At 47.0% G+C, this 72,089-nt stretch overlaps 1 long non-coding RNA gene across 1 annotated transcript; it reads right to left on the bottom strand.

The window, feature by feature from the left end:
- Window positions 1–43,971: 43,971 nt before the first annotated feature.
- On the bottom strand, window positions 43,972–48,386 carry LOC125758180 (uncharacterized). Its single transcript, XR_007415936.1, has 2 exons — window positions 48,281–48,386; window positions 43,972–44,136 (listed from the first exon to the last, which is right to left on the bottom strand). It is a non-coding gene; the product is annotated as an uncharacterized LOC125758180 (long non-coding RNA).
- Window positions 48,387–72,089: the final 23,703 nt, after the last annotated feature.

Here is a 72,089-nt window from a genome sequence, read left to right as displayed (position 1 = left end):
GCTCTCCGATCTCACACTTGCTCGGTTTGATTGTGAGGTTTGCATTGCGGATTCTTTCGAAGACAAGTCGTAAAGCTTCCATATGTTCATGCCATGTGCTAGTAGCGATGACCACATCGTCAAAATAATGATGCACATTCGGCAAATCGCCTAGAACTCTCCTCATAAGGCGTGCAAATATCGCTGGGGCAGTCTTAATACCGAAAGGCATGTATTTGAAGTGGTAGAGCCCTGACATGCTTGAAAATGCCGTCTTTTCACGACTGTCTGGAGCCATGGGCACTTGCCAATAGCCCTTCGTGAAATCGAATTTCGAGAAAAATTTCTGTTTTCCCACAAGAGCTAGAACAACATCAATTCTCGGAATTGGTTCACTGTCGAAAACCAAGGTCTTGTTCAGCTCCCTAAAGTCAATGCACAACCGTATGGTGTTGTCGGGCTTCTTGACGACAACGATCGGCGCATGATATGGCGACTTGGATTTCTCGATTATGCCCATTCGAAGCATCTCCTGTACCTCTTTTTCGACGTTCTCACGCAGAGCTAGAGGAATCGGGTACTGAGGCACGTGAACCGGCTTTTCGATGACGAGATCAAGAGAGCATTTGACAAGTTGTGTTTTGCCGGGAAGGTCCGAAAATATGTCTCCAAACTCTTCGCACAATGCTCGAACTTGTTCAACTTGGTCTGTCTCCAATTTGGGCGATATCTTGACGTCTGATGCCGTTTGCGTCTGGCATAGACTGAGAGATGGGTTGCTATCTTCAGAGTCGATGCTCTCACTGTTCGCCTGTTCCCCAAGTGTTGCACTTGTAGTATTCACTGCAGCCACCTGATGAGGAGACGTTATTTCTCTTTCCTCATACTTCTTCAGCATATTCACGTGGAAGACCTTGATGCTCTGCCCTAAGTCAATTGCATAATCAACATCATTCTTGGCTTCGGCAACTTTAAACGGGCCCTTCCACTGCATGAGAAGCTTATTGGTGTCTGTAGGAAGGAGAATTCAAACCTTGTCACCGGGCCGTAGCCTTCTGTGTCGGGTCTTACGGTCGTAATAAAGCTTTTGCTTTTCACGTGCTTTACCAAGCTCCTCATGAGCGAGGTTACAGGTGTGTTCGAGTCGGTTGCGGAGGTCCACAAGGTAAGTGTACGTTGTTCGCACTTCATCCTCAATGTTCTCGTTCGTCCACAGCTCTCTCAAAACGCTCAAAGGTCCACGCACATGTCTGCCGTAGATTAACTCAAATGGTGAAAAGCCCAAGCTGGCTTGCGGTACTTCGCGATAAGCGAAGAGAAGAGGAGCAATCTAGCGATCCCATGACCGCGGCTTCTCCTGACACACCCTTTTGAGCATGGCCTTCAGCGTACCGTTTAATTTTTTGACCAATCCATTGGCCATGGCATGGTATGGAGTAGTACGAAAAAACTTTACAGCTAGTAGTCGGCCCACTTCTTTCATGAGTTCCGACGTGAAACTTCTACCTTGATCGGTAACCACTTCTCGAGGCAGGCCCACTCGGGAAAATATTTCAAGGAGGGCTTCTGCCATACTGACAGCGTCGATGCTGGGTAGGGCTACTGCGTCAGGATAGCGAGTAGCGAAGTCAATTAGGGTAAGCACATAGCGATTTCCCTTATCTGATCGAGGAGATAACGGTCCGATCAGGTCAATGGCGACTCTTTGGAATGGTGTCCGTATGAGAGGCATGTTGCCCAAGGGAGCGACTCCGACTTTCCCCTTCGGCGTTGTCCTCTGGCAGACGTCGCACGACTTAACAAACCGTCTGATTTCTTCATGCATACCTGGCCAGTAAAAATCCCCAAGGATACGGTCTGTAGTCCGTCGCACGCCTTGGTGACCAGCCATAATGCCCTCGTGTGCAACCTTCAAAATGTGTTGTCGAAGTGTCTTTGGCACGACCACTTGTTTAAAGGTCCTCCCCGTAGAAAGACGGTAATGCCGATACAGTAGACCAGCCTCTTCAGAAAAGCGGTACATAGTGTCTTTATTGTAGCGAAACTCCTTCCCAATCTTGCTGAAGCAAATCTTCAGACTTGGGTCGTCTTTTTGGTTCTCAGCCAGCTGCACTCGGGTCACTTCTAGCGAACCAACTAGCGGAACCTTCATCGTACTCTCCGTCTTCCCCTGCGTCCGGACGACGGCAGAAAGCAAGGTTGACTTTTCCCAGCACGCCGGGGTTTTGCTCGAACCAGTAGATTCAGGGAGTAGGGCGTCAGAGTACTCCCAGGTAGTATCTGGCTCCTGTGGTCCTTTTACTCCTGGAATATTGCCGAGCACGAGGTCGTACAAAGGGTTAGTCATGCATAAAGCGTTTCCGTCACCAACGAAGTAGGGCGTGTGTATCTGGATGTTTGCTTCCGGTAGTTCCTTGGCATTTCCATCCAAAAGCATAACTCTTGCCGTATTCCCGGTCAGGCATCGATCCGGCACGAACTCGCGTCGGACGATGGTCGTGTTGCTGCCTGTGTCTCTTAGGACACGTGCGCGTTGTCCAAGCACCCGTCCTTCGACCACTGGCATGTTGTCGACTAAGAACATAGGTGGCTTCTCGCACTTCTTGGGGCATTCAACAGCGCATGTCTCATCCTTGGACTTGGCCTTAGGGAAGTAATCCTGCTTTTTCGGTAAATCTATCATGGCACAAGACACCGACTTGTTTTTGCTCTGATCCTTGCAATCGGTGGCTTTGTGGCCAAGCTGCCCACATGCTTTGCATTTCACAGACTCTTTCGGAACCGCACGACAATCCGGAGCGCTATGTCCTTTGCGGTGACACAGAAAGCAACTCGGCTGTTTGTACTGTGACATAGCACCGGGTTTATTTGCCTCCTTTGTATCATCTACAATTTTACCAATGTTATTGACTCCCTGTGCTTCGAGAAAGCGGTCGGTGCACTCTGCAAGGGATGTAAGGCTTTTACATTCTCTCTCTTTCAGGAAGATGGCCAGCTTCGGATTACAGCAGCGCAAGAATTGCTCGGCTATAACAAGGTCACGAAGACCCTCAAATGTTTTGGGCACATCAGCCATTTCAACCCAGTTATCAAAATAGCTCGAGATCCTTGCTGCTAGTTGTTTCCCTGTTTCGCCATCTTCAGGCCGGGCTTTCCGAAATTTGTCCTTATATCCTTGTGCCGTGAATCTGAAGCGCTGAAGTAGAGCTTTCTTCACTTCATCGTAGTCGAGGGCCTCGTCAGCAGTCATTCGGCCAATGACAGTGAGTGCCTCACCAGTTAAGCACATGCTTACGGCTACTCCCCATTTATCTCTTGGCCATTCTTGCCCCATAGCTACGCGTTCAAACCTCTGCAAATACGCATGCAGGTCATCACGTCGCTCGTCAAATAGCGGTAGCAACTTCTGCGGATTCAGGCATGACGGGTTTGCCGACGGTGCGAGTGCTGTCGCCGCAGATGGCTCACTCTGCGCACCTTCCTGAAGCCTGAGCTTAAGTTGCAGGATTTGCAGTTGCCTCTCGTCCGCTAACCGTTGCCTCTCTGCTGCTTCTTTGGCCTCTTCTCTCTCAGCTGGGCGCTCATCTCTCTGCCTAATTTGCTCTCGCTCAATCCATTCGCGAAGTTCCACGCCAGACAAGCCTAACTGAGCTGCTACAGCCGCTATCTTATCGAGATCCATGTCTCTCGTCTTGTGCTGCGTGCACACACCTGACTGGCGATTTCCGCGTTCAAGATGTTACTGGCGGATCCTGGCAGGCTCGCCAAGTTTGTGATGGTGTAATGTGGGCCCAGGATCCGAAATAATTCAACCGGCAGTCAGGTGATTCTGTACACACAACACAGACTTTAACACAACCGATAACTGACGATTTACACACAACACACTACAGCATTCCTTATCTACATTTTAAACGTCCCACGCGCCTCGGCACACAAACTGTCCTACTCGCCGTTATGCCTGTTGCCGCTCCGGCGAGGTCGGTCGTCACCGGTGTTCCTTGTGCAGTCAACAGTCACGCTGCCTTGACCGTCGCGAGGTGGTAGTGGTGGTGATGGTGGCACTGCAGGCCGGTAGATCACCAGGCCCCTGCAGCGCAGTTTAGCTGCCCGTCGCCAACACCACTCGGGCCCCAGGACCTCAGGCCAGGAACAGGCTAGGATGCTGGTCTCCGTGTCAGCACCGGGCACAGAGCGGGAAACAGGCTCAACAGGTCCACATGGCTGCCGGACGCCTGGTTGAGTGACGCAGCCCGAAGCAGGAAGCCAGGCTCACCAGGTCCGCAAGGCTGCCGGACGCCTGGTTAAGCGATGTCGCGACCCGAACCGCCGACCAGCGGCTGCCGTTCCAACCGTGTCGCGCTCCAACTGCTCGAGCCGCACGCCCCGCTCACGCTTCCTTTTCGTCGTCTTTTCTTCTAAGGCGTACCGCAGAGCAGAACTGTTGCTCCCTCTTCGCCCCGTCACGGGCCACACAATCCACATCATCACATACGCTATCCCGGGTTATAACCTTGAATTAGAAAGTCGGCAATCCACAACAGGCGCTTCTTTGCACGGAGGGGTAACTATACACGTTAAAGACAGCATCAAGTGTAAAGTACGACAGGACCTATGTTTTACAACGGAGTGGTGCGAATCACTTTTCATAGAAATTCCTCCTATTGCCACAACAAATCGTTGCGTACCGCCCAAAACAAAAGCCACGCTTATAGGAGTAATATACAGATCCCCTCAGAACCGGAGGGAAGATTTCCTTCAAGCACTACAATTGTTTCTCACAAAATATGTAACGAATGAGACCAACATTTTTATCAAAGGTGACCTCAACATTGAAAGCTCTGACAAAAACAGGATAACTTGTGTTTACTTCGACCTTTTGGCGTCTCATGGTTTAACCCAACTAATAAATACGCCAACTCGATACAATGGTGACAAGCACACAACCTTAGACCACATAATAACTAATTATCCATGCTCTGCCTTTACAAGTGGTACAATATCTGCTGATATAACAGACCATATGCCTATCTTTACTGCATCTAATTCGTCATTCTCTGCTAAGAATGAAAAATATGTCCGTAAAGTATATGACTACAAAGCCATAACATGCAAATTAGGTTTAGAAACATGGGACAGTGTTTATAGTGTCACTGCTACTGACGAAAAACCTTATGCTTTTATAAATACTCTTCGTGGTCATATGAGCAGCTCTTGCACTACGGTATCCGGCAGTAGTAAAAGACTAAAAAGAAAGCCATGGATTACACAAGGCCTATTAAAGCCGATAAATCATAAGAATATTCTACATAAAAAAAATCTTTTTCCTTACAGAATAGACTTGGAGATGAGATACAAAATGTAGAAAAAACGTCTAGAAAAGTTATTGCATATTTCGAAGGCTGATTATTATCATTTTCAAATAAATAGTGCCGCTAATAATACTGCTAAAACATGGAAAGTTCTGAAATCTGCAATGAATATTGAGACACACCAAAGTAAATCGACAGCTATTACTGATGGTAGCACTGTCATAACGGAACCATATGCGCTGGCAGAAAAATTTAACAGTTACTTTGCTGAGGTTCTTGCAGACAACAGCCTGCGAGCTTTCAACAGCCTGATGATTTACCTATAATAAAGCATCACAATGGCTCCTTTTATCTCGCACCTACAGATCCTACTGAGGTCCGTAGTGCTGTGCTATCGTTGAACGACACAAATTCTGTGGGGCATGATGACTTACCTGTAGCCCTGTTGAAACAATCAGTGAATTTTATTTCGGAACCCTTAGCCGATATAACAAACACAGCGTTTTCATCTGGTGTCTTTCCAACAGCTTTGAAAGTCGGCAAAGTAATACCGGTATTTAAAAAGAACAACCAACTACTCGTCGAAAATTACCGGTTCATTACTTTGCTTTCATCTCTATCTAAGATAATAGAGAAACTACTTCTTAAGCGAATCACATTTTATTTTGAAAACAACAAACTGTTATCAAGCGCACAATATGGCTACCTGAAAGCGAAGAGTACTGAACTAGCCTTGCTGACCTTAACGGAAAAAAATAAGGCAAAATATTGAAAATAAGCTCTTCACCATGGGCATATTTATTGACTTAACAAAAGCATTCGACGTTATTAATCACAAGGAACTGCTGTCAAAACTAGAAGCCTATGGCATTCGTGGCACTCCTAACAAGTTAATAGAAAGCTATCTTACGAGTAGGCAACAGTATGTGTGCATCAATGGACGAAGTTCTGATTAAAAATCACAGCATATCCACGGAGTGAATGATGAGTGGGCGAAGCTGCGGAGGTTCATCGGTAAACCGTGAATCTTCCGTGAATTCTGCCCAGTACATCATCACCGACGTGAGATCGGGCGCGTTTATACTAAAGGTTCGATGAGTTATGACGACTTGCAGCGCACTTTAATTTTACATGTACGCTGTGAATTTTCATTGTTTAGAAAACCATTGCTTAGAAAACATCTGGCGTTTTTCGTTAAGCAGCTGGCGTCTTTTCGTTTTGCTTTAGAAACATCTGGTGTTCTTTCGTTTTGCTTTTACAAAACATCTGGCGTCTTTTGTTGGTTTATTTCATCAATCAACGGCGTTTTGAACAAAATTTTTGTTGTTTAATCACGCACAGGAAAAATCTCACCAGGCACTACCTTGGAGGTAAAGAATGGCTGCTAATGGGAATGAGAGAAAGAAGAAGTCGGCTTTTAGCTAACGCTGCGAATTTTTTATTGTTCAACAACGCACAGGAAAAATCTCCCACCGGCACCACCTTGCAGGTCAAAGCGTAAGACTGGTTACATACTACGCTACGAGGGACGAACGGGTGCCGCTATAAGGAGCTTCGCCCCTAAAAACCCATTAGTACAGGTGTCCCACATGGGTCAATATTAGGGCCTTTCTTGTTCGTTGTATTCATGAATGATCTCCCATCGTACATACTGGAAGAATGTGTCTTATACGCGGATGACACAAATGTGTTCATAGCGGCTAAGACTGAAAAAGATTTATATCAAAAAGCTAATCACACTCTCAACAGGCTCTCTTACTGGTTACACACAAATGAACCAATTCCAAATCTTGCTAAAAGCAATTTATTAATTTTCTCTGCCAAAAACATGCCACTTAGTGACGACGGAAAGTTGCTTTTTAATGGAGTTTCAATAGAAAAAGTTAGCCAAACAAAATTTTTAGGATTAGTGATAGATGAACATCTGACGTGGCACAATCATGTGCATGATGTGACTAGGAAGATTTACAAAAATATACCAATATTTTATAAACTACGGTATCTGTTTCCACTACGCACTATTCTGATCGTTTACCGTAGTTTTGTTGAATCATATGTCTCATATTGTATTTCAGTCTACGGTCTTGCGTATCCCACAACATTACAGCCAATTCAGATAGCACAAAATACAGTTTTGCGAATAATCTGTTTTACCCAACGTACTGAGTCCATATCATTTGCTCAACCCCTATTACATATTTTAACGCTGCATTGTCACATTCGTTTCCGCATTGCAGTTCTTACGTACAAATTTCTAAGAAATATTATACACTGTCCGTCAGTTCAATTTCATCAACACGTTACGCACTATCCAACACGTTCCTCTTTTCTAACGTTGATAACAGTTTCACGTGCACGCACAAATTATGGAGCATTTTCGTTTATAAATACTGCAGCCAGTCTTTGGAATGCACTTCCTAAAGAAATAACTTCATCACCATCCATTCAGCATTTTTCTAACTAACTGCGCCAGTACTTCCTGTGCAATTTCTAAGCTCACAAAAGCTTAGTTTCCTTTCGTGTATTGTGTACCGTTCAGCCTTTTTTTCCCTTTGCAATCTTTTCTTTTACATTTTGCATTCTTTTGCTTCCTGTTAAGCATTGTATAATGTTTTGTTTCGTTTTGTATACACCTATGCGTAAGATCTTTTTACACGGATACAAATAGCACCATCTCTCAAAGGGACCCCTTCCACAACTCATGTCGATCTCTGGGGTCCCAGCTGTATAAATAATAAGCACTGTACTCAATTTTGTTATGAATAAAACCTGACTGATTGATCCGCCTGCCTGCCGAGATGTCTGAACGCGTTTCGCTTCCATCGAGGACGTCGTTAGGCAATACGTGGGCGACGATGTACCGTCCGTCGTGCGAGCTTTTGTGCAAAGTCTGCGTGCTCGTCCACAACAAGTAACCACATGGGAGTGCGTACAATCCAGGCCAGTGTTCTGTTCTTCCCTACAAATTAACTTTTCTTAAATACACACCGGTGTGAAGCCAGTATAACAAGCATGAGGGAGGTATGAAGCCGCTCAAAGAGCTCTGTTCAAAAGATCCTTCTAAGGATGGCCGGCTTTTTTTTTATTTGGAACATTACCCGCAGCGCCATTTAGGCATTAATGCGCGGGGCACAGTCCTTCATAGAATGAATCGGCAGTCTTGCGGTCAACCAATTCGGCTGGTAACATGTTTCATTCGGCAATCGCTTGTGGAAAAAATGAATGTTTAAACTGATCAGTTCTGGGGGTGTGTGACCGTACTTTAAATTTGTGGTCATGACGAGAGGACTGATAATGGGCTGGTTTTAAGTAATCTGAAGGATTGATCCCTGTTTTCTTGTTATAGATGGAGTAAAATATTTTAAATCTCAGATTACGTCGTCGGTTTTGTAAAGATTGCCAATTAAGATCTCTCTTGATATCTCGCAAGCGTTCAGTGTGGTCATATTTACCCAGAACAAACCTTGCTGCGAGGGACAGAATGCGCTCAAGTGGATGAATGTGTACTTTTTGAAACGGATCCCATACAGGACAGGCGTATTCCAGTATAGGTCTAACATAGGCATGGTATGCGCAGCCTGTTTAACTTCTGTGGTTACATGTTTAAGATTTCTTTGTAAAAAACCAAGGGCTTGTCCAGCTCTGCTGACCACGGTTCCAATGTGTTCAGACCAGCCCCCATCCTCAGAAAACGTAACTCCCAAATACTTGTATTTGTCTTCTTTTTAATAACTTGATTGTTGAAGATGTATTGATTCATCAACATATTGACCCTTTTAGTAAAGCTAACGTAAACGCACTTATTAGTGTTTATGACCATGTCATTATTTTACACCATACCTCCACATGATTAAGGTCTTCCTGAAGCTGTGTGGAATCCGTTTGGTCGGTCAAGTCGGTATACAGAACACAATCATCAGCAAAAATTCTAATACGACACTTAATTACATCCGAAATATCATTAATATACACAAGGAAGAGAAGTGGGCCCAGTACGGAACCTTGGGGTACCCCCATAGGTCGGCAAACTCACTCATGAGTCGACTCACTCAGACTCAGACTCACGTCTCGATATGAGTCTGACTGAGTCCGGGTGAGTAAAGTTTTCGTGAGTCTGAGTCCGAGTGAGTTCGGTTGAGAAATATTATAGTGAGTATGAGTCCGAGTGAGTCCGGTTGAGCAAAATTTTGGTGAGTCTGAGTCCGAGTGAGTTCTAAGGGCAAATATATTGCATGAGTGAGTAGTCTGAGGAAGCTCCACATTTTTTTGCCGACCTATGGTCCTATCTACTCAACTTCACCATTACTATCAGCCTTATGTTGGCTTACGTTTGTACTCACATATACTCACACATACTTCAAGCGCTACCATTTATGCGTCTACTCAATATTTATTGATCAGATGCGTAAGTTGCTGAGGGAGAGGGGAAGGAGGTGCCTTGACCTCCTACCCGCAATTTTTTTCACGGGAACTTATTGATAAAAATATCTCGTGTGAGTCATATCTCTTTCAATAAAAAGGTCTGTATTGTATGGCAAACTCTGATAACTCGTATTTGAAGGTTCGAGATCAAATGGTGCTAAGTAGAGCACCCATTATGCGAGGTATTGGTGTTAAGGAGCATTGACACGATGGTAGAAAAAGCTAATTATAGGCTAACAGACTCATGAGTCGACTCACTCAGACTCACTCATACTCAGATCGAGCCGTGAGTCTGAGTCTGAGTGAGTCTGAGTGAATTATATTTTGGTGAGTCTGAGCCCGAATGAGTCCGCTTGAGAAAAATTATAGTGAGTCTGGGTCCGAATGAGTCCGGATGATTAAAAGTTTGATGATCAAGATATGTTTCGTGAGTGAGTCTGAGTGAGCTCCACATTTTTTGCCGACCTATGGGTACCCCTGATGTCACTGAAACTAAACGTGAACATGATCCACCTAAACTACCTTCTGTTTCCGTGCTGTTAAATAGTCTGTAATCCATCCGCAAATGGTTTGGTCAATGTTCAAATTCTGCAATTTTATTGCGATAGCAATTATATGGACAGTCTCGGCTGGAAAATGTCCGTCCCCGTCGCCGTCATTCACCGTATATGTATAAGTATGTATATATATTGAAAGGCCACAAAGAAAAATAATTAAAAAATTCTTTCGGACGCGCGGAATCGAACGGGCGACCTCTCGCTTTGCAGCACGCCGCGTTAGACGTTAGGCCACGACAGCACCGTCTCTCAGCCATCTAACGGCGAGCTATTTTTATACACCATGTAATTCAGCATGCTTTCGTAGTGGCCACATAGATGGCGCGACGTGCGCGCGTGTTGCGCGCTTTAAAGATCGTCGCCCCGCCCCTGCGAACGCCGTTGCTGTTCGCTCTACAGGGCGTCGTCGCTTTCGTGCGCTTATCTCAAGGAAAGAAGGGGCGGCCGGTGGGGTGCTTCGCTTCGCTCGCTGCAGCGGCCGCGTTTGCGAAAGGAGCGCGCTGTGCAAACAGAAATAAGTAACAACTGTGACAATTAGTTCGCGCTCGTCTTGTGTGTACCTGGTCGTTTGTTCCGTGCGTCCTGCTTTATGTTTGAGCAGTGCGCTTCAAGTGTCGAGCTGTGACGCATTAGTTCGCGCTCGTCCTGTGTGCGTTCTTTTCGTGCGTCCTTTGGGCTCGAGCGATGCGCTGGCAATTTCGAGCTGCTTTCCGTTCTTCGCGTTACATTACAATTTATTGCTATCGCAATCATTGCTTCGCCGTTGCGGCGAAACTGTGACTTTTTTTGTATGAGAACCGAGTGTGATACCGTATCGAAAGCCTTTCTGAAATCCAAAAATAAACAGTCTATCTGTCCTCCATCATCTAAGGCTGATGCTATGTCATGATAAAATTCAATTAATTGGGTTGTACATGAAAAACCTTGTCTAAACTCGTGTTGTTTAGGATTAAAAAATTCAATTTAAGTGAGGTGATTCATTAAAGCAGAATATAGAACATGTTCAAGTATTTTAGAACAAATCGGCGTCAAAGAAATAGGTCTGTAATTGGACATATCTGATTTAGAACCACTTTTGAAAACGGGCACAACATTAGCTACCTCCTCGCCATGGGTACGTCTGTTGTGTTGTCTACTTCCAACGGCGCGAGTGCGCCTTGTCGCCGCGCTCGCGCGTGACCACGTACTGTGTGGAGACTTCAACGCGCACCACGTCAGCTGGGGTTGCCGTACCACGGATGCGCGCGGTAGGGACCTATGCGACGCGATCAGTTCGGTGGGACTCCTCGTACTAAACTCCGGGGAACCCACCTTCATCCGTCGCAGTGCGGCCTCGACAGTGATTGACCTGGCGCTGGTGTCAGAACGCTGCTCCTACGAGTGGAAACGCCACTCTGACACTGCCGGTTCTGATCACTACCCGATCACACTCCTCCCGTGCCACCCCAGCCGTGGTGCTGTTCGTGAATACAGTGTTGTACGGTGGCCACTTTTCCGTGACCTGTGCGCGAGCGTGCAGAGCAGTGATGATTTCTTTTCGCGAATCGCGGACTGTGCTGAGCGTGCCACAACGCGCTGTGTTGTTCCCGCCGGCACGCCCTGCCCTGACATCAAGCTGCTCAACCTCCGCGCAGTGCGCCAACGAGCACAGCGGCGGGCGCTGCGCTCCTCGGTCCCCGGCGCATGGACAGAGTACAACCGACTCGACGCTGTGTGCCGGCGGCACGCCCAGCGGCTACGCGACCGCAGCTGGACGGGCGTCTGTTCCTCTCTGAGTAATCCACGAGGACGTCGCCGCGGCTGGCACATCATGCGCGTCCTGATAAACCCGAAAGTGTCGCGCTACCCAGTGCTCGCCATAGCCGTTACGCAGGGCATCACTGAAAGGGAGCTTGCTGAACTGCTTGCCGCCTCTTTCGCGCCTCCTTCCCCTCCTAGAGCGGGGGGCGCTGGCGGTGTCACGACAAACGCCGCACACCCGCTCCCTCCCGTGGATCCCATCACCTCAGCTGACATTCGCTCTCTCTGCAAAGAGGACTTCTCCCTCTACGAACTGGAACGGGTTCTCCTCAGAAAGCGCAAGCGCAGCGCCCCTGGAGCGGACAAAATCACTCATCAGCTGTTGAGAAACCTGGATGCCTCCCAGCGCCCACTCTTGTTGGATGCATTCAACAGAGTTTTCTCCAGTGCTGTCCTCCAGGAAGAATGGCGTTCCGCGACTGTGATCCCTGTCCTCAAACAAGGCTAACCGGCGCGATCGGTGACGTCATACAGGCCCATCTCTCTCACTTCTGTGGCGGGCAAAACTATGGAGGAGATGGCTCTTTACCGGCTACAGTGGATCGCGGAGGTGCGCAACGCTTTCCCACCAGAGCAGTGTGGATTCCGGCCACATCGCGCGACCATCGACTGCATTGCTGCAGTCGTGAGCACCCTCGAGCAGGCCCTTCACGATGGAGAAATGGCCATCCTACTCCTCCTTGACATAAATGCGGCGTTCGACTCGCTCCCCCACTCGTCTATCCTCAGTGCTGTGCGCGCGCTAGGTGTTGAGGGCAAACTCTTGAACTACGTTCAGGCCTTCCTCACTGACCGAACGTTTACTGTGCGCGTGGGCGGGGCGACAAGTGCGCCGCGATCTGTCAGCTGTGGCGTCCCACAGGGCAGCGTCCTCAGCCCGTTTTTGTTTAATCTGGTACTCGCGCCGCTCGTCAAGTGCCTACCAGAAACGGCTGTGTTCCCTGTTCGCGCAGTGGTGTACGCTGATGACGTCGCATTGTATGTGCGTGGACCGACCCGAAAGTGCTCGGTGGTGCGCGCTTGCATGCAAGAGGCCCTCCAATGTGTGGCCGCCTTCGTGAGAAACATCGGCCTCACGATCTCGGCGCCGAAAACCGAGGCCCTCGTCGTCCACCCTCGTGCTGAAGCCCGACGACGTCTTCCGTGCCTTCAGCTGGATGGTGCACCAATAGTTTGGAGTAGCAACGTCCGCTACCTCGGCCTGACGATAGACAATCGCCTCCGATGGTTCCCGGCGGTGCGACGTGTACGCCAGACGACGCGTCGCGTGGAATCGGCCGTGCGCCAACTACTCGCAGGTGGCAACGGCTGCCCCGCTGCCTTCGCCTGCACCATCTACGAGGCGATGGCTCTGTCTGCCATCCACTACGCACTGCCGATCTGCAAACTCCAGGCGCCACAGTGGCGACTGATCGACCAGGACCACCGCCGAGTCATCCGCATGTGTCACGGAATGCCTCGTGGCTCTCGTGTGGCCGAGACCCTCGCGGAGGCTCGTGCGTGGCCTGCGTCGCTCACGGCGGACCTGCGCGCATTGTGCCACTTGCAGCGTCTCCACCGAGCGCCTGATGCAGGTCCCCTCCTCTCGCGGTTACGTGCTGTGCCAAACTCACGTGTCGGCCAACTTATCGACGTGTACGACGGTGTTGTGGCTGACGACCCCGCACGCCTTTCGCGCTGGCCACCCCCTCACCGTCGAGTGCCCCTTCGAGTGAACTTGCACCTGCCGGGCATTCGATCCAAACGCCACACCCCCATCAGTGCCATTGCTCAAGAGGCCGCGGCGCGGATGTATGAGGACCTGGCCGGGAGGACGCAGGTGTTCACCGATGGGTCCGTCCTGCAGGATCGCTCAGCCGCGGCCGCCTGCATAGCCCCTCAGCTCAGCTCGGAACGACAGTGCCGCTTGCGATACTGTGCATCCTCAACAACAGCTGAGCTAGTCGGGCTCCAGCTGGCTGCAGACCTCCTGCGCAATTCGCCGGCCGTCACGAGCGCAGCAATCTTCTGCGACTCGAAACCTGCCCTCCGCCAGCTCGCGAGGGAGGAACGAGGCCCCCTTCTTGCTCAGCGTGCCGCTCTCAGCCTGCTGGCCCTCCAGGAACGAGGCTGTGATGTGGTCCTTCAGTGGCTCCCTTCACACGTCGTCATCGCGGGCAACGAGGCTGCAGACGAACTCGCAAAACGAGCACACTCCGCCGAGACTTCGCTGACGGATTACGCCAGCTCGTTCGACTCGGCACGCAACAACCTTCGCCGGGAGCTAGTGCGCGAGCATCCTGACGCACGGGTCGCCTCCGGACACCCCCCTCCTCCCATCCCAGCCACTGGTTTCACTCGCCGCGAGCGCGCGCTTCTTCTTGCCCTGAGGACCGGTTCTGTGTGGCCCGCGGAACGCAGGCATCGTCTTCGCGGCGCCGCTGCACCGAACTGCACCGATTGCGGCGCGATCGAAACCCTGTGCCACCTATTGTTTGACTGTCCTTCTCTCAACACTGCGCGGAAGCGGCTCGTCATGAAGTACCGCCTCGTCGGACTGCCGTGTGCGACCCTACAGGACTTGCTCCATCCCACCGGCCACGTGCACCGTCGCCGATCAGCTCTTGCGGCCCTACTCGCTTTTCTCGAGGATGCCGGCCTAGTCGAACGAATTTTCTAGCCGCTCACCACGGTGACTCGGACGCCCGTTCTCCTGCCCCCCCCCCCCCCCAACCCCTCACTGTTTTTTTTTTCCACTCATACCTTTCTTTTTCTTCTTTTACCATACTCTTTTCACTCTCACTGTCCCTTTAATCCCTAATCCCCCGTGAGTGTATCGGTTGAGGTGTCCTCACTTGAGAGACAGTTATCGTGCACTCCACACCCAATTTCCATTTTCATTTCCTTCTTCCTTTTAAGAATCACCTCCCCCCCCCCCCAACAGAGAGAAAGAGTCCAGTGAATTAAGGGAGGTAGGCATGCAGGTATTTTTTAAACTGACTGTGCCCAGGAGAGCATTGTATAAAAGAATATTACTCCATTTATCATGTACTATAACTCGCGCAATTTCCACCAGAAGTGTCTAAACACGCGATGACTCCTTCTACATAAAAATAAAATGCCCAGATAAGAAGGTCGCTTCCACCAACTGCAACAGCTGCCATTAACTTTAATTCTTGAAGCGACCTGTGACCACAAAGGCAATTCTTTGACATCAGTATTAGAAGATTAAGCAAAGTTCTCGAACCTAGAATATTCAAAATATCATCAGTTACAGTGAAACTTTCCAACTGCGTGAAAATAATGCTTAACTATTTGCTTCTAGAGACCCATGTGCCCTTTTACTCAGACTTTCAGAGACCATGGGGTGTTGCTAAACACACTCAGGGATTTCGGCAAAAGGTCTTCAGCATAAGCGTCCTAATAGAAAACAGTTTGGCAACCTAAAGGAAACATTCTGCTGACTCGTACACCTTGAGCTCCATACTGTATTGTGCTGAACAAGTTTGTTATTGCCTGTCATACTCCATAACGTATGCAATAATTGTGGTGACCTGGAGCAAGACAGCGTAGATGATGATGTTACAGCTCAAGATGCCCAGTGACACTAAGAATCATGCACTAACGATATGGACGAGACTGTCGAAAATTTTCTGCGCAGGCTGCGAGAAATAGACGAGCAAGGTGCTGGCAGCTAAGCGGTAAACAATACTGAAAACAGACAGGTGTGAAAGGAGCAAAATAAATATTTCTACTTGTTGTAACTGGCTCTGTCTTTACATATGGTGCAAATTTTATTTACTTCACACTATAAATACTTATAAAAATGAGCAAAATAGTTTGCCACAAACAGAGCTTTGTTCATACACAAAACAAGTGCTTTGATTAACGCATACTGAATGCATCTTCCAGTCTCTCCAATGCTTGAGCGCTATTTGCCCATCTTGGGTAACCCCAAACAATGCAAACATGCAAACAATGCAAACATGCTTGAGCAGCAAGTTTTTTTAATGCTGTAAAGCCTTTTAAATGCGAAGCATTTCTTAGGGAACCAAAGGCACTTTGTGCATTTCTGTCTGCCTATCTAGCCGCTTACATCTTGGATGTCACCTCCTTAATTTGGTATGGACCAAAAAAGGCATAGGAGGGCATGAGGATATGACGAACATGACTGTCTGGTTACGGCATTAATAAGTTGAATGTCCTGTCGTGTACGTCACGAAACTTCCAGTCACGTGCGGCACATACCCGTATACCACGGTATATGGGTGTGCGCCACTGGTGATGACAGTTTAATGTACGTAAGAACGGCGAGAACAGACATTGGTGATTTAAACGCGAGAGTGATAATAAAATCCGGCACCAGCAGCATTGACCAGAGGAGTGCAAAAAATAAAAATCGGTATGTAATAGGAATCAAAGCCTGGAATTCTGCACGGCAATCTAGTATTCTACCACAAAACTGTGCCATGCCTTGAAACTCCCTTTGGAAAAAGATCCTGTGCAGGTGTCATGTCGGTGCAACGTCAATTGTGGGTGCAGGGCTGGCTATCTAATCTGACAACAACGTAGTAAAGATTACATATGTACACTTACAATACAGGCATCAAGTTGGGTTAATGCCACTTGTGGTTCCAGGGTGGGCTGCACTTTTATAAGTGTAATAAACATTACATACGCGCTCCTATGACTCGGCAAGCTATATTCGAGTGTTGCTCAACCCCGGCGGTATATGCTAACGAATTATATTCGCATCATCGCACCATTGTATGCATTTCGTTTCGTTAAAACTGGCGTCTGTGCTCTAGCGTTAGTGCTGATGTTGCATCAGACCATAAATTACCTTTTAAATGCCAGTGTACTCGACGTGGTAGGTAAGTCCCCGATGTGCACACAACTACTTCATTTAGAAAAACACATCGATTCACCTGGTAACTCAAAACCAAAAAATGCATTGTAGACAGCGACCTGCTGATTACTTCGCAAGAGACCAATTCGCACAATGCTTGGAATCTTCTCAATTTTCTTTCCTGTATGTTTTTTCTTCACGTCTCAACCTTCTCTGTTTCTCATAAGCAGCTTTTGATTCTCTTTTTTAACTTTTTAAAACGCTTCATTTCTTGGAAGAACAGTTTCATTTCTTGTGCTCCTATAGCAGTGTTGGCTTTAACATTTTGTCGACAGAAACAGCAGAGCCTTTCGATGTACGTGGCTGTATCTTTCAGTACACTAGTCTCTTCATCACCAGTGCGATCGGAACCACGTTGAGATAAGAGTGAATCTCATTGTGATGTGCGGGCTGTGTCTTGCTTTTTTTGAAATGACTAGCGGTGTGCGAACAGTGAAACTTAGAACCGAATCGAATACGAATCGAATAGTGATCATACCGAATCTAATACGAATATGAATCGAATACTATTCGAAAATTATTCAAATAGTGAGGTAACCATTTTGAAGACTACCTAGCATTTTGTAACCTTTTATTTCAAACAAATATTCACAAACTTTAATAAAGGGTCATTACCGTTACGTTCAACCGACAAAAAATACCACAACTATGTAAACTGAGGTGAGCTCGTGTACAGTAGAGACTCGAGCCTTTGAGGCATTTTTTTTACTGTAGGATGAATACAGCAGTTACTTCAGTATTTTAGGTGATACTTTGTCACCAGCTTTTAGTAACACTAAGACCTAAAATTTTAATAATTGTAGCGAAGCGTTCGAACTTGGTAATGGGTCGTCCTCTCGAGCACCTTCTAGTGGGTCACCCTCTTCAGCTCCTTTCGAAGAGAACGCAGCTCGCGCTGAGAGTCGGCCCATTACCAAGTTCGAACGCTTCGCTACAATCGACGCGAATCGTCGCGAAGGCCGCGAATCGACGACGCGATTGACAGCCTGCAAGGAGCCGAATTCTTTTCATCTCTTGATTTGCGCTCGGGGTACTGGCAAGTGCCCATGGCGGATGACGCTCGACCGAAGACAGCCTTTGTCACGCCCGACGGCTTGTACGAGTTCAACGTCATGCCGTTTGGTCTGTGTAATGCGCCCGCGACCTTCGAGCGCATGATGGACACCGTTCTGCGCAACTTGAAATGGCACACGTGCTTGTGTTACCTGGACGACGTCGTGGTTTTCGCTCCGGACTTCTCCACGCATCTCCAACGTCTGCGGCATGTTTTGACGCGTTTGCGCAACGCCGGCCTCCAACTGAATCTGAAGAAGTGCCGATAGGCAGCACTGCAGCTGACAATCCTCGGCTACGTCGTGTCCAAGGACGGAATCCTTCCCGATCCGACCAAGCTTCGGGCCGTGGCCGAATTTCCCAAACCTACGTCCGTCAAAGAACTGCGCAGTTTCGTAAGACTGTGTTCGCACTTTCGACGCTTCATACGAAACTTTGCCACCATCATATCGCCGCTGACGAAGCTCCTTGGAAGTAACGGACCCCTAAATTCGTGGTCGTCCGAGAGTGACGACGCGTTCGCAAAGCTCCGTCGTTTGTTGACATCTCCCATACTACGCCACTACGATCCTACGGCCCCAACGGAGGTACACACGGATGCCAGCGGTGTAGGCCTCGGCGCTGTCCTTGCGCAGCGCAAACCAGGGTTCCCCGAATATGTCGTGGTTTACGCATGCCGTACGCTTACCAGAGCCGAAACCAATTCCACGGTCACGGAAAAAGAGTGCCTGGCGATCATCTGGGCCCTTACAAATTTTCGACCTTATTTGTACGGTCGCCCATTTGATGTCCTCACCGACCATCATAAACTATGCTGGCTGTCGTCACTGAAGGATCTTTCAGGCCGTCTCGCCCGCTGGGCACTTCGCCTGCAAGACTACGACATCCGCTTGCTGTACCGCAACGGACGCCAGCACGCTGACGCCGACGCCCTCTCGCGCTCTCCCTTGCCTGACGACAATGCCCCTTGCTCAGTGTCTCACATAGCTGTTGCTTCAATCCACGTCCACACCATCGCTCCCGAACAGCGCAAGGATAAATGGATCACCTCGCTGATCGACTTGCTCGCTGATCCGTCCGCAACACCATCCACTCGCGCGTTGCGTCGTCAAGCCCACCATTTCGCCGTTCGCGACGACCTACTGCACCGACGCAATTACGACGCCGACGGCCGCTAGTGGCTACTAGTGATACCCCGCAGTCTGCGTTCTGAAATATGCGAGGCCTTCCACTCTGACCCGCAATGCGCGCACTCTGGGGTATCCAAAACGTACCTCCGCATTCCACAACGATACTTCTGGCGAGGAATGTACCGCTACGTGCAGAAGTTCGTTCGCTCCTGCCTCGATTGCCAACGCCGAAAACCTGCAATGCACGTGTCGCCAGCAGGTCTACAACCATTACCTTGCCCTAACCGTCCGTTTGGGCGCGTGGGCATCGATTTGTACGGACCACTTCCTCTGACTTCGGCTGGTAACCGCTGGGCCATCGTCGCTGTTGACCATCTAACGCGATACGCCGAAACCGCCGCCCTCCCAGCGGCTACAGCGCGCGATGTCGCCTCCTTCCTAATACACCGATTCATACTGCGTCACGGACCACCCCAAGAACTTCTGAGCGATCGAGGCCGTGTCTTGTTGTCGGAAGTCGTGGAAGTCATTCTCAAAGAGTGCCATGTTGTTCACCGCAAAACTACTGCTTACCACCCTCAGACGAATGGCTTAACCGAACGCTTTAACCGCACGCTCGGCGACATGCTCTCAATGTACGTCGCCGTCGATCACACCAATTGGGATGCCACTCCGCCCTTCCTCACCTACGCCTATAACACCGCCCCTCAGAACACTACTGGTTTTTCACCTTTCTTCTTTCTGTACGGAAGGCACCCGTCGCACACCATCGACACGATACTTCCATACAAGCCGGATCGCTCTGAATGTGCGCCTATTTCTGCCACAACCAGACTTGCTGAGGAGTGTCGTGAGCTCTCCAAGACCTTCACTACGCATAACCAAGAGCGGCAGAAGAGCGTTCGCGGTGACAACACCACTTCTGAGCCCACGTTCCTCCCTGGAGCGCTCGTTTGGCTCTCTGTCCCTACCACTGCAACTGGCCGCTCTTCCAAACTACTGCCCAAATACGAAGGCCCCTACCGTGTCGTCGAACGCGCATCCCCGGTCAACTACCTGGTCGAGCCCATAGATCCATCTTCGGACATGCGCCATGGAGGGCGCGACATTGTCAACGTGGAGCGCCTGAAGCCCTACCACGAGCCCCTCATAGTGCCAAGTTGCTAGGTCGCCAGGCGGCTCCCTTTTCCTACCCGGGGTAATTGTAGCGAAGTGTTCGAACTTGGTAATGGGTCGCTCTCTTTGGCTCCTTTCGAAGAGAACGCAGCTCGCGCTGAGAGTCGGCCCGCCTTGACTGTCGCTGTATCGTCGAGTACCGTCGCCGCTAATAAACCTCTTTATATTGTTACGAGTCAGGAGGCGTTTATTGACAACGCTCAGCGGCAGAGCACTGGATGGGGCGAGGCTACGGAAGCAGCAACAAAAGTCCTCGTCGTCGTCTTCTCCTACCGCTCCTCTTTCTCGCTCCAGAGGCGCCGTTACACTTCTCCTCGCGCAGACGAAGCCCGCCGGGCGAGTCAGGTGTCCTCTCGTTGTGTACATGGCTTTAGCCGGGCGACGTGTGTAACTTGAGTTCTTGGAGAACGTCGGCCGCTGGGTGTGAGGCGCGCTATCGTATAGTTTACCTCACTCAAGCGGTCGATGATGACAAACGGGCCAGCATAGTGAGCCAAGAACTTGGTGCATAGACCACGCTTCCGTACTGGGGTCCACAACCACACAAAATCGCCAGGGACAGAGCTCACAGGGAGGTGCTTAGTGTCGTATCTGGCCTTTGACGTGGTCTGGGAAGCCAGCGTGCGGAGTCGCGCTAGTCGACGAGCTTCCTCAGCACGACAGAGAGTCTCAGCTACTGATAAATTATCAGCGGTGGTCAAAGGAAGGATAGTGTCCAAAGTGTAACGAGGTGGGCGCGCGTATAGAAGGAAGAATGGGCTATAGCATGTCGTTTCGTGTCTTGCTGTGTTGAACGCGCATGTTATAAACGGCAAAATCTCGTCCCAGTTCTTATGATTGGATGCCACGTACATTGAAATCATGTTCGTAAGCGTCCGGTTCGCACGCTCGGTAAGTCCGTTTGTTTGAGGATGGTAGGGTGTTGAATGTCGAAAAGTAGAAGCACACAAGCGTAGCAATTCCTTGACAACATCTGCAGTAAACTGGCGTCAACGGTCGCTGATTATCACTTGGGGCGGCCCGTGCCGGAGAATGACGGAATGTAACAAGAATACAGAGACGGCAGCAGCAGTCGCAGAGGGGATGGCGGCCGTCTCGTAGTACCGAGTGAGGTAATCGATGCACACGACTATCCAGCGGTTACCGGTGTAAGATCGTGGGAAAGGACCTAGAAGATCAATTCCGACTTGCTCAAAAGGCGAGCACGCAGGCGGCACAGGCTGGAGTTGACCGGCGGGAGCTTTCGTGGGACGCTTGCGGTAGTCTGACGCATTCGCGGCCAATAAAAACGCTCTTTAGCTCTATACAGAGTCCGCGCTGATCCCAAGTGGCCGGAAGTGGGGTCATCATGCATGGCACGTAATATAGAAGAACGGAGGCTTCGGTCTACGGAGGATCACGTAGACTCACAAGCCAGCAGAGGGAGGTGGTCTGTGAGGATCGTGAAATGCCGTCCGTACAAGTATGATCGAAATCTTTGAACTGCGAAGATCACGGCAAGGCATTCCTGTTCAGTCGCAGTATAGTTCCGCTCCGGCTTGCTCAGCGAGCGGCAGGCATAAGCGATGACATGTTCTTTATCTCCAATGCGTTGGACGAGTACGGCACCGACGCCCACACCACTAGCGTCTGTGTGAACTTCCGTTGGGGCGGAGGAGTCAAAGTGCCGTAGAATCGGTTGTGACGTCAAGAGATGCTTCAGCTGTCGAAAAGAGGCGTCACATTCATCTGCCCAATGGAACGGTGCATCCTTTCGCAGGAGGCATGTCAGCGGATGAGCAACGTCAGCAAACCGGTTGATAAAACGACGAAAGTACGAGCACAGTCTTAGAAAACTACGGAGCTCCTTCACAGACCGTGGTGGCTGGAATTCTTTGACGGCCTTAGTCTTCTGCGGGTCAGGTCGTATACCATCTTTATCTACAAGGTGCCCTAAAACGAGTGCTTGCCGCTCATCAAAATGGCACTTCTTTGAATTGAGAACACGCCCAGCGTTCTTAATACAAGCCAGCACAACATCGAGACGCTTATTGTGTTCGCGAAACGTTCGACCAAAAATCACAACGTCGTCGAGGTAGCACATACAGATCTCCCACTTGAGGCTACGCAGGATGGTATCCATAAACCGCTCGAAGGTTGCGGGGGTGTTACACAGACCGAATGGCATAACATTGAACTCATAGAGCCCATCCGGAGTCACAAAAGCTGTGTTTTCTTTTTCCCCCGGATCCATCGGTATCTGCCAGTAACCTGACCGCAAGTCAACGGAGGAAAAGTACGAGGCTGAGTGAAGGCAGTCAATAGCATCATCAATGCGAGGGAGGGGATAGACGTCTTTTTTAGTGACTGCATTGAGACGTCGATAGTCCACACAAAACCTCCAGGTGCCGTCTTTCTTTTTTACAAGTATTACTGGGGCCGCCCAAGGACTGCACGACTCCTGAATTACCCCCTTTTCCAACATTTCGCGAACTTGCTCATCGATTATCTTACGTTCTGCCGGGGAAACTCGAGAAGGTTATTGTCTTATCGGAGGCGCCGTACCTGTGTTGATCTTGTGGCGTGTGCGAGACTCAGGGATCGGAAGCGTTTTGTCCTCTTGCGCAAAGTCGGACACAGATAGGTGCCGTGACAGGACGTCGACCAAGTTGCGGCACTCACGCGCACTCAATGACGTGTTAACCATGCCACGTAGACGTGAGTCGGAAGGCCGTAGAGTGACCGCCTCGCCCGGAGGATCTCCATCTGTCAACGAGGCCACCGTAGAAAGCTCGTCTGCTAGGAAGGTAGCGAGTTTCATTCCGTCCGGGAGTATGGCGGGCTCTTTGGAGTAGTTGACTGCCCACAAAGCAGATTTTCCATTTTCCACTGGCACCAGGCAATGCGGAATTACGATGTTCTTTTTAGCACAGGCTGAATTTATGGGATCCACAATGGCATCAAACGTGGCGTTTGTAGGGCTGGAGCAGGTCACTGGTACCCACACAACTGATAATGCTGACACGGTGGTATCCTCAAAGACAGCAAAAGTACTTTCGTGGCCGGGGTTACTGTCCTCCAAAAGTTTAGAAGGAAGGTTGTCGGTTACTGACAACTCCCCAGTTCGACAATTAACTGTAGCTCCGCACTGCTTCAAAAAAATCAATACCCAAGGTTACATCGTGGGTGCACCGAGAAATGATCACGAACTCGGCGGTGAAAAGTCTACCGCCCAAGGATACGTCCACAGTACACATTCCAACAGGGGACAATGATTCGCCGCCCACTCCAAAAAGCATTCCTTCTTGATTCCACCGAAACATGACCTTGCGGCGTAGCGGCCTCTTAAATACGAGACTCATTACCGAGACAGTCGCACCTGTGTCCACCAAAGCCATAGTAGGTACTCCATTGTCAGACACATGCACCTTGTTCCTTAACATAAAAACGGGAGGAGGTATATCTGTTGAACGCATTTTTCCAGCGACCTCACCCCCATCGGCCGCGCTGGTTAGTTTTCCGGCGGTGGCGACGGTACGTACCGCCGTGGCGATGAAGAACGGCGCGGTCGAGGTCCTGATGGTGGCGTCAGGCTCTGGTCGGAGGCTGGTGAGGTGTTCCTGAAGCTCCTTTGTGCGAAATTATCCCTCGATGTCGTGTGGGCCGGCCTCGACTACCGGTGTGCCCGTCGTCGCGCCGAGTACCAGCCGATGGTCGTTCATATCGAGATGACTGCCGGCGCTCACAAAACCGCGCGATGTGGCCAGGCACACCACAGTTATAGCACACCGGAGAAGGCTGTCGCTGCACACGCGTCTCGCCCAAGTAATCAGGCATATCTGGATATGGGGAATACGGAACACCTTCGGGCTCCGTGTCGTAACCAGTGGGCGGTCGACGATAGCGGCGGGGGAAACGAGGACGCGGTTGGTAGTCGGACCTCAGAGAAGGTGGCGCCATGGCACGTGGCACTTCCGTGTGATAACGGACATCGGTAGCGTTCACAGACTGCCATGCTGGGACATGGCCTGGCATGGAGGGATCTTGCGCTGAGCAGGCACTCACGAAACGTGGCGGGGACGAAGTTAATTCTTCACACCGAAGAAGCTCTTCGCGAACAATTTGGCGTATCGTTGAGGCAAGGTCCGACGCCGAGCTCACATCAACAGTTGCTACCGTCGCCACGTTAGACAAACGGCCAAACTTGGTAGTTATTCGGCGCATCTTCAACGTTTCGAAGGTCCGACAATGCCGTATGACATCGGACACAGAGCTCAAGTTATCTTTGCCGATGAGGAAGTTGTACACGTCCTCAGCGATACCTTTCTAGAGATGCCCAACCTTGTCTTCCTCTGACATACATGGGTTCACCGTCTTGCACAGCTTCAAGATCTCCTCAATGTATGCGGTGCAAGTCTCACCAGAAAGTTGAGCCCTCTGGGCGAGTGTGAATTCAGCACGCTTTTTCTTCGCGGTGGCGTCACTGAAGCAGCTTTTCAGTTCTTCAAAAATACTCCATGTTGTTAAGGCGTCCTCGTGATTCTCGTACCAGACGAGCGCGGTGTCGGTCAACGAGAACACCACATTTGTGAGTCGATCATTTGCGTCCCATTTGTTGCTCTTGTTCACCCGCTCGTAATGGGTCAGCCATTGGTCGATGTCTTCCCCAGCTTTTCCTCCGTAGGGCCGTGGCTGTCTGTAAGGCTGCGAAGGACAAGCAGGCGTTGATGTCGCAGCGTCAGCGTCAGTAGACATGTCAAGCTGCACTGGCGGAAGACCCGCAACGCGACGACTGCGACGAAGACTTGGTGGAACAGCTTCCGTGATTGGACGTACCCCGCACCTCGACCACGATGTTACGATTCAGGACGCGTTTATTGAGAACGCTCAGCGGCAGAGCACTGGATGGGGTGAGGCTACGGAAGCAGCAACAAAAGTCCTCGTCGTCGCCTTCTCCTACCGCTCCTCTTTCTCGCTCCAGAGGCGCCGTTCAAATATAATATTTGATGAATGAACATCATGACTCTCATCATAATGCCATGATTAGTCTGGAAGCAACTTTAAAGGCCGCAAGAGAAAATTGCTTTACTCACAAACTGGATAACTTCATAAAAACATCACCTACAAAATTCTCGAACTACAGAATGACATAATGCAGCGCTAAAAACACACACACCACAAAGTAAGGAACACAAACCGACGGTACTACTGGTTTGCTAGTGGTGGGAGGTGCGTCCGTTCCCGACGACTACGCAAGGATTCTTGGAAAAGGTCCCAAATACGGTGTGGCTCCTCGGATACCCGCGCATGAGCTGGCAGCACTGAACAGACGTTTGGCGGGAACTACGAACTCTGAGCAACGCGAAAGATGCCTTCTAGAAGGTATGGACTGCCTACAAAAATATGCAAACAAAGACTGCCTTAGCAAAAGTGCCCCCCTAGGGCGCTTGACTAGGTATTTTAAAGGCAATAATCTTTGCCTTCTACAGGCTGACAAAGAGGGCAATTTTGTTGTAATGCCTAAGGATTTGTTTACTGAAAAAGCTTCACAGGCTGTTCACAAGAATTTCGCGCCGGTTAAAGTTACCATGTCAAGAGCGAAGAAGAATATGTTCAATCTTTGTGATAAGAATAATTTGCGGCAACTCGCGAGAAACATAGATAAGAGTGTTTGTGGGGCTTTGTCAATTTTTTTTCAATGCTAAGACGCACAAACCTAGTGTTCCTTTGAGAGCTATTGTGAGTGAACGCGGTACTTGGCAATTGCATGTTAGTAGATTCCTCTTGAAGTGCTTGAAACAGCTGAAACTTCGTGATCCTTTTCGTGTTGGTAACTCCGATGAAATATGTCGGGTCTTTCAGGATAATCAGAGAATTGGCTACGCTTTTTCTGTAGATATTGAAGAACTGTTTTACTCTGTGCCACATGATGCTCTCTTCTCTACGGTTAAGAAATGTGCTGATTATAATGGGGAAGTTCAGTTTCAAAATGCCGTGGGTATAAGTGTAGATTGCTTTTTAGTTTTACTTCATGCTTACCTTAAGAATACCTTTATCACCTTTGACAACCGTTTGTATCTTCAAAAGAAGGGCATTTGTATTGGTTCGTGCGTAGCACCTTTACTCTGTGACATTTTCCTATCGGAAGTAGATCAGAACATTGGCAACTGCCTCATGGGCACGCCTGTTTTAAAGGTTTTTAGATATGTCGACGACTTTTTAATTGTGATGAACCACGCGTGCTCTTTTAAAGTTTCCGAAGTCGACAAGGTTTTAGATGTTTTTAAAGCCAATGGTAAAGCCCTCACTTTTACCCATGAGAACCCCATTGGAAATAGCATACAGTTTTTAGATTTGAGACTAACTTTTTCAGAGGATCACGTTTGCTGGTGCTATTTACCGACAGCTAAAAAAGAACTGTTGCCGTACGAGTCTGCCCACTCCAAGCTGGTGAAGAGGGCCATTGCCACACTGTGTCTGGGATCCTCGCTCAAAAAGTCTTGTGAGTACAAGATGCGGGACAGCTTTCTTCACCAATTGGAACGGCTATCAAAAGCCGGCTTCCCTCATTCGGTCATTGCATCTGTGGCAGGTTCTCTGCACCGCAAGCTAAAAGCAGGGGCGCGGGAAAACGCGGCTACAGCTGGTGAGCGGAGCGGCCAACGGCCGGTTGTTGTGCCTTACTTGCATAAGGTGAGCCACAATTTGAACAAGGTGGCTCACAGGTACGATGTACCTGTGGTTTTTTCCGCATCCAACAAGCTGGCCCAACTGTGCCCCCGCATTATGGGCGCCTCAAAGACGGGCTGCCAAGTCAAGCATGCCACCCCATACACTCGGTGTGCGACGGGGGTGGTGTACGAAATACCACTAACTTGTGGGAAGTCCTATGTGGGACAAACGGGCAGATGTGTTAATGGCCGTATGAGGGAACACGCAAACATTCTAAAGAAGGACTTCACTGCGCATCTTTCGGCGCATTGTAAGACCTGCTCTTGTGTGCCAAGATTTAATGATGTGAGGATTCTGGGCAGAAGCCATGATAAAACGGCGCGTGAACTTCTCGAGGCTTTCTACATCAAAGAGAAGAATGATGATTGCGTCAGTCAGACGTCAGTCTTCCTGTACAATGCGGAACACAATTTTTTCATATCTTTGATATGATACGCCCCCTATGGTTGTGACGTTGCGTTTGCGCATTGGGATGTGTATATATGTGCCACAATCTTGTAGTTTCATTAAAGTTGTGAGTAGCGCTTGTCCCGTCGGTTTGTGTTCCTTACTTTGTGGTGTGTGTGTTTTTAGCGCTGCATTATGTCATTCAGCAAGCACCAACTCGCCCAACAACACGTTCTTCTCGAACTACCTCAACCTTAAGTCATCCGATGAAGAAACAGCTTCCCCGAGCGAAAGCCTAGCTACTGCGAACGCTCTTAATAATTATTTTCAATCAGTCTTCACATACGATAATGGCAGTATGCCTCATATGAATGCATGTGCTAAGAAACACATAGAACCTCTTAAAATCACTGAGTCATCATCATCATCATCATCAGCCTGTCTACGCCCACTGCAGGGCAAAGGCCTCTCCCATGTTCCGCCAATCAACCCGGTCCTGTGCTTTCTGTTGCCACGTTATACCTACAAACTTCTTAATCTCATCTACCCACCTAATTTTCTGTCTTCCCCTCACGCGTTTGCCCTCTCTTGGAATCCAGTCAGTTACCTTTAATGACCACCGGTTATCCTGCCGACGTGCTACATGGGCGGCCCACATCCATTTCTTCTTCTTAATTTCAGCTATGATATCCTTAACCCCCGTTTGTTCCCTGACCCACTCTGCTCTCTTCCTGTCTCTTAAGGTTACACCTATCATTTTCCTTTCCATTGCTCGCTGCGTCGTCCTCAATTTTAAGTTGAACCCTCTTTGTAAGTCTCCAGGTTTCTGCTCCGTAGGTAAGTACCGGTAAGAAGCAGCTGTTATATACCTTCCTCTTGAGAGATAGTGGTAGACTACCATTCATGATTTGATAATGCTTGCCAAATGAGCCCCATCCCATCCTTATTCTTCTAGTTATTTCACTCTCATGGTTCGGCTCCGCGGTTACTACCTGTCCTAAGTAGACGTACTCCTTTACAACTTCCAGCGTCTCGCCACCTATCGCAAAGCGCTGTTCTCTGCCAAGATTGTTCCACATTACTTTAGTTTTATGCATATTAATTTTCAGACCTACTCTTCTACTTTCCGTATCCAGTTCAGTAATCATGAGCTGTAATTCGTCTCCCGCGTTACTCATCAATGCAATGTCATCAGCGAATCGCAGGTTACTGAGATACTCTCCATTGACTCTTATCCCTAATTCTTCCCAATCTAGGGCCCTGAAAACCTCCTGTAAACACGCGGTGAATAGCATTGGAGAGATCGTGTCTCCCTGTCGTACGCCCTTCTTTATTGGGATTCTGTCGCTTTCTTTATGAAGGAGTATAGTGGCTGTGGATGCGCTGTAGATTTCTTCCATTATGTTTATATAGGCTTCGTCGATGCCCTGATTCCGCAGTGCTTGCATGACTGCTGATGTCTCCACCGAATCAAATGCCTTCTCGTAATCTATGAAGGCTATGTATAGGGGTTGGTTGTATTCCGCGCATTTCTCTATCACCTGATTGATAGTATGAATATGGTCTATTGTTGAGAAGCCTGTACGAAATCCTGCCTGGTCCCTTGGTTGATTAAACTGGGCCGACAGGATTTTTAATGATGATCCAAGAAAGGCTGAAATTTTTGTTAATTATTTTTCTTCGGTATTCCAGTCTAATCTTACAAATATTAGTGGAGTTAGTGCTGTAAATTCTGTCCAGGTCGACGAAATGTGTCAGGTTGTATTTAGTGCGACGGGAGTCAAGAAACTATTGCAAGTCCTGAAACCCACAAAAGTGAGTGGTCCAGATGATATCCCCGCATCGCTTCTTATAAACTGCTCAGGTGTCTTATGTTCTTATTTAAGTCGTTTGTTTCAGATTTCTTTAAATGATAGCACTGTTCCTAATGACTGGAAACTAGCGCGTGTGGTGCCAATTCATAAAAGTGGACAGAGGGATAGAGTTGAGAATTATAGGCCAGTATCTCTAACTAGCATTGTGTGTAAAGTTATGGAACACGTGATTTATAGCAGCATCATGGCTCACCTTGTTAGCAATAACCTTCTTCATCCTAGTCAGCATGGGTTCCGGCAGGGTTTTTCTTGTACGACACAACTGGTGGAATACACTCATGAGCTTGCTTTAGCTGTCGACAAGAGCCAAATTGTTGACTGTATATTTCTGGATTTTAGAAAAGCCTTTGACATTGTTACGCATAGTCTCCTGGTTGCTAAACTGCGACACTACAAGTTAGATACCAAGGTTATTGAGTGGATATCTGAGTATCTTCGATCAAGACAGATGTGTGTGGCTCTGAACGGTTGTTCCTCTAAATATGTTTCTGTAACCTCTGGTGTACCACAGGGGTCAGTTTTAGGACCCCTTTTGTTTTTGTTATTCATTAGCGACATCACTTCGGGTATCACATCATCATTTAGAATGTTTGCAGACGATTGTGTGGTATATAGGGTCATCAGTAGCGATTCGGACAAACAAGCACTGCAAAACGATTTGAATTTGATTGCCACATGGTGTGAAAGATGGAAAATGTCATTGAATGTGAAAAAAAGTGTCCACGTCACCTTTACTAGGAAGCCCTCACATTGCAGCAATCGTTACACAGTTAATAATGCCACTCTTCAAGAAGTCATGGAATATAAATATTTAGGTGTATTTTTCACTGCTGATCTGAGGTGGAACAGACACTGCACTCATGTCAGGAACAAGGCTATAGGAGCACTGAACTTTCTGAAACGTAAATTCAGTTGCTTGCCACAGAAACTCAGAGAGCAGTTGTATTTTACACATGTCCGCAGTATACTCGACTATGCGTGCGTCTGCTGGGACCCCTATACAAAGGAACTCATTACTAAACTTGAAAAAGTGCAGAATAGAGCAGTCCGTTTTGTCATTGGCAATTATAAAAAAATGCTTAGTATGACGGAAAGCAAAAAAATATTGAATTGGCCTCTTCTGGAACATCGTCGTCGTAACTTCAGATTAAAATTTTTCCATAGTATTTACCATTCTAAAACAGGGATAAACAGGCAATTGTATTTTCAGCCACCCAGCTATGTTTCTCAACGAAGAGACCATCAGCTTAAGATACGTGAGATACCTTTTAAGGGTGACGCTTTTTGCTACTCTTTCTTTGTTCGTATGATACGAGACTGGAACACCCTGCCAACTGAAACTGTCTGTATTTACTCAAATGACGTTTTTTTCCATGCTTTATGAATGTATTGTTATGTGCTTATTTATATGTAATGTACCCTCCCTGCTGTAATGCCTCTTGGCGAAGCAGGTACTTAATAAATAAAAATAAATAAATAAATAAATAATGTCGTAATAATTCTGTTAGCAATTACTTTTGTGAATAGCTTGTAGACAATGGACAGTAAGCTGATGGGCCTGTAATTTTTCAGGTCCTTGACGTCCCCTTTCTTATGGATCAAGATGATGTTGGCATTCTTCCAAGATTCTGGTATCCTCCCTGTCGAAAGACACTTCGTATACAGGGTGGCCAGTTTCTCTAACATAATCTATCCACCGTCTTTCAACAGGTCTGATGTTACCTGATCCTCACCAGTGGCTTTGCCTCTTTGCATTCCCTTTAGGGCTTTCTTTACTTCTCCTGTTAATACTGGTGGGATGTCAGATTCCTCTGGGATATTACTGCTTCCTACGTTATCATCCTGACTGTCTCGGCTGCTGTACAGATCTCTGTAGAACTCTTCCGCTACCTCAACTATTCTATCCATATTGGTTGTGACCTTGCCATCCTTGTCCCTTAATGCATACATCTGATTTTTCCTATGCACAGTTTTGTCTTCGTAGCTTTGAGGCTTCTTCGGTTCTTTAGAGCATGCTCAATTCTCTCCATATTATACTTTCTTATGTCGGATACTTTACGCCTATTGATCAACTTCGAAAGCTCCGCCAGCTCTATTTTGTCTGTTGCATTTGAGGCTTTCATGGCTTGACGTTTCTTAATGAAGTTTTTCGTCTCTTGGGATAGCTTACCAGTGTCCTGTCTAACGACTGTACCCCCGACTTCCACTGCACACTCCTTAGTGATACTAGTCAGATTATCATTCATTGCGTCAACGCTAAGGTCGGTTTCCTCGGTGAAAGCCGCGTACCTATTCTGGAGTGAAACTCTGAATTCCTGTACTTTCCCTCGCAGAGCTAGTTCATTAATCGGCTTCTTGCGTATCAGTTTCTGCCGTTCCTTCCTCACGTCTAGTTGAATTCTAGATCTTACCATTCTATGGTCACTGCATCGGATCTTGTTAACTACTTCCACATCCTGTATAATGCCCGGGTGGTCGCACATTATGAAGTCTATTTCATTTTTAGTTTCGCCATTAGGACTCCTCCACGTCCACTTACGAGTAGTCCGTTTTCTGTAGAAGGTATTCAAGATCCGTAAATTATTGCGTTCTGCGAACTCTACTAGTAACTCCCCTCTGGCATTTCTGGAGCCGATGCCATATTCCCCAACTGCATGATCTCCAGCCTGCTTCTTGCCTACTTTTGCATTAAAGTCGCCCATCAGTACAGTATACTGTGTCTTTACCTTACTCATTGCTGATTCTACGTCTTCGTAGAAGCGTTCAACCAGTTGATCATCGTGGCTGGATGTTGGCGCGTAGGCCTGTATCACCTTCATCCTGTACCTCTTATTAAACTTAATCACGATACATAACACCCTCTCATTAATGCTATAGTATTCCTCTATATTGCCAGCTATATTTTTATGAATAAGGAACCCCACTCCTAGTTCTCTTCTGTCAGCTAAGCCACGATAGCATAGGATGTGTCCGTTCTTCAGCACTGTATAAGCCTCCTGTGGCCTCCTAACCTCACTGAGCCCTATTACATCCCATTTAACACCCTCTAATTCCTCGAATAGTACAGCTAGACTCGCCTCACTAGATAAAGTTCTAGCGTTATATGTAGCCAAGTTCAGATTCCAATGGCGGCCTGTCCGGACCCAGAGATTCTTAGCACCCTCTGCTGCGTCGCTGGTTGCAGCGATGGCGTAGTGGGTAGAACATCAGCTTCGCATGCAAGAGGTCCGTGGTTCGAATCCCGGTGCCGGACAATTCCCAACCGGATTAAAAAAAAAAATCCGCGTGATGATGGAATTGTGTAAAAGGCCTGGGGTGCAGCCTCACTGGCGACCACAGCCAGCAATGCACTCCCTCACCAGAGCAGGATTGGCCACCCTGGTGTAGTACTTGGCCACTACCTCCCACATGAATACACCAATTAACCCTCGGCCCTCAGTCCCCAGCGGCTGCGAAGCAACTGACCAAGGCGGCGATCACTGAGTCAGGTATCCTTAATCTTCTGCTTAATTTAGATGCCAAGAAAGGCTTTGGGCCTGATAATATCTCTAACGCATTTCTGAAGAAATGCGCAGGATGGGTCGCAAAGTATTTATGTTTAATCTTTGACAAATCACTATCAACTGGTAGGCTTCCAAAAGAATGGATGACCGCTCGAACCACTCCTGTACACAAATCAGGAAACAAGTACGATGCAGCTAATTTCAGGCCTATCTCAATAACATGCGCAGCATCTAAAATACTTGAACACATTATTCTCAAACACATAACATCGTTCCTTGAAGCTAAATCTATCCTATCACCTTTCCAACATGGCTTTCGCCGTGGATTGTCTACGGTGACAGAACTTCTGGAACTTGTTCACGGCCTGTCCCTGGGCATCGATTCCAGAAAACAAATTGACCTTATACTACTAGATTTTTCAAAGGCCTTCTACCGAGTGAGTCATCAGAAACTAATTTATAAGCTTAAGTTAACGCTAGGTGACGGCCCCATAATTAATCGGATAACTGATTACTTAAGAGATCGTTTACAGTTTGTTGAAATCGACGGCCAGTCGTCTGATGCTGCGCAAGTGACATCCGGTGTTCCCCAGTGTTGTGTTTTGGCTCCGGTTCTTTTTTTTAATCTTCATCAACTACCTACCAGCTAACATATCAGTCAACATCAGACTGTACGCAGATGACTGCATTATTTATAATGTAATTAACACACATGATGATCATCTATCCCTTGACTGCGCTTTAGAAACCGTAACGAAATGGTGCTCCGACTGGCAACTGATATTAAATGCAGAAAAAGCAACCCTACACATAATATCGAGAAAAAAGAATAAATCGTTATTCCCGTGCAAAATTAATAACACGAAATTAAGCGCCATCACTGAACATAAATACCTTGGATTACCAATAACTGAGGACCTTAGATGGAGTAGTCATATAAGCCACATAACAGCGACCGCGCTCAAACGACTCCTTTTCATCCGACGCCGCCTTCGATTAGCCCTCATAGATACCAAACTGTTGGCTTGTAATGCATTTGTAAGACCAATACTAGAGTACGCAAACATCGTATGGTTTCCTTTTACTGAACAAGACATCGCTAAACTTGAAGCCGTTCAAAGAAAGGCAACAAATTTCATTTTTAACAAGTGTGGGCCACATGAATCACCTACGGTGTTAATGGAAACTGCTGGTATCGATACTCTGCAGCGCCGAGCCAGAATAGCTAGGCTGAAATTTATGTACTGACTTACACATAACAAAGTAAATATTGATGCCACAAACTTCATGACAAGCTTATAAATACGCCCCACCAGACAACCATACACAGATGCTCACTGAATGCACCTTCCATACCGCCTGTTTCAAAAATTCATTTTTTCCATTGACCATAAGAGAATGGATAACCTTCCCCTACATATAGAAAGCACATCACTAGCATAGTTATTAACTGCACTTGAAAGCGAACCTTGAACCCTGTTAGATAGGTCTGTTTTCCCCCTCCTATTGATGTATGAACCTGCACATGTCACCTGTTTTAGGGGCGAAGCTCCTTATGCCGTGGGTCCGTCCATCCTCCGTTTGTTTGTTTGTAGTAGCCACCTCTAGTTCTTGAGAAGCGCGCGTTCTGGTATGCAGTAGAAGAAGAAGACGACGTTGACGAGTGAGACTCTCGTGCGTGTTTGCCTGTGTGGCGTTCTTTCTTCTTTGCTGCGCGCGTTCTTGTATGCAGTAGAAGAAGAAGATCTTACCAATGCTAAAGGCGACCACAGGTTCTACCATAAAAACAAGAACGAGGATAAGGCAATGCTGAACGAATTTCAACGTCTACACCAACATCGACTACCCACGTTGACGCAACGGTACCTCCGAGCCCTGCAAGAAGACGTTGACTCTACCAACGAGTTTGCCATTGCCCTCCTCAACGTTCGATCTTTGCACGCCCACGTAGACGATGTGGAACGGGACCCCATAGTTACTGCGGTGGACGTTCTCTGTCTTACCGCGACGTGGAACGCCAAAAGACCGTATATGAAAGGATACGTTCCAGTCATGTGCATCGATGATGCAGAGCATCCTGCAGGTGGTGTGGCCGTATACGTCATACAAACAGAAAAGGCACAAGATCTGAAACTACCACCAACGACACAGAGCCACGACGGTGAATATGCTGCCATCGATTTTGATGGATGCATCATCATGACCATGTACCTTGCACGCAATTTGTCGAGTGGGAGTATCAAGACATTCATTGACACGGCATTGTGTAAATATGACAAGTACAAGAATAGACCATTTGTGTTAGTTGGTGACCTGAATGTCGATATTACCGAAAAGAACAATGAGTGGTTAATACAACATATGGCAGCCAAATATGCTCTCACGTGCACGTGCTTTGATCATATGAAACCAACGACCATCCGAGGGACGTGTATAAACCTGGTATTTTCAAATTTCCAATTACAACCCGTACAGGAACTGCTATCCCTTCATTTCACGGACCACAAAGCCGTGATAATGAAGGGACAACGCAAGCCAAGCATCATCTAATTAAGAAAAATAAAAGTTTGATGTTTATAATATAGCTACGTAGCATTATACACACAGTGTTTCTCACTCTTTATATGATGATTGATGGGGCGTTACACAGAAGATGCACGGTTTACCCATGATTCCCTCCGGAGATTGGCCCACTCATCATCATTCACCACGTTAATATGGTATGATTTTTTTCTTAATGCATTTTCTGCTCTTATTTTTTCTTTTCCCATACCTGAAGCTCCACAGGATCCACTTGTCGCCTCGCGCTAAAGCTCCACTATGTTAAAATGCTTACACCATGGTCTCAACATTTTTTTCTTTTCTTTTTTGCCTGTTTCTTTTCTTTTTCCTTCCCTTGACTACGATTTTATTATGCGAGCCTGTTTTCTTTATGTGCACATACCACTAATCGCTCTTGTGTTATATTTTCTTTGTAATTATTTGTTGTTTCCATTGTACCACAATTTGTGTTATTTTGTATTCAACTACTGTACATGCCCTCCTGCTATGATCCCTTTGGGATTGGTAGTATTTACAAATAAATAAAAAAATAATTATAGTAGATTGAGGACACATTCGCTTCGGCAACACAGGAGTTTGAAGCAAAAAGTCCTTCATGCAATGATGAGTAAAGAATCGATAGTGCCATAAAAGTTTGAGCTGCATGCATCTTGGAAATTCCTAATTAAAACTGGAAGAATTATCCTTTGGTCTTTCAAAGTGTTCTTATTTCGGGGTTTTCCCGTGTGTGCTGATTGTTCGAAAATTATTCGCAAAATATTCGGCAGTTCAAATATGTGCTATTCGATTCGTTATTCAAAATTATCGAATATTCACACACCCCTAAAAATGACCCTAAAGCTGTCACATAACTAGAGGCCGGATTTTTAGGAATTGAAAAAGCTCGTTTTAGGAGCCAAAAATAGGCAGGCAAAACAACGTCTTAGGCCTCTAATATTGTAAATATAGGCACAATAAACTTTCACATAGATGCAAATAATTTCAAACGAAGACGTGCGCGACCTCTATCTACGACAAGAAAACAAAAATGTTATAGCTTAAGATGGCGCAAAGGCGCCAGAAGTAGTGACGTAGCCAGGGGGTGGTACACCGGGCCCGTGCCCCCCCCCCCCCCCCGAATTTCTTCCCCAAAGGGTACAGAGCACAAAATGACACTCGACCACACTTATTTGCCCAGACCCCATGTCTGATCAAGGAGGTGCCGCGCCCCCGAAAAATATTAAAGACGATAGTCTTTCTTGGGGAACTTAAACGCAGAAATTTTGGTCTGTCTTTCTGTCTGTCTGTCTTTCTGTTTGTCGGCACGTCACCCGATTCAGCCAACCGGCCAAAGTTGAGCCAATTGCTTACCGCCCACCCATCTTGAACTGGTATGGCTGTTCATACTAGTGAACGTTGTCGATCAAAAAGTAAATATTACGCATATCTGAGGCGTAACATCATTAGGTAAGTATTAGGTGGTGTGTTCGTTAATTAGAAAATACATAGATACGCAATTTTAAAGACCTTGATGGTATGCGTTTAACGTTGAGACAGTAACGCGTTTATTAAAAGATTGCCTCAGCTGAAGCGATCAGCGGTCCAAGCCGAGCAAGCGCGAGCGCCAACAACAACCGTCTTCGTCTTCTTCTTTCGCAGGCGTTCTTGTCTGCGCCCTACCATGCTACAAATCCTTGGTTACAAATCACTCCCCCGCGGAAAAGGAGCCATCCTGGCGACCTAAGGAACAGGTACAACTGGTGGGTCATAATGCGGCTTCAGTCGATCGACGTGAACAGTCTCGCGGCCGCGACGACGGCGGTCCGTAGATGATTGAACAGGCTCAATCATATAGTTAATTGGGGATGCTTGACGTAGGACGCGGTAGGGGCCTTCGTACTTAGGCAGTAGCTTTGTGGAAAGGCCAGGAGCGGAGGAGGGAACGCGAAGCCACACCAACGTTCCAGGCGAATACGACTGAGGAGGCAGGTTTTCGTCGTGACGGTCCTTCTGGCTCTACTCGCCCTACAATGTTACAACCCTAGTTTCTTAAGGTGCGCTGAAAATGCGACTGCGCTGAAACTTGTCTTCCCCCGTGCCCTCTGCACAAGCTCATGTTGTGTTTCGGTTTCGGTTCAGTATTGCATTGTACGAATGACAGGGGGCGCCGCTCTGGCATTACTGTTTTACCCAGGCGACGTGTAAGTAAGAGAGTTTGTGGAGAGTACTCGTTGAGTGCGGACGTTTCTTCTCCTTCGGCGCACCGCGCCAAACAGCGTGTTCGGGCTGGCCGGCGTCCCCACCGGTCGCGTTGGTCACCGCCGGTCTTCGCCTGCCGCTGCGCCGGGACTACCAGCCCGCAACACAGCACTCATGTTTCCCGACGTATTGCCAGATGGCGTCCATATCTCACGCAGCGCCTCTTCTATCGTCTTTAGACATTTGCAGCGAAGCACGCAGATACACGGCCAATTTTTCTTCCTACGCCACTGGCCGGAAGTGAAACATAACCGTGTGATTGTGCTTGGTTCCGAACGGTTCGCAGAACATGGTCTGTCCCGTGTTCTGCACGGTGAGTCAAGTGCCCATTGTCGTATCAGCAAACTCCTGGCTGTCTTTTTGGCATGACTGAGACGGGCAGCGTAGGAACGCATAGCCAGATCAAAACACCAGAAGGGAGGGATTCCCCCTATTGGAGCCAATTTCTTCCCTGGTAGAGCCAATTTCTCCCCTGGCTGTGAACCACTGGCGTAGCCAGGCGGGGGGTTCAGGGGGGTCAACATTCCCCCACCCCCGAAAAAGATTTCCGGCTCTTCTACTGCAGTGACCACCTTCAAAAGTAAATTACAAACAAAACAAAAGCTGCGTGCATATCACATTTTTCTTTCTTTTTTGCTCTTCACTCTCCTTTCCGCTGCGGCTCTCCGCGGTTTCACATTCGCCAATCGCTCGCGCCATGTCTGCGCGGCGGCAAATGCTCGCCGGCGTGTCCCAGTTCACTGCTGCTAGCGGTTGTTTCCTGGAGTTGGTTCAACTCGAGGACTAGGTTGAACCCCATGGTTGAACATGAATAACGGTCTCAAACTGCACCCGGGGCAAAATCTTGATGTTAAATAGTGTTCATATAAGCGCCAATTTTGAAAATAGGCATTTATAGGCATTTTAAGTATTTAGGCACGAACGCCAAAAATACGCATTTGTATCAGTATAAAAACATTATCATCATCATTTATTTACCCTTAAAGGCCCTTTTCAGGGTATTACATAAGGGGAGGGACAAAAGTATCAATAACATCATGCTCATTATTACATAAGGGGAACGAAAGCATCAATAACAGCATGATCATTCATTATTATGCAATGCTAGAAAAAATAAATAAAAAAATGTTTGCAAAATACACAATACATGATTCCAATTTCAAAAGCGAAGCAAGACAGTGCAATAGGCAGAACAAGTGGTATAAATGTCGTTACAAAAAGAATAGTACATGAAATAACACTGTAATGGTGGCAGATTACGGGTTGAGAAAACATGAAAGTATGTGCCTAAATTTATTGGAGTCTTGATCATTTACTATTTGTTCGGGCAACGCGTTCCATAGCTCAATAGCAGTTGGTAGGAAGGATTTGTTGAATGCTTTAGTGGTACCATGTAAGCGTTGAACACTGAGGTTATTAAACAGATGGTGTGAAGAGCGGCTGGGCGGAAGAAAAATGGTGTCTCTGAGGTAAGGGAATTTATAATACAATTTGTGGAAAAGGGAAAGTTGTGAAATCTTACAGCGAAGAGATAGACTAGGTATGCTGAGGGAAGATTTGATGGAAGTGATACTAATGTACCAGTCATAGTTTGAAGCAATAAAACGTACCGCGCGATTCTGTACTCCTTCGAGTGAGTCACTAAGACAAGTCTGGTGAGGATTCCAAATCGCTGAGGCATACTCAAGTTTTGTCCGAATGAACATTTAGTAGGCGAGTTTGCGTACAGGGATTGGGGATAGAAAGAGTGATCGCTTGAGGAGGCCAAGCGATGTGGAGCAGTCTTTTATAAGGTTTGTTATGTGCGCAGTCCATGTGAGTTGATCGGTGATTGTAACTCCGAGGTAAAGGTAACAATCGACTTGGGTGAGCGCCGAAGATTTGAGAGAGTACTGGTAATTCAAGGTTGTGTGCTTGCGGGTAACACACATGTACTTGCATTTGGAAACGTTGAGGGACATAAGACAGGCAGAATACCAATTTACAATTTTATTTGTCTTCCTGGAGGATAAGCTGGTCATTGGTGGAGGATATGCGCCGATAGAGGAGGCAGTCATCAGCGAATATTCGAATGGATGAAGAAATGTTGGCAGAGATGTCATTTATAAAGGTCAGGAACAGGAGAGGTCCGAGCACTGAGCCTTGTGGTACACCTGACAAGACAGAGCTACTTGATGACTGAATGTTATCGATGACAGTGTGTTGAGAGCGGTTCGTGAGGAAGCACTCAATCCAGGATAGTACATGGGTATCAAGGTTGAGGCAAGCAAGTTTTGAAGTTAGACGACGATGGGCGACCCGATGGAACGCCTTTGAGAAGTCAAGATAGATAACATCAGTTTGAAAACGGGAATCAAGGTTAAGGTGAAGGTCTGTGGTAAACTTAAAGAGTTGTGTTTCACATGAGTAGCCCTGTCTGAATCCATGCTGCTTGGGAAAGTAAAAAGAGTGCTTGTCTAGATGAGATGTGATGCTGGAATACAGAATATGCTCTAGGAGTTTACAAGGTATGCAGGTTGGAGAAATTGGGCGGTAATTACCTGGATTGGAACGGCTACCAGATTTGTGTATGGGCACAACATGGCTGATTTTCCAGTCATTCGGAATAGTGGAAGAGGCAACGGACTGAGTGAAAATCAATTGCAAGAAGCGGCTAGATGGCGATTTGGTGTCCTTTAAGGCTTTAGCCGTTACACCATCCGGGCCTGGTGCACTGGAAAGTTTGAGGTTGTCGATTAAGTTCGCGATTCCTTGAATAATTATAATGACCTCTGACATTGTCGAAAAATTACGAGATGGCAACGTAGGAATATTGGCAATAGGTTCATTAGTGAAAACTGAGCAAAAATAGGAGTTCATGAAATCAGGACGCTCATCCCCTGGAACAGATGACCCGTCAGAGTTAATAAGCGCTATACTATGACATGAGGTGCGTTTTGGTGACAATGAGTTCCAGAATTTGCGAGGGTTGTCTCGCAGAATGCTCAGAAGGTCCAGGTGAAAATATTTACGCTTAGAGTGCCTCAGTAAGCCGGTGTATTCACGCAGCACCGTCCCATTTTTGCGGATTGTTACTTCGCTTGAGTTCACGGAAAATGCGCTTTTTTTTCTAGATAGGTTTCTGAGGTTATTGGTATACCAGGGCCTGCCGTCTTCTCCGCGAATGCGCACGAGAGGAACATAGGCATCAATAAGAGACAAAAGCTTGCCCTTATAGAGTGTCCAGTTTGCAAGCCAGACTGCGCGGTGCAGTCTGGCTTGCAATACTGCCGATGACGATGGCTCTGGTTGATGGCGCTGACTGTATTGTTGTGGTCGCACGTTTACGCTGGCCGTATGCCATTTGCGGTGGCACGTATCATCTACTTTGTCTTCTTCAGGGCTTCCGTCTTGAGTCGGTAAATGATGGCTCGACGAAGGATGCGAACGAGGTCGGACATGTGTGCACCCTGTGCCAAGATTGTGACGGGTGTCCAAAGCCATCTCGATCTCGCTGCCTCTCCCTCCGAACTTGTCGACGCGCGGTCGACCAGTGATGAATCCCGTGCAAAAAACAACTCCGTCGTGTTCCACTTGGCCTTCAGGCAACACAGTGGCAGTCTGAATGAAGTTCTTCCTGTCGTAAACGGGCTCATACGTCAGGGGGCAGGGCTGGCACACATCGGATACTTCTGGCTGGGGTTCAGCCATGCTTGGGTACACGCTTGATGAAACGGACTGACCCTTGGCGAATGTGGCATCATCTAGCGATTTGTCGCTGAGCAGTAGGGGAGCATCTGCGCATTCGGCCAATGACTGCGTTGAAAGCGGAGGACCATGCTTTGACGCGACAAGAACGACCTCTTTCCCTGAATTCGCAGACCGGTCAGGTTCCGCGTGAAGTGAGGGCCGCTTCTCAACTGTCGCTGGTGCAAAGAGGTCGTAGTGACGTGCTCATACGGTGGTGAGCTTCGGGATCGCTTCTCCAATGGCTGTGAACGAAATGTGGTCTCGTCGTCTGTCAGAGACGTTATTGTGTTAGTTACGGACGCCGAATCCGTGACCTGAGATGGTGAGCCTGGTCTCAGTTGTGTGGTTGTCCCAGAGTAGGTTGAGACACTGTCTGCAAGTGAGCTGCAATGCGCAGTTGCAGCCATCTCGAGGTGGTGCCCCTTCAGAGCTCCGTCCTCGGTAGCGGTGACGTTGGACTGGGTGGTGGCAGCGAGGTGGTAGTCAATTGGTCCAAAGGCAGCTATGAGCCTGGTGCTCCACTCGGCCCAGGATTGCTGCCGCACGCCTTCGTACCTGTGCCACGCCGCGGCACCATTCCGAAGGCGGTCAATGGCCACGCACCATTTCTGTTGGTCCGTCCAGCACTCGCGAGCTCCGATTGCGTTTACGGTCGCCACCCGGTCGACGGCGTCGTTCTGGAAACCGTGGAACTCCGGTAGTTTGCAGGCAGCCGGTGATGGTGCTACGGCAGGCGAAACTCCGGGGCATGACGACGCCAACCAGTCGAGTTGGTATGAGAGCTCCGTGAGGGCATTCAGGAGCTTTCTGCGGCTCTCGGGTGAGCTCTCTTCATGGTCTTGCGAGGCGGCGGCGGCCATCGCGGCATTAAGTGAGTGCAGTGCTGGCAAGGCGGCAGGACACAGCACGGAGATTGACGCCTAAAAGGCGTTCACCGTGACTCGGAGTCGGGCGATGGTGGCGGAAAGCTCGGCGGCGCTCTCGGGCGAGCCGTGCGTGGAGCCAGTGGTGACGTCCGAGGAGTTGGACACAATCGGTGTACTCACAGAGGAGGGACCCCTGTCCGAGGGAGCTTGGACAGTACCCCTAAGCGGCTCGGGTGTCGATGGAGCACCGAGTAAGCCGTTGTCGCTGCGGGAAGCGTGGATGGCATTCCTAGGCAACGGTAGGCCGTGTACTGTCGTGGCGGCGCCGGGAAAAGCCTGCCCTTGAGCCACTGAGGAGGCCTGGACGCCGTCCTTCAATGGTGGCACAGGTGCTTCCGGCAGAAGTAGCGAGACGGGCTGCATAATTGTTCCTTGGAGGGAAGGTCCGCAGCGCCGATGAGCCACGAGGACGCACTTACGGTTGATAGTTCGTAGACTGCGCCATTGTGAAGAAGAAACAGAGAAACAAGAGACAACGCCCGTTCGTGGGCCAGCTGTTCTTATTCTCACCCTTCGTCTTTCTCTACTTCGCTCTAGATCCCACGCGCCGGAGCCTCGGCGCCGCTCTTCATCATCACACTATATATATATATATATATATATATATATATATATATATATATATATATATATATATATATATATATATATATATATATATATATATATATATATATATATATATATAACTTGGTTTCGTTCGGGCTTCGGCGGTCATGATAGTATTCTCTGAGGCGCAAGTTGCGGGAAAAATTATGTAAATCTTTAAAGAGTTGAAACTCATTGAAGCCACCCGACGCGGGGCAAAAGTTGAGACCCTTCGACAGAGCACCGACCTGTGCGTTGGAAAGGACTATTTTTGAAAGGTTTACAACACTATCAACACTATCAACTTGAGGGGACTGGTCTTTCAAATCTTTCGAATGTCTTGCGGCACGTCTGGTCGCGTCAACGGCGGGCTCATGCGTATGTAGGCCATGGCGTAAAAACTTCTTCTCCTTCGTCTTGCTTAACGTGTCCCTCTTACGATCCTCATAGGCATTCAGACACTCTGATTCATGCTCTGACATTCATGCTCTGACACTCTGATTCACACTCTGATTCATTCAGAGCGGCCACCCCGACATTGCAAAACAGGAATTCCTTATAGCCAGGCTCACCGTTTTAAACGATTATGCTCTGACCGTACAGATGTTATTGAGAATTGTAACAGGCTCAAAAGTTCCCTAGTTAAAACAAAATACCCGGAAAAAATAATTAACGATGCCATAGCCCGAGCCGACCTGCTTAACCGCGCTGACATTCTTAAAGGCAGTGAAGGGAACGACAGTTCTGGCCAAACGAATCTTGTTCTAACATTTTCATCATCAGCTCCAAAGGTTTCTGCTATATTAAAACGGCACCACAACATCCTAACACAAAGTGATCATCTTAAAAAAATCTTTCCTGAACCACCTCGTGTTGTTTACCGACGGTCAAAGAACCTTCGCGACATGTTAACGTCATCGAAAATTGGTGCCCCTAAAGATAGTGGCTGCGCCCCTTGCCACAAACCACGGCGCAAAGTGTGTTTGCACATGCAAACCACACACAATGCCGCAAGCACGTCTTCCGAGTTTAGTATAAAGATTCGTGGCAAGTTCGATTGCGACACCTACAATGTCGTGTACATGTTGGAATGTAGTGCCTGTTCAAAACAATATATTGATCAGACGGAAACTCCATTCAGAATACGCTTTAATAACCACAAATCGCATGTACATACTTTCCCTCATCTACCGTTATCACGACATGTTCGCATGCCAGGCCACTCTTTCGACCAAATGAAAGCAACCATTCTTGAATCTGGTTTTCGCTCAAATCATGACCGCGAGCTCCGGGAATCATACCTGATATTCAAGTTTAACACTCTAACGGATGGTATCAATGAGGATGCAGGCACACTGACATGTCTTCCTTCCGCGTGATTTATCTTGTTCAACAGCAACAAGTGTGCTTCGTTTGCACAACCCAGTATGATGACAGTGGCATTTGTCTTCCAAAAAGTGCGTTCTACTGAGAATGTAGAACGTGAAAAAGCAAGAAGTTTTGTAATCCTGCTCAATGTCACCGCTGTATTTCCGTCATTATTACTTTCACTGTTTCAGGCATTTTACTGTTACTACTTTTTTTTGTCAGTTTTGTCATCTTGAACGCGTATCTTTCACGAACCGACTGTCATTGCTGTCTTTGTATGAAAACGCTTATGGCTATTCCTATCGTTGCCGCTATGTACTTACACATGTATCCCGTTAAGCCACCTCACTTGCCAATGACTGACACATGGTGATATCACACAATGCTGTATTTTTGATCAGTGAAAAATTTCTTTGTACTGATATAAGATTGCCTGTTTATTATACTAGAACACGTGTTTGGGGGCCCCCAATCTTTGGCATATATATAATTGCGGGATTTTTTATGCCCTGTATTCCTAGACGAAGGCCGGTCCCACGGCCGAAACGTCGAAATAAACTGTGCTCCGTACGTCGTGTCTCAAATACCTTCCTACAGTACCAGGGCCTGCGTGATACTTCCCATAACCCTTTTACTTACCCGCAATGGCCCTTGTCACGACTACGTCGAAGCACATATTTTTAAAGTACCCCCAAGAAGAAGTTTCCACGGTCGTCATCGGCGATTCTCAGTCCAAGTACGTCCATCAGCATTTCGACCCATGTTCGAGAGGGACCCCCGCCTTCATCTCTCAAGTGGGTGCGTACATCACCGACGTGCGGTCTTTACTTGACGTTGTGCCAGAAACTGCAACCGCCCTCGCTCTCCACATCGGTACGAACGACATTGCTTCAACAAATGGTGCTGTAGCATTCGGAAGATACCGATCCCTGCTTGAACACGTCATGAACACCAAACCTCATATTTCCAGGTTTTACGCTACACTCGTTCTTCCGCACTGCCGTAATCGTCGTAATGGCAACTGAAACCTTGCCTTTGTTCATCGGTGCAACATGGAAGCCACGTACTTCAACCGACTGCTATGCAACTACTGCAGACATTCCAAAAAAAGTGTTTTTCATAGACCATGGTCTCCAATGTCTGCCCCTCACCCGTGTGCTGGCAGCTGACGGTCTTCACGTAAGCTTCGAAGGTGTTGCCATCATTGCCAGCCACATTCGCGAACTCTGTTGGAAACGTTTCCACGGAGCTACTTCATCATGGCGTGACTGCGCGCCGTGCGAACCCCCACAATGCGCCACGCAGACCCCTTCCGGTGGGCGCCAACATGTGCTGCACACAATTCCGCTTCTTCAAACCAAGGTGCAACCCGGCTAGATCGGACTGAGCCTCCCGCCGCCGTGGGTCATCGCTACCCTACCCGCCGAAACGCCGGTCGAGGGAGCGCCACTGACTGACGACAGGCGCCAGCGGTTGGTGGCAATGTTTTAAGTCTTCCTTCGCGAGAGTTTTTAGAAGCTAGGAAGATTGTTGAGGAAAAAGTTCCTTCCGAACTGCATGTATCCTCACTTACGAGATACTTAAATGCTTCTGTAGTCCCGAAAGGTATACAGATAAGGTTTAAACCAGCTACATCCGAACTTTCGTCCTCCAACAAAGCGAAATGGCAAGAAGTATTAAATAAAGCTTCCCTAGATCTAATACCTATAATCATTGACCATTATAAGTCTTGTACGCAGAACCTTCAGTACACAGAAACTCGACTGTTAAGTAGGCTAGGGCAGCATGAATCAGAGTGTCTGAATGCCTATGAGGATCGTAAGAGGGACACGTTTAGCAAGACCAAGGAGAAGAAGTTTTTACGCGATGGCCTACATACGCATGAGCCCGCCGTTGACGCGACCAGACGTGCCGCAAGACATTCGAAAGATTTGAAAGACCAGTCCCCTCAAGTTGATAGTGTTGATAGTGTTGTAAACCTTTCAAAAATAGTCCTTTCCAACGCACAGGTGGGTGCTCTGTCGAAGGGTCTCAACTTTTGCCCCGCGTCGGGTGGCTTCAATGAGTTTCAACTCTTTAAAGATTTACATAATTTTTCCCGCAACTTGCGCCTCAGAGAATACTATCATGACCGCCGAAGCCCGAACGAAACCCGACCAGCACTACCGACGTGTAAACAATGGACACCACTGCCACATCGCGACAAATGTCTAGACATTTACATAAACGCTGTACAACGCGACATTTTAGATGCCTATAAGAAAGCGGTGCCTTACAGCCGCAATCTGTCCAAAGAACAGAGGGTCGCTCTCGAACAACTGTCGACAAATCATGACATCATCATAAAACCAGCCGATAAAGAGGGGGCTATTGTCATTCTTGACACTGTTGATTATATTAACGAGGCCGACAGGCAACTTTCAGACGCCACCTTTTACAAGGCTTTGCCTTCCGATCCGACCAGCGAATTTAAATCTAAGCTTAAGGACGCACTTACGTCACTACTAGAACTTGGTAAATTGGATGAAAAGACAGTCCGCTCTTTGTTACCACTCAGTCCCGTAGCGGGAAGATTTTACATGTTTCCTTAAATTCACAAGCAGAATAATCCTGGCCGCCCCATCATTTCTGGAATTGGCACAGTCACCGAAAACTTATCCCGTTACGTTGACTTCCTCATTAACAAGATTCCAGCCACATTTCCGTCATTCATCAGAGACACCAACCATTTTCTTCAAGAAATTGTTGATCTTCATGTTCCATCTGGTTCAATGCTAGTAACTCTGGACGTAGCATCACTATACACTAACATACCGCATAAAGATGGTATTTCTGCAGTTATAAAGGCCTATGAAAGTTCCACTTTTGATAAACATATCGACGAAGAAGCACTTGCTACTCTTCTGAAGCTTATCCTTGAATTAAACAATTTTGAATTCAACAACATTCACTACGTACAAGCTAATGGTACCTCTATGGGTACGAAGGTAGGCCCTAACTACGCTAATATTTTCATGGGCGTTCTGGAAGGCGAATTTTTAAGTAAAACCACGTTTCGACCTTTTTACTATAGGCGCTTTATTGATGATACTTTTCTTATCTGGACGCATGACGAAGCAAGCCTGCTCGGTTTCATTCAGGAGTTTAATAATTTCCACCCGTCTATTAAGTTTTCCCACCATTTTTCGCGCACTTCTGTAAATTTCCTCGACGTAACAGTCACTATTTCCGAAGGGCAACTTGCCACAAAGCTGTTCCGCAAGCACACTGACCGGCATCAATTTCTGCATTTTCAGAGCGGCCACCCCCGACATTGCAAAACAGGGATTCCTTATAGCCAGGCTCACCGTTTTAAACGATTACGCTCTGACCGTACAGATTTCATTGAGAATTGTAACAGGCTCAAAAGTTCCCTAGTTAAAAGAAAATACCCGGAAAAAATAATTGACGATGCCATAGCCCGAGCCGACCTGCTTAACCGCGCTGACATTCTTAAAGGCAGTGAAGGGAACGACAGTTCTGGCCAAACGAATCTTGTTCTAACATTTTCATCATCAGCTCCAAAGGTTTCGGCTATATTAAAACGGCACCACAACATCCTAACACAAAGTCATCATCTTAAAAAAATCTTTCCTGAGCCACCTCGTGTTGTTTACCGACGGTCAAAGAACCTTCGCGACATGTTAACGTCATCGAAAATTGGTGCCCCTAATGATAGTGGCTGCGCCCCTTGCCACAAACCACGGTGCAAAGTGTGTTTGCACATGCAAACCACACACAATGCCGCAAGCACGTCTTCCGACTTTAGTATAAAGATTCGTGGCAAGTTTGACTGCGACACCTACAATGTCGTGTACATGTTGGAATGTAGTGCCTGTTCAAAACAATATATTGGTCAGACGGAAACTCCATTCAGAATACGCTTTTAATAACCACAAATCGCATGTAAATACTTTCCCGCATCTACCGTTATCACGACATGTTCGCATGCCAGGCCACTCTTTCGACCAAATGAAAGCAGCCATTCTTGAATCTGGTTTTCGCTTAAATCATGACCGCGAGCTCCGGGAATCATACCTGATATTCAAGTTTAACACTCTAGCGGATGGTATCAATGAGGATGCAGGCACACTGACATGTCTTCCTTCCGCGTGATTTATCTTGTTCAACAGCAACAAGTGTGCTTCGTTTGCACAACCCAGTATGTTGACAGTGGCATTTGTCTTCCAAAAAGTGCGTTCTACTGAGAATGTAGAACGTGAAAAAGCAAGAAGTTTTGTAATCCTGCTCAATGTCACCGCTGTATTTCCGTCATTATTACTTTCACTGTTTCAGGTATTTTACTGTTACTACTTTCTTTTTGTCAGTTTTGTCATCTTGAACGCGTATCTTTCACGAACCGACTGTCATTGCTGTCTTTGTATGAAAACGCTTATGGCTATTCCTATCGTTGCCGCTATGTACTTACACATGTATCCCGTTAAGCCACCTCACTTGCCAATGACTGACACATGGTGATATCACACAGTGCTGTATTTTTGATCAGTGAAAAATTTCTTTGTACTGATATAAGATTGCCTGTTTATTATACTAGAACACGTGTTTGGGGGCCCCCAATCTTTGGCATATATATAATTGCGCGATTTTTTATGCCCTGTATTCCTAGACGAAGGCCGGTCCCACGGCCGAAACGTCGAAATAAACTGTGCTCCGTACGTCGTGTCTCAAATACCTATATATATATATATATATATATATATATATATATATATATATATATATATATATATATATATATATATATATATAACGCACAAAAAAATTCGCCAGATCCCACGCACTGTGGGAATCGATGTAATGCGAAGTAGCCAGTCGTAGTCGGCTAGATAGATAGATAGATAGATAGATAGAAAGATAGATAGATAGATAGATAGATAGATAGATAGATAGATAGATAGATAGATAGATAGATAGATAGATAGATAGATAGATAGATAGATAGATAGATAGATAGATAGATAGATACGCTCAGAGTCGCAGAAGTTCGCTAAGAAATTCGTCGCATTTAAAAATGAAGCACAAGAAAGAAATGCTGAAGCACCCGACCGGGGATTCGAACCATCGACCGCTCGCTTCCCAGCCTGCTGCATTAATTAGACAATTGAACCATGTCCCATGCATGTGCCGGCGAAAAAATCACAGCATATCCACGGAGTGAATGATGATGAGTGGGCGAAGCTACGGAGGTTCATCGGTAAACCGTGAATTCTGCCCAGTACATCATCACCGACGTGAGATCGGGCGCGTTTATACTAAAGGTTCGATGAGTTATGACGACTTCCAGCTCACTTTAATTTTACATGTACGCTGTGAATTTTCATTGTTTACAAAACCATTGCTTTAGAAAACATCTGGCGTCTTTCGTTAAGCAGCTGGCGTGTTTTCGTTTTGCTTTAGAAACATCTGGCGTTCTTTCGTTTTGCTTTTACAAAACATCTGGCGTCTTTCGTTGGTTTATTTCATCAATCAACGGCGTTTTGAACAAAATTTTTATTGTTTAATCACGCACAGGAGAAATCTCACCAGGCACTACCTTGGAGGTAAACAATGGCTGCTAATGGGAATGAGAGACAGAAGAAGTCGGCTTTTAGCTAACACTTACACTTCTACTTCTACTAACGTTTCCTACTGGAACATGCCAATGGCTGCTAATGGGGAATGAGAGACAGAAGAATGCGGCTTTTAGTTAACGCGCACGCTGGGAATTTTTTTTGTTCAACAACGCACAGGAAAAATCTCCCACCGGCACCACCTTGGAGGTCAAAGCGTAAGACTGGTTACGCACTACGACTACTACGACTACGACTACGAGGGACGAACGGGTGCCGCATTAAGGAGCTTCGCCCCTAATAACAGCGAGCTATTTATGTACACAATTTACTGCTGGTGGTAAGCAAATCTCGGAGGAGCTTGAGCGTGTTTTCTATCACGCAACATTGCTAATTTTCTTTCTATTTGAAAACTGCCTTTGAGACGCGCATGACAAAGTGGCCCTTTTCATTACCCACTCGTGATGTGGAAGGAAACAGCATATCCACGGGGTTAATGATGATGAGTGGGGCGAAGCTACGGAGGGAATCATCTGTAAACCGTGAAACTCTTCCGTGAAATGCGCCCAGTACATAATATAAAGAGTGTGAAACATCGTGTATATATTAAACATCAAACTTTTATTGTACTGTTGGTTTACGTGGTCCCTTCATTATCACTTGTGATCGGTGAAATGCAAGGAAGAAGTCCGCTCCCGAGCGAAAGAGCGCCAAGAGCGACCGCATTCCCCGCTCGCCCTGTGCGAATTAAAGGCAAGGCTAGAGGGAAGACAGGACGCGCGTTCCACGACGCGAGGTCGGTAGCATGCCCAACGAAAGCCAACGGAACGCGATCGTGCAAGTGCTCCGGCTTCGCATCGCCCCATGGTTCCATTTAGCGTCCCAAAACTAAATATATTGCTCAAGGTGTGCCTTGCGTTTTTCGTAGAAATAATTTCTTTATCATGTACATTAAGACGAAAAGTTGAAAGCTCACTAGAGTGTATCGCCCGCAAAGTATGTCTTTTAGTGTGATTTAACTCTCGTACGGCAGGGTCCTCGCGCCGTTGCCGGTCCACCTCGCCCGTTGACGATCGGGCGAGGTGGCTACATACAACTACTACTACTACACTTTAAGAAAAACATCTGGCGTTCTTTCGTTCTGCTTTTACAAAACATCTGGCGTCTTTCTTTGGTTTATTTCATCAATCAACGGCGTTTTGAACAAAATTTTTATTGTTTAATCACGCACAGGAGAAATCTCACCAGGCACTACCTTGGAGGTAAACAATGGCTGCTAATGGGAATGAGAGACAGAAGAAGTCGGCTTTTAGCTAACACTTACACTTCTACTTCTACTAACGTTTCCTACTGGAACATGCCAATGGCTGCTAATGGGGAATGAGAGACAGAAGAATTCGGCTTTTAGTTAACGCGCGCGCTGCGAATTTTTTATTGTTCAACAACGCACAGGAGAAATCTCCCACCGGCACCACCTTGGAGGTCAAAGCGTAAGACTTGTTACGGACTACTACGATGACGACGACTACGAGGGACGAACGGGTGCCGCCTTAAGGAGCTTCGCCCCTAAAAAAATTACACCATCTCCCGCTAAAGGGGACCATGAGGCGATGCGAAGCCGGAGAACTTGCACGATCGCGTTCCGTTGGCGTTTGTTGGGCATGCTACCGACCTCGCGTAGTGGAACGCGAAGAGGGACGCTACGCGCGTCGTATCTTCCATCTAGCCTGGCCGTTAATTCTCACAGGGCGAGCGGGGAACGCGGTCGACAGGCGGGCGAGAGGGGGGCAGCGTAGGAGAAGAAAGAGAAGGGGCGGGGCGCGCATGCGGTCGAGCTTATCACGGCGTTGTGCAGGAGAGAATTTCGGCATGTCTAGCCCGCGTTTCAGAAGAAGAGTGGAATGGGGTAGGGGAAAGGGGAAGTGGAGAGGGGGAGGGGAGATGGAAAGTGGAGAGGGGAAGTGGAGAGTGGAAGGGGAGAGGGTGAGTGGAGAGGGGAAAGGGGAGAGGGGTAGAGGACAGGGGGAATCGTGAAGGGGAGTGGAGCGGAGGTGTGTGGAGTGGATATGCGCATGCGCAGTAGGGGTGGCCACGCCGCACACCACCACCACCGGATTGAGCTCGACCTTAAAGGGCCCCTCACCAGGTTTGACCATTTTGAGCTAAAGAGCGCAATGCATACATTGGGCGTCCACGATCACGTCTGCCAAAATTTGCAACGCTACGCGCCGCCGAAAAGGGTGAAATTTCAAGGTGAGCGCTGCTTGCCCTTCCTCTCGCGGGCGCGCGCTTTAGAGAATGAGGGGATGACGTACATGAGAAAATGGCCCTGCATAGATGGTAGTGCTGTGACGTCGCTCCTCTACGTAGATGACTGTGCTCTGACGTCGCCAACAGTAGCACGTGACACTGCGATAATTATTTCACACGACATGTGTAGTTTGTATAATTTGTTGCTTGAATAGATTAATAAAACTTGAGAGAAATAATGAGACACACAAAGGTAATGTGTGCGTCTTTTTCATTTTTTTCGCGTACTGCAGCGAGATGCGGGGCTAATGTGCCTCCCTTTCCCATGCGTTCGTGTCCCCGCGGTTAGCGCATCGAGCAGACGCCAGCCCTGGAAACGAAAGTAATGTTCTGGCGCGTTCGAGCGCTCATTATGCTCATTTATTCTACCGCGTCCAAGTAAACGTTAATGCGGCACTGGCTCATGATACCGCCACTCTCGTGCCCGTACAAATGTCTCAACTTTCATGCCCATCGCGCAGAAACAGGCAGTACACCACAGAGAACGCGGACAAAACGCCCACGGACGCTACATAAAAAAAAAGTTGAAAGCTCACTAGAGTGTATCGCCCGCAAAGTATGTCTTTTAGTGTGATTTAACTCTCGTACGGCAGGGTCCTCGCGCCGTTGCCGGTCCACCTCGCCCGTTGACGATCGGGCGAGGTGGCTACATACAACTACTACTACTACACTTTAAGAAAAACATCTGGCGTTCTTTCGTTCTGCTTTTACAAAACATCTGGCGTCTTTCGTTGGTTTATTTCATCAATCAACGGCGTTTTGAACAAAATTTTATTGTTTAATCACGCACAGGAGAAATCTCACCAGGCACTACCTTGGAGGTAAACAATGGCTGCTAATGGGAATGAGAGACAGAAGAAGTCGGCTTTTAGCTAACACTTACACTTCTACTTCTACTAACGTTTCCTACTGGAACATGCCAATGGCTGCTAATGGGGAATGAGAGACAGAAGAATTCGGCTTTTAGTTAACGCGCACGCTGCGAATTTTTTATTGTTCAACAACGCACAGGAGAAATCTCCCACCGGCACCACCTTGGAGGTCAAAGCGTAAGACTTGTTACGGACTACTACGATGACGACGATTACGAGGGACGAACGGGTGCCGCCTTAAGGAGCTTCGCCCCTAAAAGGTAGCGGCCGTGCAACGCCGCTCGCGTGCTCGGGCTGGTTCGGGCACGTCATGCGCACGTGACCCTGCATGCGCATGACGTGTTCATGCGTATGTGTCAAGTGAAGAGGGCAGGGAAGGGATTTGGCTTGCTAAGGCTACACGGGGCGAGTGGCAAGGGTTTGAAACTCTCCTCCTCGTATCATGGTTTCGCGCCGCTACAAATTATTGTTTTTCTCAGCTCGTAATGAACCGATTCCAAAAATTCTTGCGTCATACTGCTCTTCATTCGGCACACAACAACTTCCAGCGTCTAACTAAAATTTGCTATGTGGCCTGGTGAGGGGCCCTTTAAGATACTTCGCATCTAAAGACCACAGCATATCCACGGAGTGAATGATGATGAGTGGGCGAAGCTGCGGAGGTTCATCGGTAAACCGTGAATCTTCCGTGAATTCGGCCCAGTACATCATCACCGACGTGAGATCGGGCGCGTTTATGCTAAAGGTTTGATGAGTTATGACGACTTGCAGCTCACTTTAATTTTACATGTACGCTGTGAATTTTCATTGTTTAGAAAACCATTGCTTTAGAAAACATCTGGCGTCTTTCGTTAAGCAGCTGGCGTCTTTTCGTTTTGCTTTAGAAACATCTGGCGTTCTTTCGTTTTGCTTTTGCAAAACATCTGGCGTCTTTCGTTGGTTTATTTCATCAATCAACGGCGTTTTGAACAAAATTTTTATTGTTTAATCACGCACAGGAGAAATCTCACCAGACACTACCTTGGAGGTAAACAATGGCTGCTAATGGGAATGAGAGACAGAAGAAGTCGGCTTTTAGCTAACACTTACACTTCTACTTCTACTAACGTTTCCTACTGGAACATGCCAATGGCTGCTAATGGGGAATGAGAGACAGAAGAATTAGGCTTTTAGTTAACTCGCACGCTGCGAATTTTTTATTGTTCAACAACGCACAGGAAAAATCTCCCACCGGTACCACCTTGGAGGTCAAAGTGTAAGACTGGTTACGCACTACGACTACTACGACTACGACTACGAGGGACGAACGGGTGCCGCCTTAAGGAGCTTCGCCCCTAAAAAAAATCACAGCATATCCACGGAGTGAATGATGATGAGTGGGCGAAGCTGCGGAGGTTCATCGGTAAACCGTGAATCTTCCGTGAATTCTGCCCAGTACATCATCACCGACGTGAGATCGAGCGCGTTTATACTAAAGGTTCGATGAGTTATGACGACTTGCAGCTCACTTCAATTTTACATGTACGCTGTGAATGTTCATTGTTTAGAAAACCATTGCTTTAGAAAACATCTGGCGTCTTTCGTTAAGCAGCTGGCGTCTTTTCGTTTTGCTTTAGAAACATCTGGCGTCTTTTCGTTTTGCTTTTAGAAAACATCTGGCGTCTTTCGTTGGTTTATTTCATCAGTCAATGGCGTTTCGAGCAAAATTTTTATTTTTTAGTCACGCACAGGAGAAATCTCACCAGGCACTACCTTGGAGGTAAACAATGGCTGCTAATGGGAATGAGAGACAGAAGAAGTCGGCTTTTAGCTAACACTTACACTTCTACTTCTACTAACGTTTCCTACTGGAACATGCCAATGGCTGCTAATGGGGAATGAGAGACAGAAGAATTCGGCTTTTAGTTAACGCGCACGCTGCGAATTTTTTATTGTTCAACAACGCACAGGAAAAATTTCCCACCGGCACCACCTTGGAGGTCAAAGCGTAAGACTTGTTACGGACTACGACTACTACTACTACCTACTACTACGTCGATGACGACTACGAGGGACGAACGGGTGCCGCCTTAAGGAGCTTCGCCCCTAAAATCTCCCACCGGCACCACCTTGGAGGTCAAGATCTGGTACTAGCGTTACGACTGGTTACGCACTACGACTACGACAACTACGAGGGACGAACGGGTGCCGCTTTAAGGAGCTTCGTTCCTAAAAGACAAAGAACACCGGGCACGCCTTCCATCGGACGCCCCCGTGTGGTAGGAGAGGCAGGGGGTCACTCCACGCGCCACAGTTTAAAAGAAAAAGAAATATCTAAGAGCGTCTGATTATCCATTGTCGACACTTGCAGACGCAACGATCCTAATTTTCTTTCAATGTGAAAACTGCCGTTGAGACGCGCACGACAAATTGGCTCTTTTCTGTACACACTAGTGATGTCGAAGAAAAAAACGCCAGGCTTGCGCTGAAACCGCAGCACAGTCACAGCGAAAGCTGGAAGAGCCGTGTTTCTAGAGCCCGTTAAGCTCTCTTGGGGCTACAATGCAAGTACACTAGAAAGCTACCCACTACGCCATATGTCACAATTTTTGTGAAGTTGGGAAGCACCTACTAAGCCATTATTCGTCATTCTGCAGAGAAGCGAGGCACCAGCTACACGTCTGTAAGGCATTATGTGCACTTTGTTGACGCGACGACTGATGACGGTGAAGAATTATGTCTCAGCCCTTTGTAATGGGTTGGAAACTTTAAACGACCCACCAGTTAGGTAATTTGCATTGGGTGACGCCCGGTCGCTATTTCCCTCTCCCGTCAAGCTGTATAACATACGTTGACGTGTAAGAGAGACGGGTGGGGGGCGAAGAACTTTACTGAAACCCCGAGGAAATGGATCATGCGCTTATGGGCTCCCTTGGCAACCAATACAAGTGCACTTGCGAGGAACCCACTACGCTGTAAATCATTGTAATTTTACTGAGACCCCGAGGAAATGGATCATGCGCTTATGGGTTTCCTTGGCAACCAATACAAGTGCAATTGCGAGGAATCCACTACGCTATAAATCATTGTAATTTTTGAGAAGTAGGGCAGCAGGCACTGTGCCATTTTTCGTCATTCTACGGAGAGCGTTGGTACCTGCTAAAGGCATGTTTATGCGCACTTTGTTGATGCTGTGCCTGATGACGATGAAGAATTATCGCAGAGCCCTTTTTAATGGGTTGGAAGCATTCAACAACCTACTACTCGTTGCGCAATTCGCATTGTGTGGCGCCTGGTTACAGAATTCGCGTTGTGCGACGCTTGGTGCTAATTTTACTCTTCTACCACGCTATATTGCATATGCTAATGTGGTTCCATCGGGACATGAAGCCTGTATATGACCTTTTTGCAAAGCAGTTTCAAGCACCGGTATGGCTCAGCGGTTGAATACTGGGCTCCCACGCAGAGGGCCCAGGTTCGAACCTCGTTCCATCCTGGAATTTTTTTGTCATTTCGTTTTTTTTTTCTTATTTCGAGCGATACTGGTTACGGACACCGGCGGCGGCGGCGGCGGAGAACTACGGCGCCAAAAACGGCCGGTGAAATGATCTCATGACAGCTTTCGCTGTAAAAAAATTGGCCGCGGATCTGCGTGCTTCGCTGCAAATGTCGTCTAAAGACGATAGAAGAGGCGCTGCGTGAGATATGGGCGCCATCTGGCAATACGTCGGGAAACACGAGTGCTGTGTTGCGGGCTGGTAGTCCCGGCGCAGCGGCAGGCGAAGACCGGCGGTGACCAACGTGACCGGTGGGGACGCCGGCCAGCCCGAACACGCTGTTTGGCACGATGCACCGAAGGAGAAGAAACGTCCGCACTCAACGAGTACTCTCCACAAACTCTCTTACTTACACGTCGCCTGGGTAAAACAGGAATGCCAGAGCGGCGCCCCCTGTCATTCGTACAATGCAATACTGAACCGAAACCGAAACACAACATGAGCTTGTGCAGAGGGCACGGAGGAAGACAAGTTTCCGCGCAGTCGCATTTTCAGCGCACCTTAAGAAACTAGGGTTGTAACATTGTAGGGCGAGTAGGGCCAGAAGGACCGTCACGACGAAAACCTGCCTCCTCAGTCGTATTCGCCTGGAACGTTGGTGTGGCTTCGCGTTCCCTCCTCCGCTCCTGGCCTTTCCACAAAGCTACTGCCTAAGTACGAAGGCCCCTACCGCGTCCTACGTCAAGCATCCCCAGTTAACTATATTACTGAGCCTGTTCAATCATCTACGGACCGCCGTCGTCGCGGCCGCGAGACTGTTCACGTCGATCGACTGAAGTCGCATTATGACCCACCAGTTGTACCTGTTTTTTAGGTCGCCTGGATGGCTCCTTTTCCGCGGGGGAGTGATTTGTAACATGGTAGGGCGCAGACAAGAACGCCTGCGAAAGAAGAAGACGAAGACGGTTGTTGTTGGCGCTCGCGCTTGCTCGGCTTGGACCGCTGATCGCTTCAGCTGTGGCAATCTTTTAATAAACGCGTTACTGTCTCAACGTTAAACGCATACCATCAAGGTCTTTAAAATTGCGTATCTATGCATTTTCTGTTAAAGGAACACACCGCCTAATACTTACCTAGTGATGTTGCGCCTCAGATATGCGTAATGTTTGCTTTTTGATCAACAATGTACACAAGTATGAACCTAGTCAGCCGTTCACGATGGCTGGTTCTTGGGCAAGTGGTTGAACTTTGGTCGAGTGGCTGAATCGAGGGACGTGCCGACAAACAGAAAGACAGACAGAAGGACAGACAGAAAGACAGACCAAAATTTCTGCGTTTAAGTTCCCCAAGAAAGACTATCGTCTTTAAAATCCGGCAGATCCCACGTACTGTGGGAATCGATGTAATGCGAAGCAGCCAGCAAAGAGCTCCATACATCGCCTTGTTTGTTTTTGAGCCAAATGAAATAATTAATGCCATGGCATCCAGTTCACCATATATCGCATGTTTGCTATACACGCATGCATGCACAATCTGGTATATGCCATGCCAATGAAACGTATATTCTGGTATATACAATGCATGACCTGTCATTTATGTCCATCACGCACTCGTGTCATGCCATACCAATTTTGGTATATATCCAATTAACAAAACGGCCGGAAGCGCACCATGACAGTGCCATGTAAATCATACCGTACATGACATGCATAACATGATTCGCATGTTAAGACCTGTCATTTATGTTCGCCATTCAGTGACATCGCGCAATACCAGTTTTGGTGTATATCAAACGAGCAAAATGGCCGCGAATGCACCATGAGTATGGCATGAAAATCATGCCTTACAAATCATGCATATGACGGTATTCATGCTACCACCTGTCACTTATGTTCATCATACATTCACATCGCGCAATAACAATTTTGGTGTATGTCAAGCGAGCGAAACCGCCGCGAATGCACCAAGAGCGTGGCATGTAAATCATAACATACATGACATGCATGTCATGGTTTTCATGTTACCACCTGACATTGTCTGTTGGTGCTCATTAATATTGTGTATCAGAAAGAAAACGAGTCCTTAAAATTAACACTTCTTTCCTTCATTCATAGCGAGGGTCTCCTTCTGGCAGACTTGATGCTTTCAGGCAGTATGCGAGGGATTATTGGTCAGCTGCCAGCTCGTAATAGGTTCACGTGCTACGTGACGTTAACAGGCAGAAAAAGAGTGTTCCACACTCGCAGTCATGGCTACTGGCGGCGCTGACTGACGCTCCCACGTTTAAATATACATATATACCCTATAAAGTGGACGGGGGGACGGCCGCCGCGGTGGCTAAGTTTGTAGAGCATCGGACGCGTTATTCGAAGGTCGCAGGTTCGGTCCCTGCCCGCGGCAAGCTATCTTTTCGTCCACTTTTCTTTCTTCACATTTACCTTACATTTACTACTAAAAACATCTCCTATACATTCCTTGGCATTATTGTCTGTTGGTGCTCATTAATATTGTGTATAAGAAAGGAAACGAGTCCTTCAAATTAACACTTCTTTCCTTCATTCATGGCGAGGGTCTCGTTCTGGCAGACTTGATGCTTTCAGATAGTATGCGAGGGATTATTGGTCAGCTGCCAGCTTGTAGTAAGTTCACGTGCTACGTGACGCCAACAGGCAGAAAAAGTGTTCCACACTCGCCGTCATGGCTACTGGCGGCGCTGACTGACGCTCCCACGTTCAAATGTACATATATACCCTATAAAGTGGACGGGGGGATGGCCGCCGCCTTAGCTCAGTTGGTAGAGCATCGGACGCGTTATTCGAAGGTCGCAGATTCGGTCCCTGCCCGCGGCAAGCTATCTTTTCGTCCACTTTGCTTTCTTCATATTTACCTTACATTTACTACTAAAAGCATCCCCTATACTTTCCTCGGCATTATTGTCTGTTGGTGCTCATTAATATTGTGTATAACAAAGAAAACGAACCCTTAAATCTAACACTTCTTGCCTGTTATTCATGACAAGAGTATGAAGGATGTTTCAAATGCAAAACGAGGTTGCTCAAAAAAGCACAAAATCCCGTTCGTCACATGCACAGCAAATGCAATCTATCAGATACCTCTTTCATGCGGCAAGAAGTATATAGGACAAACTGGCCGCTGTATTAATGACCGGCTCCGGGAACATGCTTGTAATGTCAAGAATGGTCGCGATGGTTTCTTGGCATTGCGCTGCAGCACGTGTGGCTGCAAACCGCTTTTTCCTGACACCGCTGTCGTGGGAAAAAACAGAAATAAAAAGACAAGAGAAATGATCGAGGCAGAGAGGATTTGTAGATTAGGGCTGAACTAGTCACTGGAAAATTTCAGAGTACCGCAAAGGTAGGCTGCACGCGGGCAACATTGGGAGGCAGCGGCCATTTCCCTTCCAGACCGTCCGGCGCGTCGGTAGTGTGTGTTGAGAAGTGACCGATCTTTTCGCTCGATGTCGTGTTACGCTCGGCGTAACTGCAATATGTGTGTGTGTTTCTTCAACAGGATATCAGAAGTGATTTCGGGTCATCTACAGTTATGAATCGACTGAGCGGTAAGCAGTGTAACTAATGAAACGTGCGGCAAAGTTGCCATATGTGCTCGCGAACTCTCTTCGTGGCTTCATCGGTCTCTTTTTGTGTCACGGCCGGGTGTCTTCGCTATGTCCGGAGCTGTAAACCAATGCCCCCTTTGTGTAAACATACTTGCATTAGCGTAATGACTTCGTGCGAGATGCCATTTACTTCGACACTTGTTGAATCTTGACTGCGCTAGCTTTGCAGTCGGTGTTCAGGTTCAATTCTTAGCGCTCTCGAGAACATTATCGGACAACATCGAGGACATTCAACATTGCGTCCATCGACTTATCGCTTACGCATACCTTGCTTGCGCACCGTGCTTGATGTTCAGCTGGGTGTTATGTGTAATAGAAGTGGTGTGTGTACGGTAAGTGGAAGTTGTGCGGGAAGTATTTATGTCTCGGTTCCGGACGCCAGCAGCCGAACGTACGGGCGAATCGCGGTGCGGTAGATAAGGCGCATCTTATTTTGCGAATACGTTGTCATTTCCTAACAGATACGTAGAAAATAGGCCATCGAAAATGATTGGCATCATTACTTAATTGTTTGATTTCCTATTTTTGTCTCCTTAATATTCCCAACGTTGCAGTACATTTGCAAATATTTTGCTGTGTTCCGACAAACAGTCTTTTTTTTTGTTGGCATTGCCAGCGCGTAAACAGCTGGGGTTCGGTTTCCGCACTGCTTTTAATTTCAACTTTTTTTTTCGTTCCTCGGCCCAGTGCTTTATGCTATTTTGATCAGAAATAGCATATCCCGGAAATTTTAACGCGCATGCTACTACAACACTGTATGCATATAGACCTAGGGCTCGCATGAAATTGATTCCCTTAATGCGTGAAATAAGCCGATTTTTTTTTTTGCTGTGACGATTTCTCACCCACTAAATAGTATTGTAAGGGTACGCTCGGCGCAGTGCTGCATTAGCAACATTTTTTTGCAAAAAAATAAAAAAATACGCTTAATAACATTGCCTTATACCAAGTTTATCAACAGAGTTCCACGCTTCTGTGTTGCGCAATGGCAAATGATCATGCCACGATTGCCTTCAAGCAGGGGCGTAGCCAGAAATATTTTTTTTTGGGGGGGGGGGGAGGTCCACCATACTTTATGTATGTGCGTGCGTTTGTATGTGCGTGCGTGTATACTCAAGCAAAATTGAAAAATTACGGGGGGGTTGTACCCCCAACCCCCCCTTGGCTACGCCCTTGCCTTCAAGGTATAACAGTAAACAGTTATTATTTTAATAAATCTTCGATTTCGCTCTTGTGCGTGACACGCTTATAACTCGTACTGCATGCACAATCTGTTCAACAGATCTCGACATAAACAGCCGAGCAAATAGATTGGTATTTAGTGTGTAGTTTTCAGTATCGCTGAACATAGCGAACCGAAAAGGTTAAGTATGAGAGCTTCCCCAGCAGAGTTTGTGTAGTTTACTGCAGAAAGGAGTGTTTTTCTAAGGGGGCGAATTCATTCCGCGGCCAAGTATTCAGCCACGTAGAACGACGCTCTTTGACGTTAATGTTTCCCACATGGAATGCAAAAATATACGAGATTCCCGGAGTAGCTCACCAGCAACGTTCGGTTGCTGGTGAGCTACTCTCTGGCATCTGCATGACGCGTTTAAAAAAGCCACGAAATTCTTCTAGGGACCGTGGTACTGCTAAATATCCGGCCGCGCTCTGCATTCAACGCGCCTGCAACCAAAGCGCTTGGAAGAGATATCGCGGCGAGAGGTCACGTGATGCGAGTAAGCGAATCGCGTCGGCGGCGGCGCGCGGAAAACAGATGCGATACTCTGAAATTTTTCTAGTGACTCTAGGCTAAACTGCATCAGCACTCCCTCTCTCGGGCTTTGTCAAAAAGAATTGTCTTTCCTCAGAATGTAAGATTTTCGCGCATGGCAATTTTGAGCTTCTTGAATGATTTATTTGTTTTTCGCATATATATGTATATATGTGTACGCTCCTCGAAATAAACCTTGTTGGAAGTAAGCACTCGTCTTCGTCCCCCTCTCTTGTCCTGTATCAAATTTTGCGCTACGTGATCAGTTAGCTGTTATTCATGTTCTTCATAGAGTCGCGTCGCGCAATACCAAATTTGGTGTATATCAATCTAGCGAAACAGCCGCGAATGCATCATAAGCATGGCAAGTAAATCATATCGTACATGATTTGCATGTCATGATTTTCATATTCCCACCTTTGATTTACGTTCCTCATACAGTCGCGTCGCGCAATACCAATTTTAATGTATATCAAACGAGCGAAATGGCCGCGAATGCACCATGAGCATGGCATGTAATTCCTGTCGTACATGACTTGCATGTCATGATTTTCATGTTACCACCTCTTATTTACGTTCGTCTTAGAGTCGCCTCACGAAATACCAATGTTGTTGAATATCAATCCAGCGAAACGGCTGCGAGCGCACCATGAGCATGGCATGTAAATCATGTCGTACATGACTCGCATATCATGATTTTCATGTTACCACCTCTTATTTACGTTCGTCATACAGTCGTGTCGCGTAATACCAATTTTGGTGTATATCAAGCAAGCGAAACGGCCGCGAATGCACCAAGAGCGTGGCATGTAAATCATGACATACATGACATGCATGTCATGGTTTTCGTGTTACCACGCGTCAGTTATGTTCGCCATACAGAATTGTCTCGTCATACTAGTTTTCGTATATATTCATTGATTTAAACGGCCGTGAGCGTCCCGAAACCATGTCATGTATCTCATGCTGCACATGACATGCATGTCATGATTTGCACGTTAGGACCTGTCCTTATGTTCGTCATGAACTCTTGTCGCGCCATACCAATTTTGGTATATATGAAAGTAACCGAACGGCCGCAAGAGCCCCAAGGCCGCGGCATGTAAATCATGCTGTTCATGACATGCATGTCATGATTTTCACGTTATGACCTGTCACTTATGTTTATAACAAGGTCATGTTATGCCACACCAATTTTGGTATACATCCGATTAACGAAACGGCCAGGAGAGCACAAAATCGTAGGCGGCTAGATAGATAGATAGATAGATAGATAGATAGATAGATAGATAGATAGATAGATAGATAGATAGATAGATAGATAGATAGATAGATAGATAGATAGATAGATAGATAGATAGATAGATAGATAGATAGATAGATAGATACGCTCAAAGTCGCAGAACTTCGCTAAGAAATGCTTGGCATTTAAAAACATAGAACACTGGGCGCACCAGGCACACCTGGCACACCTTTCACACGCCCCCGAGTGGCAGGAAACGCAGGGGATCACTCCAGGCGGCGCAGTTTATAACAAACAGAAATATCTAAGAGCATCTGATCCTCCGTTAGGCAGTTTGAGAATTGGGGACCCAAGACACTGGGTCACCAAGCTGCGTTGGGTAGGCTGCTCTTGCGTTAGCAGAATGAGCAGAGCTTGAGAACTCGGTCAAACGGGAGCTGCGTTAACGCAAACGCACGTGGCGCCACACGTGGTGAAATTAAATCATGCGTGACGCGGGCCTGGCCATACAGCGTCGTGGCCGGCGCAGCGCCTGCATAGTCTCGCGGTGGCCCAAGACGTCTTGGGGACCCTGGCTAGTTTTCAGTTTTGGGGTCTTGGGCCAACGCGAGCAGAAGAGCCCAAGAATGACTTGGGTTCTGTGTATGCGCCCTGGCGGCTTGCAAGCTCCTTCGTCCGCAAGCTTTCTGGGGCCCCAATTCTCAAACTCTATATTGTCGACACTTGCAGCGCGTCGCTCAAGCACAAAGACGTAACAACTGCGACAGTTGTTAGTTCACGCTTGCCCTGTGCATGCCTGTGCGTTCTTTTCGGGAGTCCTTCTTTGTGCTTCAGCGGTGCGCTGCAAGTATCGAGCTGCTTCTCGTTCTTCGTGTGGCATTCAAATTTCTTGCTATCGCATTCATTGCTTCGCCCTTGCAGCGAAACTGTGACGTTTTTGTTTTTTCATACTTATATTTGTATATTTCACATTGCGATAATAAATTCAGTTGGAAGTTTGCGCCCATCCGTGTCTGTTTCGTCCGTTGTTTAAGAAATTTTGCGCAAGAAGTGCTGATCATAGAGAACCCACACCTTGTCAAGCTGACATCGGTGGCGTCGTTGTCTGCCGTCGGTGTGCGTAACCGCTAACGCGCAAAATGAGGAAAAAAAATGCCCCCACCACCCCGAAGGGAATCGTGAGGAAATGCGAATGCATTTCTTGCGCCGAGAGTATACGGCGTACACTCTTATTCAAGTCCCGTATAACGTCCGGCACATAAACGGCCCATTTTTATTCCACCACAAGGTACTCCGTATAAGCGGCCCTTCAACCGCCATTAAGCGTGACAAATTCTGCGGTGACGTGCTGGGCCCGCTATATGCGGCCGCGAGCGGACGCAACGCTTATATGGGGCCCGGTGTTTATTGACGCGAAAAGGTCTCGAGCGGACGGAACGCTTATACAGGGCCCGTTGTTTCATGCGGGAAATTGAGATCGGCGCGGCGGCGAGAAGCGAGAGAGAAACTTATATATCAACAGCGCCGAGCGAGCGTGCTCAAGGCTCGAAGTCAACGTTGACGTCGTGTAGTGTTTCCTGTGTTGGCGCCGAATGCGGCCGGTGAACTTGAGATAAAGCCAGCGCCTCCCTGACCTTCGCCGATCGTATCTTATTTCGTGCGAAGCACGTGCGTTGGAAATACAGCGGCCGTGCCGAGTTACGTCAGTCGCCTCTGCTGCCTCGTTCGCCTCGCAACGTTTTTGTTTAAACTATACAAGTTCGTATTGTAGACATGCCTTTGTTTCTGCTTACTCGTGAATACGCAGTATTGTCACGCAAACAACGCCCGCGACGTCTACAAACTCAACGTGCGAAGGAAGTTTTCACCTTTGATCGCGTTCTCTCCCTGTTGACGCTGCTGACTTATTCCCCCTACAGTTCTCTCTCCCATGCGCGTCGAGCGGTGTCTGTCTCTTTTGCGCCCGCTCCTTGCGTGGTCTCTGTTTTCGTTGAGAATTCGGTCCCGCGATCGTCTTGGCGTGCTTCAACGTTTCGGCAGTGCCGATCAGGCCCTGCTGCATGGGATGTACACCTCGACCGACGTCAAAGGCATTCAGAGAAGAGCGTGCAGTTATGATGGCACGTGTGAGTGCGATGTGAGTGTGAGTGAATCAGATTGGATTGCTCGCGTACAGCCGCCAGCCAGGGGAACCAGGCGTGCCACGTCAAGTTGCCTGGTGCTCCTACTGCGGGCACTGCCCCGTGAACCATGCACGACTGGGTGAGTTTATTTCGATGCTCCCAATTTTCTGTTGTGCTGTTAGAAACAAAGCACCGCTCCTAACGAGTCTCTATAGATCTGTGAAAGGCGCATCGGTAGAGCCTCTTGCTCGGACCTTTTCTTCGAAATGCATGAAGGTCGCAAATTGTCAGAAAGCGAAACACTGTTGCTCACTATTATGTGGTTCGCGAATCAAGAATAATATCAAGCAGCATCTACAATTGTGCACCTGAAGCGGATCTATCTCTCATATATTGCTCAATAGCGGAATCAGTATTGTACGTGCATGACTGTCGTAAAACGTTCGTAAACAATGTAACTATTTATCTGCGTTTAGGTACTGCAACAGATATAACTTATATATTTGTTTCTGGTGGAAAGTTGATAATTTACAATGTAAGTCTATAGCTAGCTCATTCCACTGAAGAATTTTCTTTCGCACGACAATTTTGTCACAATTATGCAGCAATTTTCGGCGCAGCATATGAAATTAAAAAAAAAAGCTATATGTCTGACCAGACGACAAATACATGTTTGTCAAGACCACGTTGAAAGGAGATATTCAGGGTAATTTTATGCCCAATTATGCTATATGCAAACACAAAATACTTTTGAATACAATAATGTTTTTCTGCAAAAGAGTTTAATTTCAATGAAAGAAAGACAATATTCAATAAGCAGGTGGTGGCACGACTCTCAGACGTGTGCATTGACAGCCGAAAGGACCTGCAAAGTTGTATATTAGTCTATGTACAACAGCACCATTCACTGCATACATCTCTGTACACAAAGTGGGCCCTTTGAGTCTGTTAAAGTACTGTGACATTGACTTTGAATGTAATTTGTGTCATTCACTCAACGAAAGATTATATGTCAAATTTCAGTATTAAAACATCCATGTAGATTGAAGTTTGTTTCCTTGGTGCTGCAAAGAATATTGGTACTAGCCTATGCGTAGCCACCTCACATGCGTAGCCACCTTACATGATGAGTGGGAACTGCTATGTATCCTAGTGTGGACATGGCCTTTAGTTTTTCAATGTGGACTCTGTCGCTACGTCCACCTTGTTTGTAGCCGAGTTCCTTTTCTGCAATAGGGCCCAGTCAATTCCTTTGTTTAAAATAGTTTAAGATAGTTCAAGTACATCTGTATGCACAAAGGCGTGCACACATAAGCAATCATGTAAGTCAATGTAGGCAATCCATTCGGGCCTTTTTGATTGTCCTGTGGTACTTCCATTTCCCAACAGAAACAGAAACCAGATTTTTCCAGGTTTGCCCTGTGAGCGTGACACTACAGCATTCAAGTTTAGTGCAAAAGGACATGCCCAACACACATGCCATCTGTCACCACCTTTGATATGTCATCATTGAGAGGCGGCTTCAGGCCTCCATTTCAGCCTCCATTTTCACTATTGAAGCAAGCCAAGGCTCTGCTTTCCGTAACTTATGGTCTCAGCACACTCATTTGGCTGCTGTTTTTACCCATTTTCATGGAACAGATATATGATATGAACATTGCGTGCGAAACACAAAGAAACGTTTGCTTATACACTTGTGAGATCTGACGTTGTACTTGTGGCTGCTTTGAATGAATTAGCAAAATTTCAAGCAGTGGCACCTATAGCTGCGTATCGGGGTGGCTGAAACTGATTTATTTACTGTGGCATAAACCACGCCCATAAAAATCTAAATTTATGCGCGGTTTTGCATCTAAAGTTTGCAATATTTTAGTGCTGGCATTCATCCATCCACTACCTCTGAATTGTTAGCTTTTTGTATGAAGATGTGCTGTGCAGAACATAGAGCATATATTAGATTTTATTACTTTTTTCCAGTATCTTGCAGATGTCCATGGGTTGCCAGGGCCCATGATTGTTTGGAACTCGGCAACAAAGCTTATTTTTGTGCTGAGGATGAGCGTGTTTTCTGAGGATGAGCGTGTGTTTGTGTGTCTTCTCTTGTCTTCGTACTATTGCGCTGCACATACTCAGTATATTTCAAGACATGTACCAACTCGCCCATCAACGGATCCTTCTTGAGCGTGTTACCCTGAAAGATGAGTGCGCGCTTGAAAAGACACTTTTCTTGTGTTTGACCATACATTACATAGAGGATGTTACCTACCCGCCTGCTTTCGGGCAAACATTGGGACTAATTCAAAGTTTGCTGCACAAGGAAGAGAGTTTTCCACGTTGCTGGGCAAGCAGTAAACTGCTGAAGATTCTCGACAAGCTCAAGGACAACGCCTAACTTATGTTCTTTTTTGTGCAGCTTTATTTCGTTTCTGTGTTTTTTGTTACATTGTTAGGCTGGGTAGATAAGGCTGCTGGCTAGCTGAATTTTCACAAACTATATAGACATTTAAGTTTGTTTTATGTTCATGCACTTTTCAATGCTCTTTCTTTTGAGGATACCTGAGTAGCAGGTACACTAGCATTGGAATCTGTGGCAGACATCATGTGCAATAATAACTGTATGTGTGTGTGTGTATGTGTGTGTGTTCATATATACATATTCATTGTTCATTTTGTAGGTTTCCTCGGAGTATAACATACACAGTCGCCGTATTATTTCTGATGCATGTACTATGAAAAGTCCTATTTATTAGGGCATTATATTAGCATATCACTTGTCGTTCATGCACAGCTGATACCCATGTTTTGAAATTTTATTAGCTACTACGTACAGAAAAGATGCGTCCTTAAACTTCAGGTCTACTAATATAGAGGGTATCTAGTTTAGTCATACATTTGTGATAAATCATAGTACCTACGTGCACTACACAGCTCATGATATAGAACAGAATTTTTAAATGCGAAGCATTTCTTAGCGAACCTCTGGCACTTTGAGCGTTTCTATCTACGTATCTATCTACCTATCTATCTATCTATCTATCTAGCCGCCTACGTCTGGGCGCTCTCATGATCGCCTCCTTAACTTGGTATAGACCAAAATTTGCATGGGAGTGTAAGAGGATATGACGAATATGACTGCCGGGTCATGACATAAATAACGTTAAAATCCTGTCGCGTACGTCGTAAAACCCTTTCCACTAGACACGTGTGGCATATACCCGCTTACCACGGGCCGCGGTGTACGGGTATGCGCCACAGGTGATTGACAGTTTGTGTCTACCCAGGAACGGCGAAAACAGACATTGGTAACTTAAATGCTAGAGAGTTAAGTAAAACCAACATTGCCAGCCTTGACACAACGAATGGAAATAATGAAAATTAGGATCCCAGCGGGAATCGAACCCAAGAATTCTGCGTGGCAATCAGGTGTTCTACCACTGAGCCACGCCAGGTCTATAAATTGGTTTGGAAAAACAGCCTACGCAGGCGTAATAGCGGTGCAACGTCAATTGTGGTTGTGATGCTGGCTATCTAATTTTACACGAAAGCAATAAACACTACATTATACTCCTACGATACGGTCGTCATATCAGATTGACGTCTGTATAGTTCCAGTGTTGGCTCCGCTTTTATAGCAGTCTAATAAACATTACGTTTGTATTCCTACGATTCAGCAAGCTATATTGAAGCATTGCTCGACCCCGGAGGAATACATTAACGAAAGTTACATATAATATCCACATCACCGCATCGTAAAGTGCATATTTGAAGTCTAAGGCACGAATAAGACACGGACGAAGAATAGGAACGCACACACGGAGCGCCTTATTCGCGCTTAAACTTCAAATATGTTAAACCAACAAGCCCAATCTGCCATTCTTACATCGTAAAGTGCACTTCGTCCACCAGAACGATGAAGTGTCCTCTTCATTTCTTAAGAGGCTGGGCGATGGCCTCATGCTGACCGAGGATGATGTCAGATTGATTGACAGCCATTTGTAGACTAGGCTACGTAGGCCACATACGCCCAGGTATTCTACGAATAGGACAAACACCATCCACTGATGTTGGTCTACGTAGCACTATCCAGGCCTACCAGCCTCGACGGCCTGCCTCACCAACGTGGAAGGTGGCTTCAGGTTCCGACATGTCGCCGGCTCTGTCGACAGACAATTTGTCGACGAAATGACCGAGGCATCCACGAATTCCAACAGCTCTACTACACAACATACTTCAATACATATGAACCCCTCTTCACCACGGTCACGACCGGATTCTATAACAAGTCATGACCAGCTGCTGGTGCTCACTGATCACGGTGATCATGCCCTTGTTCAAGAACTGTCAAGAACTTCTTGCACACATGCACACGGGTTCGTGAAACGCACGTACGTTCTCGAGACACGTATAAGCACTACATATCAGCTTACCGCTTCTGGTGTTGGTAATACCCACGTTGTCATTGGCAGCGTTACCCAACCGTAAACAATTGCTTATATAACACATATGCAGCTCTTCAACATATATATGTGTGCGTATAAAATATATACAAATCTTTAGCGTCATTTTGTAACGTGTCGCTCAGCAAAAAAGTTACGCCACAGTCACCTACCCGCCGCATGCTTCGCATAACATCGACTCCCACGGTACGTGGGATCTGCCGAATTTTTTTCACTGTGTATTCTACTCATATATTGCAAATTAAGTGCCAGAAACAGGCAGGAAGCACACCTCAAGCCCTTCGTCTGTTTCCAAGGCTACATATATGGCGTCGATCAAGGCCCACTTACTTGCAATACTTCTTTGTTGCTCTAGTCAATTCTGTGTTATCTTATTGTGTTTAAGTAAAGTAATTATAATTGAAGGCATTTAGGTAGCTCCTGCCATTTATGTGGTGCAATTTTCCATGTATTTATTGACCTGCACTCTGCAAGAAAGTAGAGTTTTTTCTACGTATAGGCGTGCTGAAACTCAAGCTAGGTCATTATCAATTAATTCTCGTCAGATGAGAAGGCCTGAAACCCCTGAAGCGTAGAAAAACAACAATCGTTCTGTTCAATTATTTGATCATCTCTTTCGCAGTTCTTTTTTTCCCCTTGTTTCTGTAAAAGTGTAAGATTCACTTATTAGTTTACAAACGCTGTAGTCGTGCGCACATTGTTGCACAGTTTTGTTTGTAATTGAAAATAAAATATGTCAAACTACAAAAGTGTGCACTGGGTGTTCAGGCTTACTGACTGTGCAAATAGAGGTAAGTCATGCTGTTTGGAAAAGAAACTAGTTAAGTTATGCAAAATATTTATAGCTGTTACTGTCTAGAGAAGGACACAGGTGACTTGGGATATCACAGGGCCAGTGATAAGATGCATGATTAAAGCATTGCAGAATGCATCAATTCATGCACGCAGATGATGGTACCGAGAGTTGCATAGCAATTGTGGTCATTATTGATAGAGAAACTGGTTAGAAATTTCAACTGAAGAGTTTTGAATGCATAAACTATATGTCAGAATGATACATCCATTACAGTGCTGCATTACTGAACTTGTAAGACTGTTCATTAAGAAAATTTTTACTGATAACCGATAGGCCACTGACTGCTGTTTGGGACACAACTGCAAGGAAAGTGCACACGTTCAAGGCCAAATTGCTAAGGCAGCTTGCTAGAAAATAACAAGTGGACTGCCCCCTTATTTGTTTTGAAAGGATACGTTCATGAGATCCAGTTAGCTTAATCTGATCCAATAGCAGCTTTCAAAACCATTTCAGGGAAACGACTGCCGAGATCCTTTAGGGGGCCATTATGTGCACAGGTGCTGAAGTGGAACACGTGGAGGTTGAGAATTGAGCAATAAGGAATATGGCATCTATATTAGGGTGATTTCATTTTTGCATTCATTATTTTGTTCACACAATGCCCTATTACTGCAACAACAGAGCATATAGGTGAAAAACCCTTACGATGCATCCTATTGTATATGTATTGACGTGTGTGCTCTGCAGGTGAGAAAGACAATGCCGACATCAATGAACATCAATGCCTACTGGGTCTTTGGGATTTTGCCGAACACATCATGTTTGTCCTTCATGATGAACCGGCAGTGCAACCACACACGGACATAGGAAAGAAGGCACACAGCAGAGTGCTGTGTTTCGTGTACGTTTCCTCTGTCCGTGTGTGGTTGTACTGCTGGTTCATCATGAAGGACAACCAACTAGCCCAAGTTTCAGTCTTGTTAGACATGTTTGCGCCTGCCATTTTTTGTGTCAAGAAGCTGTCCTACTCTTGTAGAACTTTTCACTGTCTTTTGTTTGCGTTGTACCGTCACAATGTTCTCTATATTTTCTCTCATGGCTCTGCATCTCATTGTTCTGCTCAGTGTGCAGCTGTGCAGCAGCATAACATGTTCCTTTATTCACTTAATGCACTAAATAATGGCATGAGTACTCGAAGAAATGGCACAAAATGTGACAACAAATAGCGTTGCCAGATGAAACACCTAAATGCCACAGTTCTACAGTAATGGGTGAAGGGAAGGGCTTGGAGCACAGAATGGAAATAAGGGACCCATGCATGCATAAATAAGTGCCAGTCTGGCACAGTGATGGATTTGGACACAATGCCTAACTCACTGCAAAGATATGTCTCAACACTGCAAGGGAAAGGTCATGTTTTGAAGTGATGCCAGAAAAAGAACAAATACATTTCAAGTCTCAACATTTAGTGAAGGACAAGTCTATGCTTATGCGAATACCCTTCATGTGGGACGATGTCTGACAGATGGTGTGCCGTGGTAACTGCCATGGAAGCGGGCTGCATGTAAAGGATAATATCGAAGAATAGATTGCTGGGCAAGTTGGTA

Source organism: Rhipicephalus sanguineus, chromosome 4 (genome assembly GCF_013339695.2).
Source record: "Rhipicephalus sanguineus isolate Rsan-2018 chromosome 4, BIME_Rsan_1.4, whole genome shotgun sequence".
Classification (NCBI taxonomy): Eukaryota; Metazoa; Arthropoda; class Arachnida; order Ixodida; family Ixodidae; genus Rhipicephalus; species Rhipicephalus sanguineus.
Note: the sequence above shows the minus strand (reverse complement) of the source record. Positions and strands in the feature narration are given on the sequence as shown.